Here is a 72,089-nt window from a genome sequence, read left to right on the forward strand (position 1 = left end):
GGACCTCATCTCCCACATTTCTCACAATTGAATGTCCTAACTATTCGAACTCATCATTTTCATCCAAACAAATTAGATTTTTGGCATCCCAATTGAGTTTCGGAGACTCTGTTCCATCGAAAATGATTTAAGAACGAAGAAGAAGCCATTTTAAGGGTTTTTTTTCCACATATTTTGAATATGTATGTAAGAAATTAAGATTTTTTTTCTTAATTTTTTTTAATGAAAATTTATCAAGAATAGTTCTTTTGTTCGAAATCATTTAAACAAGTTGTCATCTCAAAAATAAAAAATAAGTGGATTTTACATAGTTGAGTTCACCATTTTATTTATTGTAGAGTTCAACAATAAAAAGTGATAAACTCGACAATAAATAATGCAGTTGTGAGTTTAACAATAAAAATTGTGAACTCGACAATAAATAAAAAACATTTAATTCAATAATAAATAAAAAATGATGAATTCAACAAATAAATAAAAAAAATGGTGAGGTCACCGATAAAGAGGGATCATTAACAAATAAAAAAGTTAACCAAATGTCCTATCAAACTATCAGTTGATATTGCTCAAAACTTAGGCACTATTTAGTATTAAATCCCTCCATCAGGTCCTTTAAGTAATTTTCCCTCTAAAAATATAATCACTGTCCACTGAATTGGATATAAAACCATTTTGGTAAATTTTAGCAAAACTGACCATGTGATGCGGAGACACATAAAAGACAAGACAACGTGAAAAGACTGCAGAACGGGTGAGACAGATACCGTGACACAAGCAAAGTTACAATGATTAACTAGTCAGCACCGTTTGTTGCATTTATTATACCTAATGTTAGGCTCTTATAGCATTAAACTTTTATGTCTCCCTCATGATAGTAAGTGTAATTTAGAAGAAAATAAAAAAAAGAGGATGTTTGGTGATTTGGCTAGAGGTTGAAGATGAGGGCAGTTAAATAATTATTCTGTGAAGTTTCAAGGCTATTGAATGGGTTGGTTATATGAATTCATGTACATCATACATCAGTTTTCTATGGGCCTCTTGTCTGATGGGTGGGTCCCCTATGTAGGAGTTGGCTTATGTAACTATAAAGTAAATATTTTGGTTGAAAATTAACTCCTTAGCTCTGTGTGTTTCATTTATTTATTTATTTTTGTGTTTATAAGGTTATTTTTTATTGGTTGAAAACTCAACTCTTTATTTTAAAATAACTCTATTTTAAATTTACAAAAGAATTTCCAATTGAAACTCATGTGGAACTGTAGGAGACTGAATGCATTTTTCATGGTTTTTTATTGAGAGATTTGTTTCTATTCTAAGACCTAAGATTGTGCCATATGGACCATGTGAAAGCAAGGGCGGAGCCAAAATTTTGCTCATGTGAGGGACAATTAAGAGTAGAAAAAAAAATTGTGAGGACAATTAAGAGTAAAAAAATTAGTTGTGGGAGGCAACTTAAGAGTAGAATTTTTTTTTTTTTTTTTTTTTTTTTGGGATAATAGTGGCAAATTTCATTATCCAACGTTAAAATCTGTCGAAATAGCACATTAACCCATAGAATTTAAAAACTCTTGTGGGGGCACTTGCCCCCACAACCCCCACTCTAAATCCGCCCTTGTGAAAGGCTAAGAGAAAGTGATCAAAGACTAGGTACCTCTTCAAATAGAAACCTTCTTTATTCCTTTTAATGTATTGATTTTACATAGTCAAAGAAAATTTCAGAAAAAAAAAAAAAAACTATACAATTCCCTTTCGATATCATATTCTTCACACTTCCATGTTTGATAATCGATCACACAAATTCTCTTTACTCTTTATCTTTGAACTTTGTAGGACATTACCAACATCAATTTATAAATTAAATGAAAGATCATTGAATCTTAAGAAGTGATTGCTACATACATGACAACATCAACTCTTTCAATAGGAGGGGCAAATCTTACCTCAAGGATGACGAGCAAAGCTCATACCTTCAAATCTAACCAATAACTTTTTCTTTGTTTACATGTTACATGTTCATAATTTCTTTTACTATGTTAGACACATTTTTAGCTAGATTTCTATAATTGCTCTTGTTTGATCTAACTGAAAATTGATTTGTAACCAAATTCTCTAACAAAATAGCTACCACGAGTTCTACCCTAGAAGTTAATTTAAGATGATTGATTTTTTTGAAAGAAAAAATTGAAGGATTTTGACTAGAAGTGGAACATGGGCATATAAGTCATTTTTTAACAATATTTCATAGATGAATAAGGTCAGAGGGTAAATCATTAGTTCATAAAAATATCCTCCAAAATATGGATGGATTGATATATGTCCAAATAACCAAAAAAAAATTGTAGTTTGATATGAGTCCCCTATGTTTTTCCACAAATCAATATGAACTAAACTGCAAATCGATTTTTTTTTTTCTTTCATAATGATTTGTTATTCCATATTAGTAGGAATGAATCTAGTAACACGAATCTGTCATATAAACTAAATTTATTTTGAAAGAAACTTTACAAATATACCCATGGGCGTTAAAGGTATTCCTTAGCTAAGTTGGTTAAGGCTTGAGGAAAGTTGATCCTATGACTTAGGTCTAAATCCCGTGGAACCCATCTTCACCTATGTTAGACAATAAACCTTGCTTGCTTAGAAAAAAAATACACATTCGGCGTCCTGAGACATTACAATTCGATTTTGGATACTTAAATACCCATAATGTGAATCCAACATATTTTTCATAGTTCCAATTCCAATGCTTAAGTGATAGGACAATAGTAAATCAAATCAAATAACCGTTGACGGTTTAATTTCATTACTTTGCAGTAGCCGCTAATCATGTAGTGACTTCTCACATAATTGAGTTAGGCCTGAAAATATTGTGCATAGTTATGTTTTTAGGCCAAAGTTTATATAATCGTGCATGAAAAATAGGTAGGAAAATGATTTTCATTCCGAAAATACAATTTTTCAAGTTTATGATTAAGCATTTTTTCCTTTAATTCAATTTCTTACTTTGAGAGGAAAATAATTTTTTTTCCAACCCCCTATCACTCTCCATTGCGATAATGACTTTTCCACCTTGTAATTTTATTCTCTTAACATTAACCCACCCTAAAAATCAGCTTTCTTTTAGATATAAGACTAAGTGTAATCAAACAATGAAATTTTTTATTTTTTATTCTTAATGATGGTTCTTTGAAAATTCATATTTTCTTGAAAACAAACTCCCCACAATCATATAGAACTCTGGAATTTTTTTTTCTTCTTATTAAAATAAGAACTTTTATTGCAACATCAACTTTTGCTAATGCCATCACAAGATGTGTGTTAATTCTTCGATAATTTATATTGAATTGGGATGGCATTAATAAAAGTTGGTGTGGCAATAGAAGTCTCTCATTAAAAATCATGTCTTTTTCAACTTTCTCTTGCAATGGAAGTGATTAAAGGGTATAGATTCATTAAATAGATCAGTAGATACTCAATCACAAAATCTATATTTTAAATAAATAAAAAGTAATTTTAAATTTTGATCCACACGAAATGTCTCCATCTCAGCCGAATGTTTTATTCTCTTCGGCATAAATTTTTTTTTTCTTTTTTTTTTTTAAAGGTTAGAAGAAAGAAAAGATACTTTTTTGAATGATGTGGAAGGTATGTTTTTTTAAATATTATTGGGAATAATTGTGTACCTCTGGACACAGCTGAGTGGGTCATAACTGGATCCTCAAAACTCAACTTTTTGAGAAGTCGACCGTTGACCGTTTATTCTCCCACCATGCGATGCGCGGGGGCCTACATTAACTAACATAAGAAAGATTACGTAAGGGGAAGGCATGGATGCCACGACAAACTTAGCTGTGTTGCAGTTGTTGTGATGATCTAACTAAGTAAGAGTCAAAATGTTCGACCAATATTTGATTAGTTGTAAACCTGATACAAGGGCCCACACTGAAGTAGACGTCCTACAATGCATGTGGGCTATTAGATTAGTTGTAAATCTGATATAAGGACCTAAAGTAAAGTAGCCGTCTTAAATTGCATGGGTCCTGCTTCAAATAATTGATCGAATTATCCCACGAGTGAGTATTTGAGATATATTATATTTAAAAAAAAAAAATTATTTTATAAAATTATTTTATTTATAAGAAAGTCAATTTAATATTTCACAGAATCTCAAATCAGGATCAATCAATTATACCAATCCACGTAGATAGCAAAATTACCCAAGTTAAATTTCAAGCGATTGGTCATCCAGGAATTTTATGAAATTTTGTATTAATCTTTCTGAATAAAAAAATTTCTTCATGATCTTTGTCTTTTTTTTTTTTTTTTTAAATAGTGAACAAAAAAAATTCAAAATTCAAAAATCGTAAAATCCTTGATTTTCTTCTAAATCCAAGCTAAACCAATGATTTTTTCTTCTCAAAATCAATTATCTTCAACTTCTTAAATACGATGACAATAGAAAAAAAAAGAGTTTAAGAGGACATCCTCATAATATTGTAATTTTTCATCATTGATTTAGTCTCATTTAAGGTTATGTTTGAATTGAGAGAAGTAGGGAGAAGAAATATTCATCAAGAGAAGGAAAGAGAAAAGAAGAGAAACTCAATTTCTCTCCACCATGTTTGGATTGACAGGTGAGAACTTGAGACAACTTTAGAATTTTAAAATATCTTAAAAGAGATCTAAGAGGCAGAGTTTAAATTATAAAATATTTTAAAAATCCTCTCAATTTCTCTCTACTTTTGGAGAAATAGGAAACTCACATTTTTTTTCTCTCTTCTCTCCAATTTTTTTTCTCTTCTCTCCCCACTTAACAATCCAAACAAGAGAAATGAAGAGAAATTCATTTATTTTCTCTTCTTTACTCCCCATTTCTCTCAATCCAAATACATCATTAATGATTTTTTAAAACTAATTAGTATTTCCTACTATATATTTCATTATTGTTTCATTTGTCAAAGTCCTTGCTTTTTCTCTTGAGAAAATGAATTATTTCAAGTTCGAATCTTTTGCGATTACTAGGCCATCTAGAAAGAAATGAATACATATATTTGCAAACATTTATCCAAGAAGTGATTCTAAATGTCATAGGTTTTTGTTCTTTTGGTGTAAAGTCTTTGAAAGATAAATATGTCTTTTTTGAGAATCTATTATTTAGATGGGATCAGATTTGTTTTGACTTCTACGAAGAATTAGAGTGCAACTTGTGGTTTTACCATGATTTAACTTGTTATTTTTCCTTATGTTTAGTTAATTATTTTTTCTTTTGTAGGTAGGTGTATCAACACACTCTTCTTTCATCAATAAAACTACATAACAAAAAGAAATTCCACCCACACAGCACTCCTCTTCAACATTTTTTATTAGGTTGTTCTAAAAGAAATAAAATTCCTATCTTTCCCATGTGAGCTCAGATTTCTAAATAGAAATAATCTTAAACTATATTTCTTAGCTTGACTCATATTTGACTATAACATAATAAAAAAAACTATTTCTTTTGAAGTATTTATTTAATTATTATATTCTCACAATCACATTTGTAATGTAAGTGAAGGAAGAAAACAAATATAAATTTACAACATTAGCAGACTTTGTTATTAAAATAAGAGATTAACCGAAACACAAGGAGCATCAAATGTGGTCCAATAAAAAAAGTTAAAAGAATTAAAAATAATATATAAAAAGTTATGACAATTTGGTCCACTACATAGTTGATTAAGGTGCCAAATCCATGAAATATACATGTCATTTTCTTAAGGGCAAGGAATCTCATCAACTCAACAAAAGAGAGAAAAAAAAGAGTTGAAGTTACAACAAAAATATTAAATAAAAAAAAAATTATTCAATTTATATCGACCAATCACATTAGTCCAAGTGTACTGAGAGCACCCTAATTTACAAAAGTACTTTGTCAGATTGTATGTGTCACTTAATGGAGAGCCTGTGAGCGTTGTGGGCAAAAAAATTCAATGAGCTTATATTTTCTCCTGAATCAATCATGTTTTATTTTTATGAAAATGGTTATATAATTGAGAGTACAAATTTGTTATTAAAAAATATCTGTGCTAAACTGATGAACCAATAGGATGTTGCCATGTGTATTTAAAAAACACTTAAAATCATAACTCTATTCGATTAGAAATTTTCTCTCCACCAACCAATAATGCTTGTTTTTTCAATACACATGGTGTCATGCTATTGGTTCATCAGTTTAATACAGTAATTTCTTAACTGTAAATTTATACTCATATGCACTACGTGAAAATCGTAAAAATTAAAAAAAAAAATTGTTGGGCTTGGCCCGACAAATTTTAGAAGTTCAAATTTGACAGCCATGCGCTCACGAAATTTAGAGAAATTAAGGCAAATTTTTTCCCTCCTTTTCTCTCTCTCATCTACATTTTCTCTCTGCTTCACTCTCTCTTTGAAATCTGATCTACAATTTTTTCAGTTACTATCACACACCCTCTCTCTGGTTCGTGAGATTCTCTCTCTCTCTCTCTCTCTCTCATTCTCTCTCGGTCACATCTCTCTCTATATCCGATCGATCTCTCTTTGTATTTGATCTCTCGATCTCTCAATATTAAATATGATGGAGTAAAGATGAAATCTAGGGTTAACTGGAGCTTTAAAGTGATATGTAGGTAATTCCTTCAAAAACACTTAGAATTGGATCCCAACCTTCCACACCTCTGCAACCTAAATCTTCTATTAATTCTGGTAATTTCACAACTTTTTCAGTTTCATTCGTTTTTTTACTCATTTTAGAGATCTGATTTAGTTGCTCTGTCTTTCTGATTTCGAATTCGAATCCTAGGGTTCATGAATTCTAGTTTGGATTAATTTTTGTGTTAGAGATCCGCAAGTGAGACAATCGGTTGTTTCAAAAAGATTTAGAATTTTGATTTTGTCTTGAAGAAACTACTAATTGATGTAATTTTACTTCACTTGTTTCAGGTTGTCAAAAAAAATATTCTACAAGAAAATATTTGACGGACATATTTGATAGGATGGTCTGTCAAATTTCTCAAAATTTAACGAATTGAGACAGTTAAATATGGACTTTTTTCGTATAGTGTACATTAGGAACCGACCCATCGTCCAACGTTCACCATGTATAAGATGACAGGTGGTGTACATGAGCCATCGAGCTAGAGTAGAGAGTGGCAAAGAAGCCACCAGCGCTACCCTATGAAGAACACTTGTCACTGTCATAGAGGAAGCAGTGCCGTCCAACCTTTGGAAACGTATCTGGAACAACATCCAAGACTGATACATAGTTTGGTTTTGACAGCAACACAACTTTTTTCATACAACGAACTAGATTTGAAATGACGAGACTGTCCTTCAAACACTTGATACGATCATATGAGCTGAGTGGTAATTATCATTTGAGGACGTAAAGGGTAAAAGTGGAAACCAACACGCTTTCCTTCACGAGTATTGATAGGTGTTTCGATATAAAGTTAGAAATAAACAATCAACGACCAATTTTATTTATACAAATTCTGAAGAGAGGTTAAGTTGTTTTATTTGGTACAAAAATAAAAATAAATGGGCTATCTGATATATTCATTTATTTTTATGAAAATAAATAAATATATTTAAAAAAATGATTTGCTTCTATTATAGATAAATTCACCGTTGAGACAATCTTTCTATTTCCACAAATAATAATAATAATAAAATATAGAAAGAATATAAAGAATCTTCAGATATACAACAAAGTGTTTAGAGAGTTAGTTTAGTGGTTTTACGAGGAAATGATCTTTCAATGGATATATTTACAATAATAAAAACATGTATGAGAGGATTGTGATTAATTTGAAAGCAAATGGAAATGAGATTGATGATTATTTGTAATTTAAAATATTGGTTAAAAGGATTTTTGAAGATTATATAGTCTAAAGGATATTTTTGTAATTTTAAAAATTAAGCACGTGAATTTTTTATTTTTTATCTTACCAAAATGACCTTGATGTATGAAATTTTAATATCAAAGTGGGGGTATTTATGTACACTCAAATTTTGTTGTCAAACCACTTCTGCTCCGCTTTGTCTCAGTTTAATAGTAAAAATTAGGATTGAGTATGTAAAGTGTAAACTTGGTATTGAAATTTAGAAAGAAGAATATATATCTAATAAAAATTGATTAGATCACTTTCCATAGATGGTTAAAATGGAGGTTATGCTCCAAGAGTGATATGTGATCGAAGCATACTAATGAAATTATATATAAGAAAAATTTATAAGATGGCTGCTCCTTGCCACCCAAGAAATGTGTCCACAATTCATTATATGGTCGACATTCAATGGGTATCTGACTAATTGATACTAACCAGAATTGGAATAGTTTATCATAGTTCTGGATATATTCATTTTAATTCATGAATCTATATTATTAGAGATTGGATCGAAAATAGTTTTATTTCAAGTCCAACTAAATTTTATATACCAAGGCCAATAGAGATTAGAATCATTGTGGATAATAGTTTTGATTTGTTTTTTTTTGTTTTTGTTGGTCATTCCTCGAGATGTATGGTGATGATAATGAGGTCAAATCGTTTTTTTTTTCTTTAAGTTTCGAAGGTGTATTTGTGAATCTACTTCAATGAGATTGCATATCTTTTCCTTCATTAATATACCTTTTAGAACAAAGTGACCGACTTATCTATTCACTCTTATCATTTGTTGGAGACACAATCTGTCTAACATGTCGTGTTCTTGGGTTCCAAATTTCTCATTGACGTTGTCCAATACCCATTCCTGTTTATTTTCCTTGTCAAGTTCCTTTGCTTACTACCAAATTTGACAGACCTTGATTTCAAATTTACCTTTTTTTACGAAGTGTATGAGATCTCTTTCTCAGAGATCCCATATGTAACTATCATTCAGACACTATTGAATTTGGGACAATTGACCACAAAGTCGATTGTCGAACAAGAAAGATACTTCTTTGACAAGATAATCACAAGCTATCTTTTATCGAGTACATAAGATTTTAATTTGCATCTCGATGTAACATGTTCTACTCTATGTAATACATGTAATAGGATGATTGAGATTTTCTTGACCCGTACGATATTTATATGGACCCCACAAATAAGACAATGACACTCAATTTCAATCCATAAATCCCATAATTCAAGGCCTGAATCAATGATGTGTTTCCATCTCACAATATAATTTTCCCAAATATGCAAAGACGTCTCCTTTGGACTTATTACAGCTAAGAACAGACCAGGTAGCCTAAAGAAGAATTAAACTATCTAAGCATAGAGTCGTGCTGAAGTAACACTGAAATCGACATCGTTTAGGACATTACTGCTGTCCTGCTGGCAATCAACTGGATCTCCTCCAAAATCGACTGTGGGATCGCCACGTGTATGGCTTTCTCCACTTGTAGAAATAAGATGGGCTTAATCAAACCTCAAACGAAGTGTAGGCTCTCAACTTAAAATCTAGATTTCCTAGAGATTATTTGTTTCAATTATCTTGCCAATCCTTACAAGAAATCTCCCATCTCAACCATTCGTTTGAGGTTAGAAAAGTCCAATAAAGGATGTTAATAGGTCGGTTCTGGTGGGATTGGCAAGTTACTTAGAATTGGAATCATTATCTATATATATATAATATATATATATATATGGGTCACGTTATTACGACCCCCTTTGCGACACACCTTTTTGTCTTATATGGGCAAAAATGTTTGGAATGGGCTGATTTTTTGTGAGGATGATCTCTATGGTGAGGGGATCATCCTGGCAAAAATCATCCCATTCCAAAACTTCTAACCCCATCAAAATTGATTTACAAAAATTGGACGGTCTATAATTTTTCAACAAAAATCGGACGGTCTAGAAGTTTTGGAATGGGATGATTTTTTGCCAGGATGATCCCCTCACCATAGAGATCATCCTCACAAAAAATCAGCCATTCCAAACATTTTTGCCCATATAAGACAAAAAGGTGTGTCGCAAAGGGGTCCAAAAGGGGGTCGTAATAACGTGACCCTATATATATATATAGGGTCCCGTTCGGCACCCTAAGTTTTACCACACATTTTAACAAACGCGTTTTGTCCTACATGGGTTAGAAGTTTTGGAATGGGCTGATTTTTGGTGAGGATGATCTCTATGGTGAGGAGATCATCCTCACCAAAAATCAGCTCATTCCAAAACTTCTAACCCCATCAAAAATGATTTACAAAAAATGGACGGTCCACACGATTTTTCAACTTGTAAACATGGGGCTAAACATTTCGGAATGGGCTGATTTTTGGGGAGGATGATCTTCTAATCATAGAGATCATCCTCACAAAAAATCAGCTCATTCCAATACTTCTAACCCATGTAGGACAAAAAACGTTTGTTAAAGTGTGTGGTAAAACTTAGGGTGCTGAACATTTCCCATATATATATATATATATATATGAACAGCGTTCCTAGGACTCATATTGAGACTCACATTGTGACACACCGTTTTGTCTTATATGGGTAAAAATATTTGGAATGGGCTGATTTTTTTGAGGATGATCTCTATGGTGAGGAGATCATCCTTGCCAAAAATCAGCTCATTATGAAACTTCTAGACCGTCCAATTTTTGTTGAAAAATTATAGACCGTCAAATTTTTGTAAATCAATTTTGATGGGATTAGAAGTTTTGGAATGGGATGATTTTTTGCCAGGATGATCCCCTCATAACAGAGATCATCCTCACAAAAAATCAGCTCATTCCAAACATTTTTGCCCATATAAGACAAAACGATGTGTCGCAATGTGAGTCTCAATATGAGTCTTAGCAACGTGACCCTATATATATATAGGGAAATGTTCAGCACCCTAAGTTTTACCACACACTTTAACAAACGTTTTTTGTCCTACATGGGTTAGAAGTTTTGGAATGAGCTGATTTTTGGTGAGGATGATCTCTATGATTAGAAGATCATCCTCCCCAAAAATCAGCCCATTCCGAAATGTTTAGCCCCATGTTTACACGTTGAAAAATCGTGGACCGTCCATTTTTTGTAAATCAATTTTGATGGGGTTAGAAGTTTTGGAATGAGCTGATTTTTGGTGAGGATGATCTCCTCACCATAGAGATCATCCTCACCAAAAATCAGCTCATTCCGAAACTTCTAACCCATGTAAGACAAAACGCATTTGTTAAAGTGTGTGGTAAAACTAAGGGTGGCGACGGGACCCATATATATATATATGGATCAGGTTCAAACGACAACCATTTCAACACACATATAGACAACGTGTTTTGTCTTATATGGGCAAAAATGTTTGGAATGGGCTGATTTTTTGTGAGGATGATCTCTATGGTGAGGAGATCATCCTTGCCAAAAATCAGCTCATTCCAAAACTTCTAGACCATCCAATTTTTATTGAAAAATTATAGACCGTCCAATTTTTGTAAATCAATTTTGATGGGGTTACAAGTTTTGGAATGGGATGATTTTTTGCCAGGATGATCCCCTCATCACAGAGATCATCCTCACAAAAAATCAGCTCAGTCCAAACATTTTTGCCCATATAAGACAAACACGTTGTCTATATGTGTGTCGCAATGTGTGTTGCAGGAACCCGACCCTATATATATAGGGAAATGTTCAGCACCCTAAGTTTTACCACACACTTTAACAAACGTTTTTTGTCCTACATGGGTTAGAAGTTTTGGAATGGGCTGATTTTTGGTGAGTATGATTTCTATGATTAGAAGATCATCCTCCCCAAAAATCAGCCCATTCCGAAATGTTTAGCCCCATGTTTACAAGTTGAAAATCATGGACCGTCCATTTTTTGTAAATCATTTTTGATGGGGTTAGAAGTTTTGGAATGAGCTGATTTTTGGTAAGGATGATCTCCTCACCATAGAGATCATCCTCACCAAAAATCAGCCCATTCCGAAACTTCTAACCCATGTAGGACAAAACGCGTTTGTTAAAGTGTGTGGTAAAACTTAGGGTGCCGAACGGGATCCATATATATATATATATAATATATATATAATATATATATATAATATATATATATATATATATATATATATATGGGAGCGGTTTGGCAGCCCTAAGTTTGCCAAGTTTGATGTCAAACATTTTTTGTAAATCACTTTTTACAGGGTTAGAAGTTTTGGAATATGCTGATTTTTTGTGAGGACGATCTCTACGGTGAAGAGATCATCCTCACAAAAAATCAGCTCATTTTGAAACTTCTAACCCTAGTTTTTCAAGTTGAAGAATCGTGGACCGTCCAATTTTTGTAAATCACTTTTGATGGGGTTCGAAGTTTTGGAATAGGCTGATTTTTGGTGAGGATGATCTCCTCATCATAGAGATCATCCTCACAAAAAATCAGTCCATTCCAAAGTTTCTAACCCATATTTTGAAAAATGTTTGGCACCAAACTTGGCAAACTTTAGGGCTGCTGAACCGTTCCCTATATATATAACCGTTCCCTATATATATAACTTGGGGTTTGGCTTGTTTATAGGTCTCTCTTTCTTACGAGAACTCTTTCAAGAAAAAATTCAGTTTTTTTCTTTCTCCTCTCGAGCTTCTTCCATGGCGAATCTTTTAATCTCTTTGAATCACATTTAAATACAGATCTCTTCTCTTAAATTGATCATTCGGTCTCATTAATCTCTTTCTCCATCAAGAAGAAAGATAACTAGAAGAACGAAGATGTTGGACGGATTGCTACGGAGAGGTTTTTCTTCGAAATGGTAAGCTTAGATTCTTTAAAACCGAAAAGAAGAATCTTCTTTAAGTTTCCGATCTCAATTTATTTTTTCATCGATTTAATGTGTGGAACTATGAATATATAGATCACTTTGATTTCCTCTGTTATTTATTTATTTATTTATTTTGTTCTTTTTGCAGTAAATCTGCGCTTAAGCTGACTAAAGCTCGAATTGAAGAGATTATGAGGAGAAGGAACTCAATGCAGAAGTTTCTGAAGAAAGATATTGCAGATCTTCTTGCAAATGGCCTCGAAACTAATGCATACGGCAGGGTAACCTCTGATCTTTATTTATTTATTTCTATTTGATCTTTTGGATGAATTTTGTTCAAGAATCTTTAATAGAGGATTTTCAAAGAGGGAAGAAATTAACCATCTCTGTTATCTGTATATGTTGGTTTTGTGATACAAACGCATTTTACAGAATTTTTGCTATTTTTTCTGATTCATGAAACGTAATTGTCTGTTCAAATAGATTGATGAGTGATGTTGCGCTGTATTCGGTTTTCTATTTTCTCGCAAATTTTTATCCCTGTTTTTGCGCCAATTTTATTGATCACTGGTGAAAAAAAAAGAAAAGACGAAATCCAACGGTCAGGATTTATCCTAGATAGATGTGACTGTATGATCCTCCCAGCCCTCTTCCCTCTCTCTTAAGAAGGTTGATTTTGTTTCTGTGCAAGCAGACATTTTTTATTCATGGTCCATGGACTCGTTTCTTCGTCAATTTGTTTATATGTTTTGGTTTTTATCTCTCTTGTACTATTTTTCTATTTATTAGTTTTTCACTCTTAACCATCTGAATTTGGGCCTCTGCTTTGTATGATTTTTCTTTTTTTGATCTAATGATGTTCCCTTAGCTATTAAAACATTTAAATTTTCGCACTCCGAAAAATATGGATACACTCGTCTTTGAGCCTTAAAGGTAATTGATCATCCTTAAACTGAAGGAATGTTTTCAACTCTGCGACCCATTCTTAGAGAATTAGTATATCAAGTCCTCGATAGTATTGAAAATTAGTTTTCATTTTTTTTTTTTTTTCCATTTTTTGACCTTGGAAAGTTCTATGAATGATTTGTGTTAGGCATAGAGCTTGGTTCTTTGGTGGATCTAATTCTTGTACTGCATGGGACATGGGTGATGTGCCACCAAGAGATTGAGCGACTTTACCCTATTTTATTTCATGGTTAATTCATTTAGACTCTAGATTAAGGATTCCCTCTTGATTTTGATTTTGTTTATTTATTTAGTTGATGGGGGCATATTTGATGGTGTGTGATGGAATTCCCAGCATGAAGTTTTCTCTTGTTTTTGACTCAGTGAAAAATATATTTGATCAACGTATTTGACAAGCAATCATGCTTGTCATCTGTATAGGATAGTATATGAATTTGATGATGCTCTCATTGTGATAGGAGATGCTCTTGGCTTGTTTTATGAATGTTTGTATGAGATTGGACTAATTTTTGATGGGCTTGCTAGTGATGGTGATATGTTTGCCTAAACCTGTTTTTTTGTTGTATATCACTTGAACTTTTCATGCCCACTGTTTTGTGTTCAGGTTATTCGAATATCCTCCTGAAAGGGTTTCTTTTTTTCTTATTTGAGAAACAGGCTGAAGGACTTATAGTTGAGCTAAATATTTCATTCTGTTATGATTCTGTGGAGCAATTTTGTGGGTGTGTTGTAAAGAATTTTTCAGTCATGCAAAAGGAAAGGTATATATAACACTACCACTTCAATTCCTGATAAAATTGGTTGCATGCTTCATTTTTTTTTTTTTTTTTTGGTACCTATTACTCCAGTGCCATGTATTTGAAGATATAAAACTGTTATGTTAGTGTTGTAAGCTTTTGAACTCTCATTGATGTATGAACTTATTCACGCCTCCAAAAATAGTGACATCTTTTTGTATTCAATTTATTATATATACTATCCAGGAATACAAATATATCAACTTTATTGGATTTTGTAGTGATGAAAATACAGATATAGATCAGTGTAGACAGGTTTATTTTAGATGAACTTCTTCCTTCACTTTTCTGTTCTTTCCGATGAGATTCAATCGATAGTGGATTTGGGTTTCATGTATTCCATGTTAAGTCACCCTCAGTAAGGATAGATTCATATATGGTGTAGAAAAAGAAGAGAAGATAGAATAATGGATGAAGAGACTTTAGGGGGTTGTTTAATCACTTAAAACTATGTAACAAGGACACTATTTTCTAAGAATTTATCGTGCTTGACACCATGTCATAATCACATTCCTGGCACATGCTAACCCACTTTTTCAAACAAATCCTCAAATTACTTTTTAGAGATTGATTATGTACTTTTTTGCTTTTATAATTTGCTTGGTGAAAAAAGAGAGGATTAGATTGAAGAATGGATGATGTGACTTTATGGAGTTGCTTAGTCACCTTAAAACTAAGGAAACTCATTTTCTAATAATTTTGTATGTTCTATGCCATGTGCCTGGCACATGCTAATCCACTTGTTCAAATGAATCTTGAAAAATATTTTTCAGATTTTATTTATATACTTTTTATACAATTTTTCAGTGTAGTTAACTAATCTAAGTTCACTCTTTATGTATCATGTACTTGATGTTGGCTGCAACTGCTTGTGTGTCACTACAGAAAATATGATGTATGGTATGGATAAACGAATCGACAGAAATACCAAACCAAAGAAATGTTTACTTATAAAATACGCTAAACCCAAATCCTGTTTTAGGTCCATAGTTGTATTACTATATTATAAACAGAGAATGTAACGAAAGTACCACAAATTTGTAAATTAAGTGCAAAAAGAGTAAACTTATTGATTAATTATGTCAATTGGCTGAGGCATGCTTTAGACGTGTTTTCCTAAAGCATCTTCATCCCTTGCAATTGGTGGGTGGCTGTCTACTGTCATGATTCGTCAGCCACGGTTACAGGAAGTCGGGAAGGTAACACTTCATGTCACATAACTCATGCAAACTTAACAATGTTATGGTACACCCAAGCAAATAACAGAAAAGAAGAAACAAATAAATCTGAAGAAGAAAAGAGAGAGGCTTCTGTTTAGTTCATCTGTCTGTCGCAGAAAAACAAGAGAGAACAATCTTAAGGTAGAGTCCTAAACTGTCCAAAATCATGGTCAGACAGTCTTAGCAAAAAGTGTTGTACATTTAACAATATAATATACTCATCAAGATGAAGTCCACTTTATTTTCTTTGTCTTCAAACAATTGAGACTTGTGGGAGATCCTTTTTGAAGATTTGGTGTTTTAAGTGCAATGACTTGGTCTGCCAAGGGTATTTGCTTACGCGTAGTGGTGTAATTTTGTGAGGTCCTCTCATTTTTCTGTTAATCATTATCATTTACTCGATCATAGAGAAGATTAGATGACTTACGCTCCACTTCTTTTTCTGTACAGGGAATGCCCCAAGGAGTGCAGAGAGGCTGTGTCATCTCTGATGTTTGCTGCAGCGAGAGTTGCTAATTTGCCGGAATTACGTGAACTCAGACAAATATTTACAGAGAGATACGGGAATTCTCTGGAATCATTTGTGAATCAGGAGGTGATAGTCTATAATGTCCAATTTCAGTGAAACATTCATGTTTCTTTATAACTTGATTCTACAACCAACCCACTTAATTTCTTGTGAGCAGTTTGTTGAAAAGTTAGCATTGAAGCCTCCTACAAAGGATAAGAAGCTGCAGTTAATGCGAGAGATTGCCAAGGAGTTCTCTCTAAAGTGGGATTCCAATGCTTTTGAACAAAAGCTTTTTAATCCCCCTGTATCTGCAAAGGTAAGCCTTCCCGGTTATCCAAATTCAACTCGAAAGTATATAACAGATGACATATATTTTGAATGCTACATCTTCAGACTCTAGAAAGCACAATTATATCTATAACATTTTCACTAATTACTATTGGCATCTGCTTTGTGTATTTTCTAAGTATTGAGCAATGAACATTAGATGTGGCATATCAAAATAACAAGTTCTTATGCTGGTAAGTTATGGTTGCTTATAACCTTTTTTCATTAGTGGAGGACTGCTCGATTACAACTAACTAAGTTAGCCTGGAATTGGTTTTCTATTGACTTATTTTTCGATTTGTTATTAATATTCATAAATATACAATTCTTGAAGATCTTAATAGTATTTTGCCATTATATAGTATTTTTTGTTTTTTAACATTTGTGAATAAAGTCTAGTTATGTTCTTCTATTACTTTGAGTTGATATCTCGATGTACCAAACCTTTTCCGTGTAGGTACGAGAGCGCTATTAGGATTTCTTTGAGAATAGTGGCAATGTAGGGGAAATCCAAACCTTGAAGAAAATAAAAAGACACGATAGAGCTGAGAGAGCCAGAAGAGGTCAAAGGCACTACGACCATTTGCTTCTAATTGTATTTTATTTCTAAGCAATTATGTAATGTAATTTCATTTATGAGTGCCCAATTACTTCAATTAGTGCTTGTTTAGTAATGGAATTTCAATATATAATATGAATTTTGAGTTGTTTAATTTAATTTGGAGCTTGTTTTATGATTTTTGTTTTAATTTTTATTTTTCTGATTTTTTTTATTACCATTTCATTTATTGTGATTGGTGAATTAGAGAACCAACCTATTGTTTGTTAAACCTTCATATTTGACGGTCATACTCTATGATATATATATATATTTTTTTTTTGAAGCTCATTCTCCAATATTTGATAGCTCAGGGCCGTCAAAAAAAAAAAAAAAAAAAAATTCTACAAGAAAATATTTGACGGGCATATTTGATGGGATGGTCCATCAAATTTTGATAAATTTGACGGATTGAGACTGTCAAATATGGGCTTTTTTCACATAGTGATGATGGATTTTATAAATATTTTATATTAGATATTATAGTAACAAGTTGATAAATTTACTTTTATACCCATTGTAGAAAGTAGGTTCACAAGAAGTCTAGTAAAAAAAATGAGAGAATAGAAGGAAACAATCCCTTCTCTGATACCATGTTAAGAAACACTTGAAGATAAGAAGTTGATTATTTCCATTGAGATAATGAGTTTTATATAGACAAGATACAACAGCCAGATTGCTTTAAATTGTTACAATCCCTTGATTGAGGCAATGGAAAAGGATATAGAAGAGGAAAGAATGAGTTGACATTGACTTTGTCAATGGTGACTCAATAATTTTTTTCAAATTTAATAAAATTTTATCCTCTACAATCCTGAAGCATTGGATCATATTTTTTGATGCCACAAGTTACGCCTAAAGACCTTTAATAATGAGGGTGAAATCTTCACTATCTTAGTAAGGCTAGTCAATTCCTGAGGTGAGATAATTCACAAAAAGACAAAAATAAAGAAGAAAGGGTTGGTAGAGACGTTTGATAAGGTTTAATACTCTTCTGTAAATAAAAACCCTTAGAGAATGGACATAAGTTAGAGATGGTGGGTTGATAGATGAGATTTCATCACTTAAAGAAGAAAAAGTGAGAAATATTTTCCTAAGGTCTTTTTTGCTCAAATGGATTACAACTTCAGCAATCCAATAGCACAACCATCTAAGTTGCTTTGAAAAAACTTAAATAAAAAAATAAGACATTTGGGAAAGAAAAAAAGTTAATTCAATCTAAGGTTTGAAAATGGACGGCTACTGAACTATCATGTAACTCCTAAACTTAAAATTGAAATTTAACAACAAAAAATAATTCATTTTTGGGATATTTCACTACAGAAAAAATTAACTACAGCAACAACTTTTAGGGACGGTCAAAGTTTGACCGTCGCAATAAGGTATTTATTTTGGCGAATCAGTATCAGAAAGTTTCGGGGATCAATAGATGGCAACCTTATTACGAGGTGAATCTCTTTCTCTCTCTATTTTCCCTCGATTTGATCGTCTTTGATCTAAGAATGAGTTTATTTGTGGATTTGCAGAGAATGCAAGATAACTTGAACAAGCAGAAGGAGATTAATAATAAACTCTGGAGATAAATTAGGTAACCCGAAGGCTTTTTTCACAAATCGTATAAAAAAAAAGATAAATTTGGGGATTTTTTTTATATTATAGTTGTGATGGGTTTAATTAGGGTTTCTGTAGTCTTGATGAGGTTAACTAAGCAAGGTTTTTGTAGTATTAATGAGTTAATTAGGTATTATTTGATAGGCAGAGGATTGGGGAAGATCTGAACGATTTGACCATCCACGAACTGCGCGATCTTGAGCAAAATATGGAAAGTTCACTGAAGACTGTTCATGATCGAAAGGTAAGAGTTCTTATTTGCGAGGATCTGTGTGAGTTCTTAAAAACTATATTTCTTTCTCCTCACAAATCAACAGATAAATTTAGATGCAGAAAACACCAATTAAAGTATTAAATATTTGTAAACTCTGATCTCTTGCCATTTACAAACTTCATCTAGTGATTTTTGGACAAATTTCCAGTGGATTTCTTGAATTTGGATCTCTTCCAATCGAATTCAAACAAATGAACCTTTCTGATTTCATTAGAAGATTTGGAGGTGTTTCTGCAAAAATCCCTTTTGGACAATTTTTTATGGTAATAGTCATTAATCTTTGTGGCCTTGGGTCCTTAATCATGTAAGCTAACAAGGATTAATCTTCATTATTGTGTAAAACAGTTTCAGGTGATCTCCACTCGGACTGAGATAAAATTAATGAAATAATGGGTCCATGGCTAATAGCTTGGATTTTCTCCATAATAAAATGTCCATTCCACTTGAGCTATAATGGTATTTTCATAATAGCCAAAATTTGTTTTTGGTATTGGTTACGGATCATCTTCTAATTTAATACTCTCAATTCCTTCGTAACAGGATAACATGGAGTGCTGGCACACGAGTTCTTAAGCGATACACGTCACCGTCTTCAGTCACTATTGTATCTTTATTTCATATAATGCAGAACAATTTTTCACTCCATTTGAATTCTGTAGCGAAATTTCCAGATTTTGCGTTTTGAGAAATATATTGGGGGATGGGTTTTGGATTGAGGTGGATAAGTTGGATTATGAAATGTATTACAATAGTATCGTACTCGATTCTTGTCAACGGGAGTCCGGCTGATCTTTTTAGAGGGTCAAGAGGTTTGAGGCAAGGGGATCTGTTATCTCCGTTTTTGTTTCTTATTGTTGCTGAAGCTTTAAGGAGGTTGTTTAGAAGAGCGGTTGACTTAGGTAAGCTTTCGGGGTTTAGGGTGAATGAAGGACCGTTGATCTTTCACCTTCAATTTGTCGATGATACCCTAGTATTTTTGGAGCATTCGAGGGACCAAGTGAGGGTGCTCCGTGTGACGCCTCGCCAAACACTAACACAAAACCCCATGTCAAAACTCAAGGTACTAGGTGGCACCTCGAAATTTCGGCATGGTCTCTTCTGTTTATGTTAGCATTCTAAGGCGTTCAACCTGCACCTGATAAATGACATACATTCTTGCATATATATATACTCAAAATATAATAGTAGCGGAAGTCTATATACATCTAATAACGTACAAAAATCAGAGTGCGGAAGAAGAAGTTTATATACATGATTATACAGGAATTCCTCACTATAACAAAATTCCTAACGCTTAAAACCAAATCTATATTACTCTCAGACAAATTGAGACCATTAGGGGTAATAACGCCAATACTCACCAGGTAATAGACTCTGGTCATCTATCTGACCCACCAGATGGTCTTTACTCGTTGGTTCTAAGCCCGCCGCGCCAACTGCAGGCTCTGAAGCTAAAAAAATAGAAAGGAACGGGAGAGTAACAATGGTTACCTAGTAAAAAAATAAACAATTTCTGCTAATAACCCCTCCTAACATGAACGAATAAACATACTGGATCATTTTAAAATATACAAAATTTTACAGAAGAAACTACGATTAACTGGTACATATAGCCAGGGATGAGCAACTAAACATTTTAAAACTCACATTACATCAATCAACAGTACTCATTATAACATTCTTTTATTTATAAAAATCTAATTGATCAAATGGAAATATTAGCCATGCATTTCATTTTATATATCAAAATAAGACAACAAATACATAATACACAATGGTGGAGTATTGGAATTAGAAAATTGGGATTCACGACTGGATCGCTCCCAATCGGGACATGATGTTACAATTCTTCTTTGGCTTTTAGTTCCTGATTTTGTGGCTGGTCGCTGTTTACCACGCTTCGTTGACCATTTATTCGGCTCAGGCTAGTCGTTTGACGAAACCGTAAGCAATAGGTCTCTTTTCGATGTGTCAGAACGTTCGACTACTATATATTGTTAGTGATCACTGACTAATCATCTTCGTCTATGCCTATCAGGCGTGCATGTGATTCCCAAATATACAAACCATTCATATACGACCACCTTTACATTACAAGTTCACTGGAAAAGATAGAGAAGAATAACCCGGATTCCAGTTGTGACTCCACTCTCATATGAGTCTCATACCACGTATGAGCTTGGTGGTCCCTACCGTACATCCCAGGATAGTACACTACTCTGGATGATATGACGCACTATCCCTTCAGGCATTCACAGACTCTTTAACAGCTCACAAACAAGCTACATATATATATATATATATATATATATATATATATATATATTATATATATATATATATATATATATATATATATATATATATATATGGGTCCCGTTCAGCAACAAACATTTTGACAAATATTTTGGCAAAATATTTTGGCAAAATATTTTTCAAAACATGGGTTAGAGGTTTTAGAATGGGCTAATTTTTGGTGAGGATGATCTCTACGGTGAGGAGATCATCCTCACAAAAAATCAGCCCATTCCAAAACTTTTAGCCCCAGTTTACAAGTTGAAATATCGTGGACCGTCCATTTTTTGTAAACCATTTTTGATGGGGTTAGAAGTTTTGGAATAGGCTGATTTTTGGTGATGATGATCTCCTCACTGTAGAGATCATCCTCACCAAAAATCAGCCCATTCTAAAACCTCTAACCCATGTTTTGAAAAATATTTTGCCAAAATGTTTGTCAAAATGTTTGTTGCTGAACATTTCCCTATATATATATATATATTACTTTCATTTGAAAACAAAAGAGAAATTAACAATACAAGGTTGAGAATGGATATCTAGTTTCCTACCATGCAAGTATAATCACCCGGCCTAAAATAAATAACATAGCGGAAATGTAAACAGCGCCTCGCGCTAAGAGAAATTTAAATAAACATGCAACCAACAATATTATCCCTGGATATCTATTTACCAACCTACACACAACACAACAACGTAAAATGCAGACATCACCGCTCGGGTGTGACTCTGACATTTTACCGTTTCATACCCTTTTTCCGATTTTTACAATTTTTAATCTCTTCAATAAAATATCCATTTTCTAATATTCATCAACTTAATATGAGTTCATTGAATATTAAATCACATTTTCCAACTATAGAATTTATTTTTATCAATAATATTGAAAAATAATACAAATTTTATATCAAAACGGGGTCCGAGCAATGCACAAGACCCAATTGATAGAAATAACCCGTTAAAATAACCTACCCACGTATAATTTGTTAAAAAATACAATTAATCATATAAAAAATGCAATTTCTGGCGTGAATTTTTAAATAACAAAAGAATTCTATATTTTGGAAATACATCAAAATTTTTTTGATAAAATCTTAAATGTAATTTTCACAATTTACAATTACTAATAGAAATTGAAAGTTCCTTACAATCTCTAGGCAAAAGGATCGAAGCGTGTGCACGGAAATCGATGCGATCGGCGCTGAAATCGAGATGGACAGAACTTCGAAGCAGCTGATTTTTGAAATTGGCCCGGTGGTTTCAAAGATCTCGATGTGGTTGTCTTTTCTCCCTTCTGTGGCGGAGGATGGTTTGACCCCGGTCGAAGTTACAAAGTTCCCGTATGTACGTACGACTGATTTTTGATGATACGGGGTGAAAAAGAAGATGAAATGAAGGGATCTTGGGTGGATTTTATAGATGTCGAAGCTGCAGATCTTTTTTCCTTTTGCGGCGATCGTCAAAGGTGGACCGTTCGCGACGAATTGGAGGTTGAAATTTTTAAGAAAAACAAAATTTTTGTTAAAAGTTTTCGTTGGCTGTATTTTGACGAGTTGGAGAAGATGAGATATATTTAAAAAAATTTAAAATTTTATTTATATAAAATTTGAGACGAAATCGGTATTTCGCCTATTATTTTGATCGACGATAACTTGGCCATCTGGACTCAAAAACTGACAAATGAATACTTTATTTCGCCTAATTTTTCATTTCAGATCTAATTGTACACTCAATTTCTACAAATTATGTCTCTATCAAAAGTTTACAATTTTAGTCTAAGGTGACCCCTAAACTTGATGTCGTTTTCATTTTTGACAATAATTCGACTTCCTAATCTCCAAAAATGACAAATAAATAGTCCATGTTCAATAATTTTTTGTTACGAACCCAATGGTAAAATCGAATCTTAATAATTCTTACTTTAGATAAAAATTACTATTTTAGCCTGGTCCGACTCGGTAATCGAAGATTTTACAAGTTTTATATTCGAACTCGCATTTGAGCGTGTTTACAGGCTAAAGTATGTTTTTCGATCATTTTGAATTTAATGGTGAGGTTAGATTCCATTAAAAATGATCAGAAATATCCTAAAATTTTACCCTAAGTCCCACTTTCAAGATTTTCTTAAAATTTCAATATTTATTTTTTCTTGAGATACGAATTGAAAGCTCGGGGTTTTACATTCTCTCCCCCCTTAATAAAAATTTCGTCCTCGAAATTAAAATCATACCTTATCGAGCTTTGCCGCGATTCCACTAACACGACATGTATAATAAACAACACCTATTTTCGATTACCATCTATTCTTAGTCCCAAACCGATTTGATTTATAACTCATAAACTTATGTCCCCCATACTCTGTCAACCCAACACATTCATTAATTAATCACTCTAATTCAAACTCATACTCCAACTAATCCATTATTTGTATAATCCTAAGATGACAATCAATTCACCTTGTATTACTTCCCCACCAATGTCTATCAACAACAATCCTTTCATGTCTTCTTTATTCTTTATCTTTATTTTTTTCATCAATTACACCGTCTATTATGTTTTACCCTTACTTGCATGAATATTACTCCTCAATGCATAGTTTTACCGTATAACCAAGGGCATTTTGTGACTCGCCTATTAAAAACCAATATTTAACCGGACCACGCGTGTGTTTTTTTTTTCCTTCTCGTCTAAAAATTGCTCGTAAAAACAAATGAACCTTACCTTATAAGAAGGGTATGTCTTGATTGTAGACTTTCTCTCTTTAGGATGGATGTGGGCACAGGTAAGTGGTAGTCGCTGCTTCTACGGAGTCATAATCTTTACTTATAACACTTTTCGTTTCAAGGAGTGAAAATGAGTCACAATTGAAGTCTCGAAGTGAGCATTTGTCTGTAAAAGGCATTGATCACGTAACAAAAATGAGAATAATGAATTCTTCTACTGGAAGGTGATCGTGAAAGGAGAAGGCAAAAGAAGAGTTAGAGTCGACACCGAGGATAGAAAGATGAAAGGGAAATGATGATCTATCTTTTTAAAGGAGGAGAATCGATTCAAGAAGTCGTAAAGCAAGAGCTGCTTCATCTAATAGTTCAGTGGTTAGGTCCCCCAAAGTTAAACCATCTTCAATCGAAAAGAAAGATACGCAACTCTCTGTGTTGATATTCGATGAAGTAGCTCTCGACATGAAGGATATACACGAAACACCTGCTTATCTACTAGTGTAATATATGGAGTAATTGACTAGACTATTGATATAAAGACTAGCATACCAATTGAACAGTACCTGATGGAACTACAACTAGAAATCAGTCGGAGTTAACCAGTTGAAACGGAACTGACAACATAGAATGACACTACATTTCTTCTTTAAACATATCCAATAAATTGTCTCGCAAATTAACCACGTGTGAAGGATCTGGCAAATACTTCTTCACCATGGACACGTGAAACACCTTGAAGGCTTGCTCGAGTTGCGGTGGTAGAATCATTTTGCAAGACACACATTTTCTTACTCTACCCCCAAAATTACAACTTCTACTAGATACTAATTAAATATCATTGTAATATCGATTAAACCTTATTCATTTTAGTTCCAAACTAGTTTCATTCCTTCACCCCATTACTATTAGTTGAGTAGTTTCTACTCCGCCCACTTCCCGAAGCTTCGTAGTTCCAAATTATAATAAATATCAAATCGCTAGAAAAAAAGGGTGAGGTTAAAGATGAGGATGGGATGATAGCATAGAAAGTGGAAAGCGGTAGGAAAAAGGTTGGTTGTTTAATCCGTTCCAAATATTATACTAGAATAATGAATAGTGGGAAGAACAGCTCTAGCAAGTATGCAAACTTTCAGCATAATTATATGATCTAGAAGAACCGGTATTGAAAAGAACTCTAATTTCTAACATTATAATTAGAAATTGTACTTTTCAAAACTTCATCGGAGACAAGTACTTTCTCCTTGGTCATAACCTTTGCTCGCGCATGTGATAGAGGACATTCTTTCTTTATATGTCCCACCTGATCATATGCGTAACATGTCAACAATCTTGTCTTCATAGATCTCTATAGAGTAGGCAGTTTGTGGCACCCTGCCGATCGCTAACACAAATCCCCATGTCAGATCTCGAGGTATTATGTAGCACCTCGAAATTTCGGCATGGTTTCCTCTGTTTATGTTAGCATTCCAAGGCGCTCAACCTGCACCTGATAAACAGCATACAATCCTGCATACATACATAATGTAATAACGAGCGGAAGCCTATATACATCTAATATCATACGATAAATCAGAGTGCGGAAGAAGAAAATTTATATACAGGATTATACAGAGATTTTCTCACTCTAACAAAAGTCCTAACGCTCAGAACAACATCTATAATACTACCTAGACAACCTAACACCATTAGAGGGGTGTAGCCCCAATACTCACCAAGTGATAAAGTCTGGCTATCTATTTGACCCACCAGATGATTTTCACTCGTGCTCTATACTTGTCTCGTCAAGCTTCAGATCTGAAACTAAAAAAATGGAGAAGGAAAGGGTGAGTAACAATGGTTACCCAGTAGGGAAACAAACAATTTCTGCCAATAACCCCTCCTAACATGAACGAATAAGCATACTGAATCATTTTAAAATAATCAAAATTTTACAGAAGAAATTACGATTAACTGGTACATATAGCCAGGGATGAACAACTAAACATTTTAAAACTGACATTACATCGATCAGCAGTACTCACTATAACATTATCTTTTTATACAAATCTAATTGATCAAAGGGAAATAATAAACATGCATTTCATTTTATATATCAAAATAAGCAACAGATACATAATACACAATGGTGGAGTATTGGAATTAGAGTGTTGGGATTCACGACTGGATCGCTCCCAGTCGGAACATGATGTTACAATTTCTCTCTGGCTTTTAGTTCCTGATTTTGTGGTCGGTCGCTGCACTTACCACGTTTGGTTGACCATTTATCCGGCTCAGGCTGGCCGTTTGACGTGACCGTAAGCAATGGGTCTCTTTTCGATGTGTCAGAACGTTCGACTACTATAGATTGTTAGTGATCACTGACCAATCATCTTCGTCTATGCCTATCAGGCATACATGTGATTTCCAAATATGCAAACCATTCGTATACGACCACCTTTACATTTCAAGTTCACTGGTAAAGATAGAGAGGAATAACCCGGATTCCAGTTGTGACTCCACTCTCATACGCGTCCTATACCACGTATGAGTTTGGTGGTCCCGACCGTACATCCCAGGATAGTACATCACTCCGGATGATACGACGCACTATCCCTTCAGGCATTCACAAACTCTTTAACAGCTCACAAAATAACTACATATATATATTATTTTCATTTGAAAATAAAAGAGAAATTAACAATACAAGGTTGAGAATAGATATCCAGTTTCCTACCATGCAAGTGTGGCTATCCGGCCTAAAATAAATAACATAACAGAGCGCCTCGCGCTAACAGAAAGTAAATAAACATGCAACCAGTAACATTATCCCTGGATATCCGTTCACCAACCTGCATACAACACAACAACGTAAAATGCAGACATCACCCCTCGGGTGTGACTCTGACATTTTACCGTTTCATACCCTTTTTCCCTTTTTTCGACTTTTACAGTTTTCAATCTCTTCATAAAATATTCATTTTCATATATTCATCAACTCAATATGAGTTCATTGAATATTAAATCACATTTTTCAACTATAGAATTTATTTCTATCAATAATATTGAAAAAACTACAAATTTCATATCAAAACGGGGTCCGAGCAGTGCACAAGACCCAATTTATGGCAATAATCCGTTAAAACACCCTCCCCACGTATAATTTATTAAAAATACAATTAAACATATCAAACATGCAATTTCTGGCGTGAATTTTTGAAATAACAAAATAATTCTGTATTTTAAAATACATCCAAATTTTTCGATAAAATCCTAAATGCAATTTTCACAATCTAGATTACTAATAGAAATTGAGAGTTCCTTACAATCTCTAGGCGAAAGGATCAAAGCGTGTGCGCGAAAATCGAGGCGATCGGCATGGAAATCGAGACGGATCGAACTTCGAAGCGACTGATTTTCGAAACTGACTTGGTGGTTTCGAAGATCTCGATGTACTCGTCTCTTCTCCCTTCTACGGCGAAAGACGGTTTGACTCCGAAATCGATGAAAACTGAGGTCGAAGTTACGAAAATCTCCGTATAAAAATACGGCTGATTTTTGATTATACGGGGTGAAAAAGACGAGAAAACGGAAGGAACTTGGTTGGGTTATGTAGAGAATGAGGCTGCGGACGTTTCTCCTTTCTGCGTCGGAAAGCGATTTGACCCCGAAACGGACGAAATCCGAGGTCAAAGTTTCGAAATTTCCGTATCCAAATACGGCTGATTTTTGACGATATCGGGTGAAATAAAAAGTGAAATGAAGAAAGGTTGGGTGGGTTTTGTAGAGAACGAAGCTGCGGACCTTTTTCTCTTCTGCGACGATCGTCGAAAGTGGACCGTTTGCGAGAGATCTGAGGTGGAAGGTTGAAGAGAAAAAAAAATTCATTTCGTATAGTTCTCGGCTGTTTAGACGCGTTGGGGAAGATGAGATTAAAAAAAATTTTAAATATTATTTATATAATATTTGGGACGAATTCGATATTTCGCCTATTGTTTTGATCGACGATAACTTGGTCATTCGGTCTCCAAAACTGACAAACGAATACTCTATTTCGCCTAATTTTTCATTCCGGATCTAATGGTATAGTCAATTTCTACAAATTATGTCTACGTCAAAAATTTACATTTTTAGCCTGACGTGACCCATAAACTTGATGTCGTTTTCGTTTTTGGCGATAATTCAACTTCCTGGTCTCCAAAAATGACAAATAAATAGTCTATGTTGAATAATTTTTTGTTATGAACCCAATGGTATGATCGAATTTTAAAAATTATTGCTCCAACAAAAAGTCATTGTTTTAGCCTGGTCCGACCCGATAATCGAGGATTTTGCAACTTTTATATTCGGACTCGCATTTGAGCGTGCTTATAGGCTAAACTATGTTTTTCTATCATTTTGAATCTAATGGTGAGGTCAGATTCCATTAAAAATGATCAGAAACATCCTAAAGTTTTACCCCTAAATCCCACTTTCAAGATTTTCTTAAAATTCCACTATTTATTTTTTCCTCGAGATACGAATTAAAAATTCAGGATTTTACACAGTTGGTAGACTAGGGTCTGTAGGCTCTGAACCTACCTTGTTGATTCCTTTGGCCCTGTTGGCATTATTGGAGCTAAAACTGCTCTCTATCTCAGTGATGTGGGAACTCTATAACTTGGTAGTAGAAGAGTTCTATATAATGGATACACTGATCCGGGGGAGATTGACCTCGAATACATCGGCCTCTTGCCCAAATCTGATCTGGAAGGAAAAGATGTCTAAGGTCGACTAATTTGTCCTCTGGAGGTTTGTAACTCCATCTCTCATCATTCTACCCTCTAAAGTCGATTCATCTTATTTCTATAATTGGTAATCTCAATCATTGACCTCCTAGCCCTTAGGTAAGGTTATAGTCCTCTAAAGAATCTACAGCCTTCTGTAGATCTGTCAAGAGAAGCTCAAGCGCATATCGTGACAACTTAGTGAACATCATCTTATAGTCTATAATTAATAGATTACCTTACACTAATCTCAAAAACTCATAGTGTTTGATTTCTTGAGCAATCTCAGATATAAATTTATCGAGAAACATCCTCTCGAAGTCTACCCACTCAAATGATCCATCTCTTAATACATTTATCTCAAAACGTTACTAATAATTGGCATCCCCGTCCAATTAGAATGTAGTCACTTCACCCACTGATCTCTCGCGCACTACATGACACTTAAAATATCTCAGGTCTTCAAAACTCACTCATTGATCTCCATTGGATCGAAAAAAAATCCTAAATTTTGGTGAATGTAATCATTGGAAATTCTACAATTACATTCCTGAAGTTACTTGTCCTTTGGGCTGGGGAATTCTCTTATTCTTCAAAGATACGACCTGTGGTAGTGTTCCTTGAGGTGGAATAGTATAAGCCTCTTGCGAAGAAGTCCAACGATTCCTTATTTATTGGACTTAGTGATGCACCTTGCAATTGTGGTAAGTCTTATACCATTTCTAGTTTCTGACCACTAGTCTTATCTATTCGGGGTGGCATGAGTACGTTATCCACTTTATTAAAATCTGGTGGCCTTATTATTCCCTGAATTAACTTGTCTACATTTTCCTTAGCCACAGATCTTTAATTGGTTGACGTCAACCCGAACATTGCTCTCCTTTATGTTCCAATTTGTCACATTCGTAAGATATCACAACTCTTTCTTCCGATTGATTTAGTAGTATATGTTGTTGTTTCTTATAAAAGTCTTCCATCCATTGAGTGGGTATGTCTATCATCTCGCTCCTCACGTATGATTATTTTTCCTATGAATTTGCTAGTTTCGTAATTATTTGTCTCTTATTAGATACTAATTGTCTTCCTTCTATTTGGCTTCGAGGTGGTAGTGGTTATATTAATCATATTTTCTCTCTGAACTTGACATGAGACTCGGCCATCTGTTCCATTAATAACATTAGCTGTGTTATCAGGTCAATAGTCTGATCCAGAACTTATCTCGTCTCTATTGCGTTTCGGCCTTTACCTCGTCTACTCCTCTCGCTTGTGTTTATCCATAACAAGGCACTTATGAGAATAAGGCTAAAATCGCTCTTACGTAACTATGAATTACTATCATAGCTTGAAACTTAGTAATGGATTCCATTTCCATTACTAACAGAATAAACTTAGAATCCTATCTTAGGCTTACAAGGCTCTATAAACTTCTAGACACGGGAGAACTCGTAATTCCAATACGGAACTACTAATGAGTTCGAATACCGAATTCCTAGTAACACTCTATAACTATTGCTCTAATATTTGTGGTATTAGGCAATTCTCCAAAACACAACAGATCTGTATCCCATACGGATCTAATGCTATGCTCTGATACCATCTGTGACGCCCCGCGAAACACTAACACAAAATCCCATGTCAAAACTCGAGGTACTAGGTGGCACCTCGAAATTTCGGCATGTCTCCTCTGTTTATGTTAGCATTCCAAGGCGTTCAACCTGCACCTGATAAACGACATACATTCCTGCATATATATACTTAAAATATAATATTAGCGGAAGTCTATATATATCTAATAACGTACAAAAATTAAAGTGCGGAAGAAGAAGTTTATATACATGATTATACAGGAATTCCTCACTCTAACAAAATTCCTAACGCTCAAAACTAAATCTATATTATTACTCTTAGACAAATTGAGACCACTAGGGGTAATAACGCCAATACTCACTACGTAATAGACTTTGGTTGTCTATTTGACCCATCAGATGATCCTCACTGGCTGGTTCTATGCCCGCCTCGCCAACTGCAGGCTCTGAAGCTAAAAAAATAGAAAGGAACGGGTGAGTAACAATGGTTACCCAGTAAATAAACAAACAATTTCTGCTAATAACCCCTGTGAACATTAACGAGTAAACATACTGGATCATTTTAAAATATACAAAATTTTACAAAAGAAACTACGATTAACTGGTACATATAGCCAGGAATGAGCAACTAAACATTTTAAAACTCACATTACATCAATCAACAGTACTCACTATAACATTCTCTTTTTATACAAATCTAATTGATCAAATGGAAACATTAACCATGCATTTCATTTTATATATTAAAATAAGAAAATAAATACATAATACACAATGGTGGAGTATTGGAATTAGAAAGTTGGGATTCACGACTGGATCGCTCCCAGTCGGGACATGATGTTACAATTCTTCTCTGACTTTTAGTTCCTGATTTTGTGGCTGGTCACTGTTTACCACGCTTCGTTGACCATTTATCCGACTTAGGCTGGCCGTTTGACGTAACCGTAAGCAATGGGTCTCTTTTCGATGAGTCAGAACGTTCGACTACTATAAATTGTTAGTGATCACTGACTAATCATCTTCGTCTATGCCTATCAGACATGCATGTGATTCCCAAATATACAAACCATTCGTATACGACCACCTTTACATTACAAGTTTACTGGTAAAGATAGAGCGGAATAACCCGGATTCCAGTTGTGATTCCGCTATTATACGCGTCCCAGACCATATATGAGCTTAGTGATCCCTACCGTACATCCCAGGATAGTAAACCACTCCGGATGATATGACGCACTATCCCTTCAGGCATTCACAGACTCTTTAACAGCTCACAAAATAGCTACATATATATATTACTTTCATTTGAAAACAAAAGAAAAATTAAGAATACAAGGTTGAGAATGGATATCCAATTTCCTACCATGCAAATGTGACAACCCGGCCTAAAATAAATAACATAGCGGAAAGGTAAACAGCGCCTCGCGCTAACAGAAATTTAAATAAACATTCAACCAACAATATTATCCCTGGATATCTGTTCACCAACCTACACACAACACAACAACGTAAAATGCAGACATCACCCCTCGGGTGTGACTCTGACATTTTACCGTTTCATACCCTTTTTTCCGATTTTTACAATTTTTAATCTCTTCAATAAAATATCCATTTTCTGATATTCATCAACTCAATATGAGTTCATTGAATATTAAATCACATTTTCCAACTATATAATTTATTTTTATCAATAATATTGAAAAAGAATACAAATTTTATATCAAAACGGGGTCCGAGCAGTGCACAAGACCCAATTGATGGAAATAACCCGTTAAAATAACCTACCCACATATAATTTGTTAAAAAATACAATTAAACATATCAAACATGTAATTTCTAGCGTAAATTTTTAAATAATAAAAAAATTCTATATTTTAGAAATACATCAAAAAAATTTCGATAAAATCCTAAATGTAATTTTCACAATCTACGATTACTAATAGAAATTGAAAGTTCCTTACAATCTCTAGGCAAAAGGATCGAAGCGTGTGCACGGAAATCGATGCGATCGACGCAAAAATCGAGATGGATCGAACTTCGAAGTGGCTGATTTTCGAAACTGGCCCAATGATTTCAAAAATCTCGATGTGGTCGTCTTTTCTCCCTTCTGTGCCAGAGGATGATTTGACCCCGAAACGGATGAAATCCGAGGTCGAAGTTACGAAGTTCCTATATATACGTACGGCTGATTTTTGATGATATGGGGTGAAAAAGAAAATGAAATTAAGGGTTCTTGGGTGGGTTTTATAAATGTCGAAGCTGCGGATCTTTTTTCCTTTTGCGGCGATCGTCAAAGGTGAACCGTTTGCGATGAATTCGAGGTTGAAATTTTTAAGAAAAATAAAATTTTCGTTAAAATTTTTCGTTGGCTGTATTTTGACGAGTTGGAGAAGATGAGATATATAAAAAGATTAAAATTTTATTTATATAAAATTTGGGACGAAAATAGTATTTTGCCTATTGTTTTGATCAACGATAATTTGGACATCCGGACTTCAAAATTGACAAATGAATACTCAATTTCGCGTAATTTTTCATTCTGGATCTAATGGTATAATCAATTTATACAAATTATGTGTCTATCAAAAGTTTACATTTTTTGTCTGAGGTGACCCCTAAACTTGAAGTCGTTTTCATTTTTGATGACAAGTCGACTTCCTGATCTCTAAAAATGATAAATAAACCATCCATGTTCAATAATTTTTCTTTACAAACCCAATGGTAAAATTGAATCTTAATAATTCTTATTCTAGCTAAAAGTTACTATTTTAGCTTGGTCCGACTTGGGAATCGAGGATTTTGCAAGTTTTACATTTGAACTCACATTTGAGTGTGCTTACAGGCTAAAGTATGTTTTTCGATCATTTTGAATCTAATGGTGAGGTCAGATTCCATTAAAAATTATCAGAAATATCCTAAAGTTTTACCCCTAAGTCTCACTTTCAAGATTTTCTTAAAATTTCAATATTTATTTTTTCTCGAGATACGAATTAAAAACTTGGGATTTTACACTCCGTGTGCTGTTTCGAGGCCATGTTAGGATTACATACTAATTTGCAAAAAAAAAAACTGTTCGGAGTAGGGGAGGTAGAGGATATTCATTTGATGGCTACTACTCTTGGTTGTGAGTATGATACCTTGCCCACTACCTATTTGGGCTTACTGTTGAGAGCACCTTACAATAGTTCCAAAATCTGGGATGACGTGATTGAGAGGTTGGAAAGAAGGTCGAGTACGTGGAAGGCTAATTATTTATCGAAAGGAGGGAAAGTGACCTTGATAAAAAGTACCTTAACGAGTATTTCGATTTACTTTCTTTCTCTATTCATACTTTCGAGGTCCGTCGAAGTTAAATTGGAAAGGCTCACAAGGAACTTTCTGTGGAATGATAAGAACGGTAAGAAGAAATATCATTTGGTTAGATGGAAGACGATTTGCATGCCCAAGAAGAATGGGGGTCTGGGTATTAGGGGTCTTAGATTAACCAACAAAGCGTTTCTAGGTAAGTGGCTTTGGAGGTTTGGTGAGAAGAGGGGCAGTTTGTGGAGGAAGGTGATTAAGGCCAAATACGGGGACAGGAGTCTAGGTTGGTACAGCGGCAAGTCTAAAGTCTCGTATGGGTGCAGTGTTTGGAAAGAGATTTTGAAAGTTAGGAAGGATTCCAAGCAAGGGATTAGATTCAAAGCAGGCATAGGAGACAAAATCAGATTTTGGGAAGATAGTTGGTGTGACTATTCATCTCTGGCGACTCAATTCCCATCCTTATACACTTGTTTTATTAAGAAGAACTGTTCAATTCAGCAGTGCTTGATTCGCAACGAGTCCGGTCCTACTTGGGATTTGGGGTTCAGGAGAAATTTTAATGATTGGGAGCTAACTGAAGTTACATCTTTCCTTAATCTCCTGCATACATGTCACCTCAAAGAAAATGAACAGGATAGGTGGGAATGGACTAGAGCGAAGGATTCGAGATTCTCTGTAAGGTCATTCTATAAGCAGCTCATTCCTCTTGCTGAGCGAGCCATCCCAGGTTCTATTATTTGGTCAAGGTCAGTGCCCTAAAAAATCTCCTTCTTTGTTTGGTTGGCGTCCCTTGGTAGGATTCGTACGAAGGATAACTTAATTGTTCGGGATTGGATCACTCCCAACTGTTGCCCCCTTTGTTTTTAATTCATTGTTCTTTTTCCTATCAAATTTGGTCAAATTTCCTTGGTTTATTTCGTATCAATTGGGCTCTTCCTCGTAAGTTTTCCTCATTGTTGGATGAATGGACCAGTAATGTCTTCCATACCAGAAAACGTTATCTGTGGACTATGCTTCCTTCGACTATTGCTTGGGGGATTTGGATTGAGAGAAATAACAAGGTGTTTAACAACAAGATCAATAGCTCTTATGCAAGTATTTTAGAGATCTTGGGATTTTTATACCTATGGTTTAAGCAAAACATAAAATTTGCAGGGTTTTCTTTTGATGATTTTATTTTTAGATGGGACTCTTTATGTAATTAGTGTTTTTGTTTGTTTATTTTCCTTGTTGTTCTTTTGAGGCCTTCTTGGCCTCCTTGTTTTCGGTTCTCCTCTTTGCAATATATTATACTTATAAATAAAAAAAAACTTGTGGATTGTTCTGATGAATACTGAAATTTAAATTTTAGGTATGCTGGTGTCATTTGGGTACCATGTTAGAACCACTTCTTTGTGTTTTACAAGTTGACACTTTGACCAAATATAACACGTCTGGTGAGTAGACTTGTAATTAATCTCTCATCCCTCTTTTAGTTTATTAGTTGGTATATTAAGTCTGAAGATGATATTTGAATCCCATTTTAATGTTTATTAACATTAAAAGAACAACTTTCATTGTATCAACTATGTCTTGTAACCATTGTTGTCGATCATGTACTTCGAAGCTTGAATCAGTTTTTTTTTTTTTTTGAAATTATATATAAATACATTTAATTTTTTGTAGGTGAAGTAGTATGTATTCCGCTCCCTCATAGTACCACATCAATCTGGCCTCTTCCATTTGGTTTACTCCAAAAGGCAGCCGGGGGAAATCATCCAACCTATGTGCCATTTTCAACTTCAAGCCCATTATTAAATATACGTGATTTATCCCGGCCAAAAAGAGAACTTGGGTACAATCCACAACACAATCTCAATGCACTCAATTCATTTGATCATATTGTCAAGAGGGACATACCTAAGATGTCCTCACATTTGATTTTGAGAGATCCATTGGAAGAACCTCAGGTATGCTTCATTGTTTGATTTCCAGATGTGATTGTTCTTTTCTTGTAACATGTATCCTTAAGCCATCAACTTAAGTTTGTAGCTTTGTATGCTTATGTTCTTTTTTACAAGCACTTTAACCATTCAATTGAAATAATTGTTTGGTATACCCTCCCCGCCAATATTTCTGGAAGAAATGGACCAATTGAGCACCATGAAGGATTTTGATGAAAGATCAATTTGGACCAATGATTCAATTCCTCTAATAGCATCATACAATAAAGGTTATTTATTTATTTATTTTAATAGTTGGTTTTTAATATATGCACTTTTGAAGTTTTTTCAACCCATAAAAAGCAAATTTATTATATGTAACTATTCTTCTTATTTTCATTTTGTGCCAGGCAAGATGCAACATTCAGTGTAGCTTGTTGAAGTTGTTGGTTCCAACCTTGAAGCTTCCAATGCAAGTTCATCTGAAGTAGTTCCTGTTGCAGTATTATCGAAACAATTCTCTTTCCGAAGGAAATGGCAAGGAAAAGGTGCCCGGTCTTCTGCTAGTAAGGTGCATGTTCACTAACTCTGTTAAATTGATATATTGATGAATGCTTAGGGAAAATTAACGAAGAAATTGATAAATTTACAAAGAAAAGAAGGGAGATGGGAAAAAGGATCCCATCTTTATTCTTTGTACAATGACTCCTTGGACAATAATATGACCTGTATATGTTGTCATCTTTATTTGTTATCTTTTGTCGGGTAAAACGTGGTTTCTCGTGAATGGGGCTGAAAAAGCAACCCTAACATCCATGAGAGGGAGAAATTTTGCCTATAAAAAGAGAGGGGGAAATTGTGAGAGCCTCACAAAGATTTTCAAGCAATAGAACAAGCAAAAGATTAGGAAGATCTTCTAGTTATATCATCCCATTTGAAAACAAAACATTCAAACCATAAATCACTGAACTTCCCCAATATGGAAGTCCATTTGAACATCAGGGCCTTGTTGTTAGGTTTGTATTGTTGTGGTCAATTTCTTTTGCATTTTATGGTTAATGTGCTAATGAAAGTGACTTGGTTTACTACTTGAGTTGTCTTGGTTTTGGCAAGAAAAAATTGGCGTGCACTTGTCTTTGTTGAGCTGACCTTGGGAAGTTAATGAATAGCCTATGTCAAAGTTGAATTCTAAATTCTCATTATCTTTGTAAACTTTCTGAGGATGGAAAAAGGACTTCAAGTTGTTAGTTACTCATCAGGTTCCAAGTTGTAATATGACAAGCTCATAGTCTGAATACAAAAGAATGGACATATGTTGATGTTTGATGTTGATACAAAGTGTCAGATTGACCACCCCCCCCCCCTACCCGTTGTGTCCGCACATTGTAATTGGACAGTACATAATGGATGTTTTATCGTCGTCATGTACTTCATTCTGAATTGTGGAGCCACCATTTCATTATCTGGGGTTTATCATATATAATGATATAGAAATGAGGAAGATGCTGCCCATAAGATCAGAGCTGGATGGTTGAAGTGGGAGTGTGCTTCTAGAATACTATGTGATCGATCCATCACAATCAGATTAAAAGGAAAATACTAGAAGATGACAATAAGACTAGTTATGGTTTATGGAGCTGAATGTTGGGTGTTCAAGAAGCATCATGTTAATAAATCGAGTGTAGTAGAGTCTGGATGTTGATGTGGATGAGTGGCAATATTGTTATGTATGGGGAATGGATTTTTTCTTTCAGTAGGGAGGGGTCCTCAGCTTGCTTTCAATGTGTGATATCCATTTGAATGTTGTGTTCATTCTTTGACTACGTAGGTGGGACCACTTCCTTCTCGTGTAACTTAACTCAGGATTGTTCATCTGATGACAAGTGTACACTCAGATGAAGATTTGTATTCTTTTTTACCTTTAATGGTATTTTATTTTATTTTCATTTGTAAACCATCATGCTCAGGACTAGTAAGTACCATAAGTATAAGCGTTTGATAATGCACCACAAATACACTACCATGAGGTGACAGGTTCAGAACCACCTGACCCACAAATGACCCTATAGAAGAAAGCAGCATGATTGATACTTAACATCGACTAGCCGTGTCCACGTGTCTGTCGTTAGGTTTTTGGCCTATTTGATAATCAAATTCTAAAACTATATGTTTGATACAAAGTACAAAGTAAATGCAGATAAAACTAGTTTTCAGAAATTAGAAAGTAGTTTCCTTTTACATTTTAATCTGAAGTGAACCCATTCAATGGGCAGGAAGCAAAACCGTAAGTTCTTTATGAATTTTTTTTTTATTACTATATTTGAATGTTAGTTTGCTTCTTTGGAATACCAGGTTTTGCCATTTTGCAGATACAAAAATGATCCAGAGATCTTGGTCATGATCAATCTGATAGCCTCATATCAACGGAACGAGATATTGGAGTTTGAGAAAATCCTTAAGGTTTGATTCTTGTCCAATCCATGATGCCATTACTCTTTCTGTTATTTTGAAGTTTATCTTGAAAGAAAATTGATATTTCATTTAATTACTTGGTGCACACTATAGAGCCATTCAATTACTTGATTTACTTGTTATTCTTAGCTTATTTCATTGATCTACTTCCTGATTAAATTTGATATCCTCATTTGATTCTCCTTCTTGCATTAAACTTTTTGATAGAGTGTTTCCATCAATGTATAAATAGGGAAAGTCAATGGTTTCGTATCCATGTTATGGTAGTTGGAGTGGATATGGAAGCTGAGGAGCCAATCTTCGATGAGATTGTAGGTAAGGCGTGGATGCATTTGGGGAATGTTGATGCTTGGGTTCATTGCTACAACTATGAAGGTAACATCGTGAACAACTTGTTTACATTATTCTTTAAATTATAAAACGGATGTCTATCATTATTTGAGATTATATTATTATGAAAAAATGATGTAATTTCCATTCAATTGTTTCTAATTATAATAAGTAGTTGCTTAATAATTCTTCATTTTTAGACTTTTGTTTGAATTCCTGATTATATGACGTTAGATGGTTCAGAAAATAATTAGATTGATAAAAGTTGAAGACGAGGGGTATTTGGGTCTTTTCATATTGTTAGTTGGGGTCTAGGTCAGTAATTTCAAAATATAGGGGTATCTCCAATATTCAGTAACATGTGAGGGGGGCAGGTGTAAAATTAAAAAAAAAAAGAAAAATTTCAAAAAGTTCTTATAGCGACTCGTGACCATAGCTGAAGATCTAATTTTTTTTTTAAATACCCTATAACGACAGTTGTTGACCGTCGCTAAAGGCATATATATATTTTTTATAAAAATATCCTATAGTAACGGCCAATAGAGGCTGTCGCTATAATACATATAGCGTCGGAGGCTTTTGCGACGACCACCAATGGCCCGGGTGGCTGTTGCTATATGTTTTTGTGACAGATTTTTCCCTTATAGCCCGATTTTGCTGTAGTGTTTGTTTTTTTGTCAAATTTAATAAAATTTTATCCTCTACAACCCTTAAGCATTGGAATACGTTTTTGGATGCCACAAGTTAAGCCTAAAGACCCTTAATGAGGGAGAAATCTTTACTATCTTAGTAAGACTAGTCAACTGTTGAGGTGACTAAACTCAATAAAAAATAATAAAAAACAAATGAATCATTAGAGTGTGGGTAGAGATGTTTGATAAGGTTTGGCAGCGCTCAGTGAAAGGAAATTCTTAAAGAATGGGAAAAACTTTAGAGATGGTGTGTTGATTGATGAGGTGGTATCATTAAAAGACAAAAAATAAAATGGACAAAAGTTTGGTTTGGTTTCACTTTTTATTTGGTAGATATACATATATGGAAGTGTTCAAAAGTTCTAAAGAGAGGTAAATAATTTCCAAAATAAGGATTAGAAGTTTTGGAATGAACTAATTTTTTGTAAGGATGATCTTTTCACCAAAATTTCTAATTTACAAGTTGAAGAATCGTGGATCATCCTTTTTTTCTAAATCACTTTTGATAAAGTCAAAAGTTTGAGAATGAACTGATTTTTGGTGAGTATGATCTCCTCCTCATCATAGAGATCATCCTCACAAAAAATCAGCCCATTCCGAAATCTCTTCAGGGCCTCTGAATGCCACCCTATATATATATATGGGTCGGGTTCCGTATACTCTTATTACGACTCACATTGCGACACACCGTTTTGTCTTATATGGGCAAAAATGTTTGGAATGGGCTGATTTTTTGTGAGGATGATCTCTATGGTGAGGAGATCATCCTTGCCAAAAATCAGCTCATTATGAAACTTCTAGCCCCATGTTTACAAGTTGAAAAATTTTAGACCGTCCAATTTTTGTAAATCAATTTTGATGGGCTTAGAAGTTTTGGAATGGGATGATTTTTTACTAGGATGATCCCCTCATCACAGAGATCATCCTCACAAAAAATCAGCCATTCCAAACATTTTTGCCCATATAAGACAAATGGTGTGTCGCAATGTGAGTCGTAATAGGGGTCGTAATAACGCTATCCTATATATATATATATGTGCCGAACATTTTTTCAATGTAAGGGTTAGAAGATTTAAAATGGGTTGATTTTTTGTGAGGAGAGTCTCTATGATGAGAAAATCATCATCACCAAAGATCGATCAATTCCGAAACTTCTAATCCATCAAAAGTGATTTATAACAATCGGATGGTCCAAGATTCTTCAATTTGTAAACTAGGGTTAGAAGTTTCGAAATGAGCTGATTTTTGGTGAGGATGATCTCTTCACTATAAAGATCTTCCTCACAAAAAATCAGTCATTCTAAAACTTCTAATTCCTATTTTGAAAAATGTTTGACTCTCTTTAAGGCTTCTGAACGCTTTCCCATATAGAAAGGGACCGGAGTATATATTAGCACCTTTAATACTACTATCAATGTTTAGCTATGGTTGCAGAGAGTGCTTGGTTTTATGGAAAAGTTTGAAAAGCAAGCATCACTATTAATTAATATTAATATTAATAGAATAATTAAGAACAATAGACTAAGAGTTATGTCATAATTATTTTATTCAAATATTAATTTTCATTATTATTGTAACAAATATGTATTAATCCATTTGAACATTATTTTCAAATAAATTTTAGAAAAATCAACGAGTGCTGGGCATAGTGGTCACTGGCTAAGGCCTCCTACAAAAAAGAGAGATGTCTTGAGTTTAAACCCCCTCTTTGCTATCCAGAGGGATTTATCTCACCTTAATTGATTTGTGTGATTTGTAATCGAGGAATTTGGGTGAGATATAGTGTTCTAGGTAATAAGAAAAAGATAATTAAAAAAAAAAAAAAAACTCAAATTATTTCATGTTCAAATATAATCCAACAAACATAATAATACTAGTTTAAAAAATACTTGGAGCGATTTTTCAACCCAATTTCCTATATAAATAATCTTTCCAATATGATCTGAAATAAAGAAGATGGCCGAATGGAGTTGAGGCACAAACTTAGCCGCTTTCTTTAAGGTGCTTCGCGCCCCTGCAGAAATTAAATGTGCAAGCAGAGTATTGGTATGGGGTAGCGTTAAATGGCCAACAGTTTGGCAAACATTTTTAGCAAACACATTTCTCGAAACATGGGTTAGAGGTCTTGGAATGGGCTGATTTTTGGTGAGAATGATCTCTACGGTGAGGAGATCATCATCACCAAAAATCTGCCCATTCCAAAACTTCTAACCCCATCAAAATGCTTTACAAAAAATGGACGGTTCACGATTTTTCAACTTGTGAACTGGGGCTAGAAGTTTTGGAATGAGCTGATTTTGGTGAGGATGATCTCCTCACCGTAGAGATCATCCTCACCAAAAATCAGCCCATTCCAAGGCCTCTAACCCATGTTTTGAAAAAGTGTTTGCCAAACTGTTGGCCATTGAATGGAACCCATTGGTATGTTGCCTCCATGATACAATAACTCGATTACTACCAGATTAGTACTTATCTACCAGCTGCACCAGGATAGGTATAACATAAATCTACACCAGTTTCCTTTGCCCAAATATAAAACAAAATTGAATAAAAGAAGAATAATATTTTTAGAAAAACTCGAAAGCTTCTGTTAGCACTCATATATCCAGAAGAAAGTAAGAAAGATTGAGAAAAATAGAAATATGCTTTTGTTTCTAATCTGTATGGAAGTATGTACAGAAGGTTAACCTAGCAAACCAACGGACGGAAAACATGCAATAATGAATTGCGTTTAATGAGTCAAATAAAAACGATAAGAGGGAAATGTTCAGCACCAAACATTTTGGCAAAACATTTTTCAAAATATGAGTTAGAAGTTTTGGAATGGGCTGAGTTTTGGTGAGGATGATCTCTACGGTGAGGAGATCATCATCACCAAGAATCAGCCCATTCCAAAACTTCTAACCCCATAAAAAATGATTTACAAAAAATGGACGGTCCACGATTTTTCAACTTGTAAACATGAGGCTAAAAGTTTTGGAATGGGCTGATTTTTTGTGAGGATGATCTCCTCACCGTAGAGATCATCATCACCAAAAATCAGCTCATTCCAAAAGTTCTAACTCATGTAGGACAAAAATGGTTGGCTAAAATGTTGGCCAAAATGTTTGGTGATGAACGGGACCCATATATATATAGATAGATAGATAATTTTTGAACGTTAAGTTGCATCCACTAAAAAATTAATTAAAATAACTAAATCTAAATTTGTAGTAAGAGGAAAGACTTTGTCATTAGACACCTCACTCCCATCATTCCTAAATATCTACAAGTTTTCATGAATCATATATCAACCAAATAAGGTGAATCTGGTTACGATCAGATAGCGAATATAATTCAAAATCATAATGTTGATAATCAAAATCTTAATGGAAGTAAGTTTTGGCCAAGATCAGAACGAAACATTAACCCAAAACATTGAAACATTCCAGTTCTCAAGATGTTTCAAATTGTTTTGAAATGATTCAACCAAGACTCTTTTGGTTTTTCTACTAATTGAAACAATGCCTCAAGATTTTAAACCTTAAACAAATAGTAGAAATGCAAATTAATGAGCGAACTTTCGAATCAATACTGGAATCGTAGAATCCGTAACAGAACTTTGAGATCTGCGAAGAAATAAAAGTAAAGAAGAAATCTCCATTATTCAAGCAAAACCTAGTTTAAATTAAAGAAATAGATACAGATCATTCTCAAATGGAGAGAGAGAACTACCTCGCGAACCTCGCCTGGTTTCGTGAGTCCGAAACTCAAACTCGCGAGAAAAGAAATCGAGAAGAAATCGAAAATGGGATTTGTTAAAACTCTAGGATTTCTTTTAGAGGAAGAAGAACAGAGAAGAAATCGAAAATGATTTCTAGGTTGTCTTTGAGAAAGAAGATACAGAGAAGAGATCGAAATTTTGGTTTGGTAAAGGTTGGTGCGGCAATAATAGTACTCACATTTTATTAACACCACACCAAACGATGTAACATTAGTAAACTTTGGTGTGGCAATAGTAATATTTTTACTAATTAAATGACGGATTAAATTAGTTGTTAATAAACGATTATTATAATCGTCAATAAGGGTTAAACAATAGGTGAAAACCGTCGTATATAAACGACGGCTTTAGTCCGTCGTTTTTTTCGTATTATTTAGTCGTTTTTCACAGTTTGTGACGTAGTGCATGGGTGCTCCTTGGAGCCCAACTTAAGAATCAAATTTTGCTTTTAAAAATACAAAGGCTTTCTTACTTCCAATCAATGTGGGACTAATCAAAACAAGAAACCCAACAAAAAAGAGATGTCCATACGTGTTTTGTCTTACATAATGGACTGATTTTGAGTGAAAATAATCTCTATGGTGAGGAGATTAACCTAACAAAAATTAGTCCATTTCGAATCTCATATTCACAAGTTAAATAATCGTAGACCATCCATTTTTTATAACCCATTTCAAAAATTCTAACCCATGTAGGACAAAACATGTGTGGCAAAATATAAGGTGCTGAACATGACCCTATGTATATATAATTCTTATCAAATTGATTCTCGATCAGATCATATCCTTATCAGATTGGTCGTAAATAGACAAATCCATTGACAGCCCAAACACTATTAAGCAGAGATTCACCCCAATTAAAAAATAAATGAATAAATAAAATTAGTGGTTATGTTTCTAGGTACATTAGGAACCGACCATGTATAAGATGACAGGTGGTGTCCATGGGCCATCGAGCTAGAGAAGAGAGTGGCAAAGATGCCACCAACGCTACCCTATGAAGAACACTTGTCGCTGTCATAGAGGAAGCAGTGCCGTCCAACCTTTTCAAACGTATCTCGAACAACATCCAAGACTGATACATAGTTTGGTTTTGACAGCAACACAACTTTTTTCATACAACGAACTAGATTTGAAATGACGAGACTGTCCTTCAAACACTTGATACGATCATATGAGCTGAGTGGTGATTATTATTTGAGGACGTAAAGGGTAAAAGTGGAAACCAACACGCTTTCCTTCACGAGTATTGATAGGTGTTTCGATATAAAGTTCGAAATAAACAATCAACGACCAATTTTATTTATACAAATTCTGAAGAGAGGTTAAGTAATTGTTTTATTTGGTACAAAAATAAAAATAAATGGGTTATGTGATATATTCATTTATTTTTATGGAAATAAATAAATATATTTAAAAAAATGATTTGCTTCTATTATAGATAAATTCACCATTGAGACAATCTTTCTATTTCCACAAATAATAATAATAATAATAATAATAATAATAATAATAAAATATATAGAAAGAATATAAGAATCTTCACAGTTTTGTTAACTAGAAAAAGGGTAGCGTTCAATGCAAATTTTTTGACGAAACATTTTTCAAAACATGAGTTAGAAGTTTTGGAATGGGCTGATTTTTGGTGAGGATGATCTCTACGGTGAGGAGATCATCCTCACCAAAAATCAGACCATTCCAAAACTTCTAACCCATGTTTACAAGTTGAAAAATCGTGGACCGTCCATTTTTTGTAAACTATTTTTGATGGGGTTAGAAGTTTTGGAATGGGCTGATTTTTGGTGATGATGATCTCCTCATCGTAGAGATCATCCTCACCAAAAATCAGCCCATTCCAAAACTTCTAACTCATGTGTTTGAAAAATGTTTTGCCAAAAAGTTAGTCATTGAATGGGACCCCTGAAAAAATTATACAACAAAGTGCTTAAAGAGTTAGTTTAGTGGTTTTACGAGGACATGAATCTTTTGATGGATATAGTTACAATACTAAGAACATATATGAGAGGATTGTGATTAAGCTTAAAGCAAATGAAAAGGAGATTGATGATTATTTGTAATTTAAAGTATTGGTTAAAAGGGTTTTTGAAGATTACATAGTAAAAAGGATATTTTTGTAATTTTAAAAATTAAGCACGTGATTATACAGTCTTGACTTTAGGGTAGAATTTTTTATTTTTTATTTTACCAAAATGACCTTTATGTATTAAATTTTAATATCAAAGTGGGGGTATTTATGTACACTCAAATTTTGTTGTCAAACCACTTCTACTCTGCTTTGTCTCAATTTAATAGTAAAAAATTAGGATTTTTTGGGTGAAAAATCTAGGAGTTTTGACTTTAGGTTGAAGACATGGCATTTTATATCATTTCCTGTTAGGCTTAGACAAAACCTAGGTCAAGGTGGCATGTTATCAGTTTGAAAACACTAGGTATCTTATATTGATACACGAGCATCCTCTCTCAAGTTAAAGGGGGTAAAAGAGAAAAAATAAAATTGGAGGGGTATTATTATAAAAAAAAATTGAGATTAAAGGGGTAAGCGATGAAAATAAAATAAAATGGATTAGAAAAGGTAAAAGAGGAAATATAGTAAAGTTAGAGGAGGTGAAGAATAAATGAAATAAAGTGGATCTAAAGAAACTATATCTTGATGGAAGAGGTATTATTAAAAAAAATTGAGATTAAATGAGTAAAAGATGAAAAATAACAAGGTGGATTAAAGGAGTAAAAGAGAAAAAAAAAAGTATAATTGGAGGAGGTGAAGAATAAAGGAAATAAAGTGCATCCCATGAAACTATAGTTTGATAGAAGATTTAAGCCACAACTTTTATAAAAAAGTTGAGATTAAAATGGGTAAAAGAGAAAATATAGTAAAATTAAGGGAGGTGAATAATAAATGAAATTGAGTGGATCCCAAGAAACTATAACTTGATGAAAATGGTATTATGAAAAATAATTGAAATCAAAGGGATAAGAGATGAAAAACAATAAAGTGGATTAAAGAGTTAAAAGAGAAAATATAGTAAACTTATAACAGGGCATCATCCTTTAGGTTAAGGGGGAAAAAGTGAAAAAAATCGGCTTGAAAGGGTAATATTAAAAAAATTGAAATTAAAGAGATAAAAAATGAAACATAATACAATGGATTAAAAGGGTAGAAAAGAAAATATAGTAAAATTAGAGGAGATAAAGAATAAAGTAAATAAAGTGGGTTTCATGACACTATAACTTGATTGAGAGGTTTAATTCCACAAAATTGTAGATGATGAGAGGCTTGTCTTAGTTGGATTTGCCTCCCACAACATTGTATTTAATTAAACGTTTGTATCACACACAACTGTTCCAATTAATTGTGTTTTATTATATATATATATATGGGACATTGGTTTAAATCATCCTAAAAAAGGAAAAAAATTACTTAAAGAACCTTGACAAAGGAAAATTTTTCTAAATAGTCCTTAATTATATATTATATGCGGCATTGGTCTAAATCATCCTAAAAAATGAAAAAAATTACTTAAAGACCCTTGATAGAGGAAATTTTTCTAAATAGTCCTTAAGTTTTTTAATGGTTTCTTAATAGTCTATTTATTAAACTTTTCTTTTCTTAACAATCCTTGGACCTCATCTCCCACATTTCTCACAATTGAATGCCCTAACTATTCGAACTCATCATTTTCATCCAAACAAATTAGATTTTTGGCATCTCAATCAAGTTTTGGAGATTCCATTACATCGAAAATGATTTAAGAACAAAGAAGAAGCCATTTTAAAGGGTTTTTTTTTCCACATATTTTGAATATGTATGTAAGAAATTAGGATGTTTTTTCCTTAATTTTTTTATTTATGAAAATGAATCAAGAATAGTTCATTTGGTTTGAAATCATTTAAACAAGTCGTCATCTCAAGTTTTAGTTGATTTTTCCATGTATTTTAGTTGAAAAAAACTCAAAAATAAAAAATGAGTGGATTTTACATAGTTGAGTTCACCATTTTATTTATTGTAGAGTTGAACAATAAAAAGTGGTAAACTCGACAATAAATAATGTAGTTGTGAACTTGACAATAAATAAAAAGCATTTAATTCGACAATAAATAAAAAATGATGAATTCAACAATAAATAAAAAAAAGGGTGAGGTCACCAATAATGAGGGATCATTAAGAAATAAAAAGTTTATTAAATGTCCTATCAAACTATCACTTGATATCGTCCAAAACTTAGACACTATTTAGTATTAAATCCCTCCATCAGTGTCCTTTAAGTAATTTTCCCTCTAAAAATATAATCACTGTCCAGTGAATCGGATATAAAACCATTTTGGTAAATTTTAGCAAAACCGACCATGTGATGCTGAGACACATAAAAGACACGACAACGTGAAAAGATTGCATAACGGGTGAGACAGATACCGTGACACAAGCAAAGTTACAATGATTAAGTAGTCAGCACCGTTTGTTGCATTTATTATACCTAATGTCAGGCTCTTATAGCATTAAACTTTTATGTCTCCCTGATGATAGTAAGTGTAATTTAGAAGAAAAGAAAAAAAAAAGAGGATGTTTGGTGATTTGGCTAGAGGTTGAAGATGAGGGCAGTTAAATAATTCTTCTGTGAGCTTTCAAGGCTATTGAATGTGTTGGTTATGTGAATTCAAGTACATCATACATCAGTTTTCTATGGGCCTCTTGTCTGATGTGTGGGTCCCCTATGTAGAGTCGGCTTATGTAACTAAAATGTAAATATTTTGGTTGAAAATTAACTCCTTAGTTGTGTGTGTTTCATTATTTATTATTATTATTATTATTTTTTTTTTTTTGTTATAAGTAAGGTTATTTTTTATTAGTTGAAAAGTCAACTATTTATTTTTAAAATAACTCTATTTTAAATCTACAAAAGAATTTCCAATTGAAACTCATGTGGAACTGTTGGAGACTGAATGCATTCTCCATGGCTTTTTATTGAGAGATTTGTTTCTATTCTAAGACCTTCTAAGATTGTGCCACATGGACCATGTGGAAGGCTAAGAGAAAGTGATCAAAGACTAGGACTGCATTTGGATAGAACTTCTTGATGACTTTTACTCTTGCAGGGAGTTAACAAACGTTTGAATAAGTTTTTGTTCTTATACAGAAAGGTGTATCCACACAAGGCCTAGGTACCTCTGCAAATAGGAACCTTCTTTATTCTTTTCAATATGTTGATTTTACATAGTCAAAGAAAATTTAAAAAAAAAAAAAACTACACAGCTCTCTGTCGATATCATATTCTTCACACTTCCATGTTTGATAATCAATCACACAAATTCTCTTTACTCTTTATCTTTGAACTTAGTAGGACATTACCAATATTAATTTATAGATTAAATGAAAGATCGTTGAATCTTAAGAAGTGATTGCTACATACAACGGCAAATCTTACCTCAAGGATGACCGAGAAAAGCTCATACCTTCAAATCTAACCAATAACTTTTTCTTTGTTTACATGTTACATGTTCATAATTTCTTTTACTATGTTAGACACATTTTTAGCTAGATTTCTATAATTGCTCTTGTTTGATCTAATTGAAAATTGATTTGTAATCAAATTCTCTAACAAAATAGCTACCACGAGTTCTACCCTAGAAGTTAATTTAAGATGATTGATTTTTTTGAAAGAAAAAATTGAAGGATTTTGACTAGAAGTGGAACATGGGCATATAAGTCATTTTTTAACAATATTTCATAGATGAATAAGGTGAGAGGGTATATCATTAGTTCAAAAGAATATCCTCAAAAATATGGATGGATTGATATATGTCCAAATAACCAAAAAAATTGTAGTTTGATATGAGTCCCCTATATTATTCCACAAATCAATATGAACTGAACTGCAAATCGATTTTTTTTCTTTCATAATGATTAGTTATTCCATATTAGTAGGAATGAATCTAGTAACACAAATCTGTCATATAAACTAAATTTATTTTGAAAGAAACTTTACAAATATACCCATGGGCATTAAAGGTATTCCTTAGCTAAGTTGGTTAAGGCTTGAGGAAAGTTGATCCTATGACTTAGGTCTAAATCCCGTGGAACCCATCTTCACCTATGTTAGACATTAAACCTTGCTTGCTTAGAAAAAAAATACACATTCGGCGTCCTGAGACATTCCAATTCGATTTTGGATACACAAACACTCATAATATGAATCTAATATATTTTTCATGGTTCCAAATCCAATGCTTAAATGATAGAGCAATAGTAAATCAAATAACCGTCGATAATTTGACTTCATTACTTTGCAGTAGTCACTAATCATGTAGTGACTTCCCACATAATTGAGTTAGGCCATAATTATGTTTTTAGGCCAAAGTTTATATAATTGTGCATGAAAAATAGGTAGGAAAATGATTTTCATTCAAAAATACAATTTTCAAGTTTATGATTAAGCATTTTTTTTTCTTTAATTCAATTTCTTGTTTTGAGAGGAAAAGTATATATATTTTTTCCATCCCCCTATCACTCTGCGATAATGAATTTTCCACCTTGTAATTTTATTCTTTAACATTAACCCACCCTAAATATCAGATCTCCTTTAGATATAAAATTAAATGTAATCAAATAGTGGAATTTTTTATTTTTTTCAATGATCATTCTCTGAAAATTCATATTTTTTTTGAAAACAAACTCCCTACAAGGGATTTTTTTCCCTTCTTATTAAAATAAGAACTTTTACTGCCACATCAACTTTTGCTAACGCAACCACAAGATGTGTGCTAATTCTTTGATAATTTATATTTAATTGGGGTGGCATTAACAAAGGTTGGTGTGGCAATAGAGTCTCTCATTAAAAATCATGTCTTTTTCAACTTTCTCTTGCAATGGAAGTGATTAAAGGGTATAGATTCATTAAATAGATTAGTAGATACTCAATCACAAAATCTATATTTTAAATAAATAAAAAGTAATTTAAAATTTTGATCTCACGAAATATCTCCATCTCAGCCGAATGTTTTATTCTCTTCGGCATAAATAAATAAGGTTAGAAGAATGAAAAGATCCTTTTTTGAACGATGTGGAAAGTGTGTTTTTTAAAATATTATTGGGAATAATTCTATACCTCTGGACACAGCTGAGTGGGTCATAACTGGATCCTCAAAACCCAACTTTTTGAGAAGTCGACCGTTGACCGTTTATTCTCCCACCATGCGATGCGCGGGGGCCTACATTAACTAACATAAGAAAGATTACGTAAGGGGAAGGCATAGATGCCACGACAAACTTAGCTGCGTTGCATTTGTTGTGATGATCTAAGTAAGAGTCAAAATGTTCGACCAATATTTGATTAGTTGTAAACCTGATACAAGGGCCCACACTGAAGTAGACGTCCTACAATGCATGTTGGCTATTAGATTAGTTGTAAACCTGATATAATGACCCAAAGTAAAGTAGACGTCCTAAATTGCATGGGTACGGCTTGAAGTAATTGATTGAACCGTCCTACGAGTGAGTATTTGAGGTATATTATGTTTTGAAAATCTTCATTCTTTTTTAAAATTATTTTATTTATAGGAAAATCAATTCAAGATTTCACAGAATCTCAAATCAAGATTAATCAATTATACTAATTTACGTATAGAGCAAAATTACCCAAGTTAAATTTCAAGCGATTGGTCATCCAGGAATTTTATGAAATTTTGTATTAATTTTTCTGAATAAAAAAATTTCTTCATGATCTTTGTCTTTTTTTTTTTTTTTTAAATAGTGAACAAAAAAAATTCAAAATTCAAAAATCAAAAAATCGTAAAATCTTTGATTTTCTTCTAAACCCAAGATAAACCTGTGATTTTTTCTTCTCAAAATCAATTATCTCCAACTTCTTGAATACGATGACAATGGAAAAAAAAAAAAAAGAGTTTAAGAGGACATCCTCATAATATTGTAATTTTTCATCATTGATTTAATCTCATTTAAGGTTATGTTTAAATTGAAAGAAGTGGGAAGAAGAAATATTCATCAAGAGAAGGAAAGATAAAAGAAGAGAAACTCAATTTCTCTCCACCATGTTTGGATTGACAGGTGAGAACTTGAGACAACTTTAGAATTTTAAAATATCTTAAAAGAGATCTAAGAGGCAAAGTTTGAATTATAAAATATTTTAAAAATCCTCTCAATTTCTCTCCACTTTTGGAGAAAAAGAAAATTCACATTTTTTCTCTCTTCTCTCCCCACTTAACAATCCAAACAAGAGAAATGAAGAGAAATTCATTTATTTTCTCTTCTCTTCTTCCAATTTCTCTCAATCCAAACACATTATAAGTAATTTTTTAAAATTAATTAGTATTTCATGCTATATATATTTCATTATTGTTTCATTCGTTGAATACCGTGCCTTTTCTTTTGAGAAAATGAATTATTTCAAGTTTGAATCTTTTGCGATTACTGGGCCATCTAGAAAGAAATGAATACATACATTTGCAAACATTTATCCTAGAAGTGATTCTAAATGTCATAGGTTTTTGTTCTTTTGGTGTAAAGTCTTTGAAAGATAAATATTTCGTTTTTGAGAATCTATTATTTAGATGGGATCAGATTTGTTCTGACTTCCGTGAAGAATTAGAGTGTAACTTGTGGTTTTACCATGATTTAACTTGTTATTTTTCCTTATGTTTAGTTAATTATTTTTTCTTTTGTAGGTAGGTGTATCAACCCACTCTTCTTTCATCAATAAAACTACTTAACAAAAAGAAATTCCACCCACAAAGGACTCCTCTTCAACATTTTTTATGAGGTTGTTCGAAAAGAAATAAAATTCCTATCTTTCCCATGTGAGCTCAGATTTCTAAATAAAAATAATCTTAAACTATATTTCTTAGCCTGACTCAGATTTGACTATCACATCAACAAACTATTTCTTTTGAAGTATTTATTAAATTATTATATTCTCACACTCACATTTGGAATGTAAGTGAAGGAAGAAAACAAATATAAATTTACAACATTAGCAGACTTTATTATTAAAATAAGAGATTAACCGAAACACAAGAAGCATCAAATGTGGCCCAATAAAAAAAGTTAAAAGATTTAAAAATAATATATAAAAAGTTATGACAATTTGGTCCACTACATAGTTGATTAAGGTGCCAAATCCATGAAATATACATGTCCTTTTCTTAAGGAATCTCATCTACTCAACAAAAGAGAGAAAGAAAGTGAAGTTACAACAAAAATATTGAATAAAAAAAATTGCTTAGTTTATATCGACCAATCGCATTAGTCCATGTGTACTGAGAGCACCTCAAATTTACAAAACTACCCTCATTAGATTGTATGAGTCACTTAATGGAGAGCCTGTGAGCGTTGTGGAAAAAAAAATCAGTGAGCGGAAATTTTCTCCTGAATCAATCATGTTTTATTTTTATGAAAATGGTTATATAATTGAGAGTGTGCTAAGTTGATAAACCAATAAGATGTTGCTATGTGTATTTAAAAAGCACTTAAAATCAGAACTCTACTTGCTTAGAAATTTTCTCTCCACCAATCAATGATACTTGTTTTTTCAATACACATGGTGTCATGCTATTGGTTCATTAGTTTAATACATAAATTTCTTAACAGTAAATTTGTACTCATATAATCGATTTTGTAAATATTTTATATCGGATATTGTAATAACAAGTTGATAAATTTACTTTTATACCCATTGTAGAAAGTAGGTTCACAAGAATACTAGTAAAAAAAAATGAGAGAATAGAAGGAAACGATCCCTTCTCTGATACCATGTTAAGAAATAGTTGAAAATAAGAAGTTGATTATTACCATTGAGATAATGAGCTTATATGGACAAAATACAACAGCCGGACTTGATTGAGACAATGGAAATGGATATAGAAGAGGAAAGAATGAGTTGGCATTGACTTTGTCAATGGTGATTCAATTATTCTTTTCAAATTTAATAGAATTTTATCTTCTACAACTCTGAAGCATTTGATCATGATTTTTTTTATGCCACAAGTTAAGCTTAAAGACCCTTAGTAGTGAGGGTGAAATCCTGACTATGGTAGTAAAGCTAGTCAACTCTTGAAGGTAAGATTATTCACTAAAAGACAAGAATAAAGATGAATGGGTTGGTAGTGACGTTTGATAAGGTATAATAGTCTTCTCTACATAGAAAACTCTTAGAGAATGCAAATAAGTTAGAGATGGTGCGTTGATTGAGGAGATTTCATCACTAAAGTTGATTGAAGAGACTTCATCACTAAAAGGAAAAAAATTGAGAAATATTTTCCTAACTAACTTAGTAAAGAATTAAACCTTACTAAGGGTCTTTTTGCTCAAATGATTACAACTTCAGCAATCCAACAGTACAACCATCTAAGTTGCTTTGAAAAAACTCAAAAAAAAAAAAAAAAGACATTTGGAAAAGAAAAAAATTAACTCAATCCAAGGTTTGAAAATAGATGGCTACCAAACTTTCACATAATTCTTAAATTTAAAATTAAAATTGAACGATAAAATATAATTTATTTTTGGAATATTTATTTTTTTCAAATTTAATAGAATTTTATCCTTACAACTCTTAAGCATGAGATCATGCCACAAGTTAAGCCTAAACCCTTAATGAGGGAGAAATCTTTGTTATCTTAGTAATGCAAGTCAACTGTTGAGGGACGTAACTCAATAAAAAAGGGAAAAAAAAACAGATGAATCATTAAAGTGTGGGTAGAGATGTTTGATAAGGTTTGGTAGTGCTCAGTGAAAGGAAACTCTTAAAAATGGGAAAAACTTTAGAGAAGGTGTGTTGATTGATGAGATGGTATCAAAAAATAAAATGGACAAACATTTGGTTTGGTTTCACTTTATATATGTATATATATAAAAGCATTTGGAGGCCTTAAAGAGAGTCTAACATTTTTTAAAATCGGAATGAGCTGATTTTTTTGTAAGGATGATCTTTTTATCAAAATTTTTACCTTAATTTACAAGTTGAAGAATAGTGGATCGTTCACTTTTTGTAAATTACTTTTGTATGGGTAAGAAATTTGAGATTAAGCTGATTTTTGGTGAAGATGATCTCTTCATCATAGAGATCATCCTCATAAAAAATCAGCCCATTTCGAAAAAATTGTTTGACTCTCTTCAGGACTTCCGAAACCCACCCTATAAATATATGGGTCCTGTTCCCCACCCTAAGCTTTATCCTACACTTTAACAAACATGTTTTGTCTTACATGGATTAGATGTTTTGGAATAGGCTGATTTTTGGTGAAGATGATCTCCTCATCATAGAGATCATCCTCATAAAAAATCAGCCCATTTCGAAAAATTGTTTGACTCTCTTTCAGGACTTCCGAAACCCACCCTATAATATATGGGTCCCGTTCCCCACCCTAAGCTTTACCCTACACTTTAACAACGTGTTTTGTCTTACATGGATTAGAAGTTTTGGAATAGGTTGATTTTTGGTGAGGATGATCTCTATGGTGAGGAGATCATCCTCACCAAAAATCAGCTCATTCCAAAACTTCTTACCCCATCAAAAATGGTTTACAAAAAATGGACGGTCCACGATTTTTCAATTTGTAAGCATGGGGCTAAAAATTTCGGAATGGGCTGATTTTTGGTGAGGATGATCTTCTAATCATAGAAGATCATCCTCACCAAAAATCAGCCCATTCCAAAACTTCTACCCCATGTAGGACAAAACATGTTTGTCAAAGTGTAGGGTAAAACTTAGGGTCTTGAACATTTCCATATATATATATATATATTATATATATATATATGGGGTAAGGATTCGTAGACGCATAAAGCTACTCATAAAGTTACAACGTGTTTTGTTTATATGGGAAAAAATGTTTGGAATGGGCTGATTTTTTGTGAGGATGATCTTTATGGTGAGGGGATCATCCTTGCAAAAAATCAGCCCATTCCAAAACTTCTAACCCCATCAAAATGTGGTTACAAAAAATGGACGGTTAAAAATTCTTGAACTTGTAAACATGGGGCTAGAAGCTTTAGAATAGGCTGATTTGGGGCAATGATGATCTCCTTACGATAGAGATCATCCTCACAAAAAATTAGTCCATTCCAAATCTTTTTGCCCATATAAGACAAAATATGTTGTAACTTTATGAGTAGTTTTATATGTATACGGATCCTGATCCTATATATAGATATATACATATATGAAATTATCCAAGTTCTCTTAAGGTGGAGTCTATCGTCCAAATTAGCTTGGTTGAGTCAACTGCTTAAAACATAGGTATGTGGTGCCAATAAAAGTGGGCAAAACATGGATGTGTCACTTGGCTTACTAGAGTGTTCCACTTGATTTAACCAAGAGGCTTGTTAACTAGTGCCCATGAGGTCCATGTTAAAATGCAATAAATTAATTTTGAAAATTTAATTTTATACCGAAAATACTTTAAAAAAATTACCTTTTATCGAAATACCCTCAAATTCCAAAGTGCATTTATGGTATGTTTGATTGCACCTGGAAAATAGGGTGGAAAATCAATTTCACTGGAAAATGATATTTTCAAGTGTTTGATTGCACAAGGAAATGGAAATTCATTTTCCACCTCAATTAAAAAATCCACCAAAACATGGATTTCACTTTTTCACCCATATGGGTGGGAAAGTGAAATCCACCCAAAATTTTCATCATCAATTATTCCACTCATATCTTCTTTTTCCCTACCACCACCATTACAACAACCTTGTCGTCGTCACCATCGTCGTTACCGTCACCGTCATCACTATCTCCGAACACTTTTTCTCTCTCTCTCTCTCTCTCTCATCTCTTCTGTTGTCACCACCACTATCACGCTCTCCCCTCATCTTTCTCATCATATTATTCCTCACTTACCTCCATCGCCATCGTCGTCACGGCCACCACCACCACATCCTCTCCCCTCCCTCTTCCTCCTCATCTTCTTCTTCCTCTTCTCCTCCTCTCAATTTTTTCTCCTCCTCCTCCTCTCCTTCTTCTTTTTTTTCCCTATATATATTTTCCATGATTTTATCTAAGTATAATCAAACAATATAATTTGATTTTTCAACCCTACCTATTTTCCACCACTATTTTTTCATGAATTTTAAATTTCATAAAAAGTCACTTTCCATGCAATCAAACAGGCCCTTATTGCACTTTAATTAAAAAAAATACTAAACAAATGCTATTTTTATAGATAGAAGATTCTAATCTTTTCAGAAAAAAATAATTGTATCCATTGAATACCAAACATAATATTTAAATGAACTCATAAGTATTGAAAAACAAAGGGACCGGAGTATATATTAGCACCTTTAATACTACTATCAATGTTTAGATATGGTTGCAGAGAGTGCTTCGGTTTTATGGAAAAGTTAGAAAAGCAAGCATCATTATGAAACACTTGTAATAATAGTGGAGGTCCACCACTTCTGACCTCATTATTTCCGTTATTTTAAACCTTATAATACCATATGTTTTTCCATCATTATGAGCACTTCAAAGAAACCGTTATGATTTCTCCATGCAACCGTAACGGTGGAAAAACGGTATCTAACGGTAAATATGACTTTGTTACCGTTATTATGCTGTTATATCTATTTCATAAAGTCAAGAAACTCTTCCTTTTTATGGGAGTCATGAAATTGAACATCCACATATCCTCTTTTTCTTCTTATTAAAAGCAAAAGCAACATGTATTTTTGGTACGTCAATCAGTTAAATTATTATTATTTTTATTTATTTAACCAATGAAATAAAGTTATAATTTAATGTTTAAGACACCCACGACTCGATCATTTTTTTTTGTATTTTAAACATACCCCTCCTCGTAGTGGATGACATTTAAGATGTCCTCCCACACTTCTATATTATTATTTTTTATTTAATTGGATTTATTATTATGTTTTTTTATTTATTAATTTTATTAAAAAAGAAAGAAGCACCACGTTTCAATAGGATTCTTTCTATTTTTTCTTTCATTATGTTTGTCGAGGTTTAGGAAATAAAAGAGGAAAAATAATAAAGTTTCAAACGTATTATTAAGAAAGGAGGAGATGAGGAAGACAATAAAATAAAATAGGTTAAAGAATTAAAAATAAGAAATATAGAAAATTTTTGAAGGATATTATTAAAAATAGAGTAAAAAAAGGAAAGATAATAAAATTATAGGAATATTATTGAAAAAAAAAAGAGAGGAAATATATAAAATTGAAGGAATGAAAAGAAAAAAAAATAAAGTGAGTATAATAAACCTTACAAAACTGTAGTTGAATGAGACTTTTATCCTTTACAAAACTATAGTAAAGTGGGTCCTGTAATTGTAATTTATTGTATAAATATTTTATTTATAGATTTATTATTATGGGTCAAGATCCCTTGACTCCTAAGAATGACTCATGAAAAAACACATGATACCAACCCTCTAAATAAAAAAAATCCAATTGTTGAGATTCATCTTCAGGATAAGTATCTTCGAGATTTATGTTATCAAGATAATCATAAATCTTAATCATTGGATTTTGCGTTTAAAAGGTTGGGATCATGTGTTTTTCTCATGAGTCATTCTTAGGAGTTAAGGGATCTTAACCTTATTATTAATTACTATTAATATTAATAGAATAATTAAGAACAATAGATTAAGTGTTATGTCATAATTTGTTTTATTCAAACATTAATTATCATTATTATTGTAACAATTATGTATTTATCCATTTGAACATTATTTTAAAATGATTTTTTTTTAAAACCAACAAGTGTTGGTCGGGGGAGGGGGGATCTTGAGTTTAAACCCCTTTTGCTATCCAGAGGGATTTTATCTCACCCTATATAGTGTTCTAAGTTATAAGGAAAAGATAATTTAAAAAAAAAAAGTCATAAATTATTTCACATTCAAATATGATCTAATGAATATAATAATAATAATAACAACTAGTTCAAAATACTTGGAGCAATTTTTCAACCTAATTTCCTATATAGATAGCGTTTCCAATATGAAATTAAATAAAGAAGAAGGTCAGATCGAGTTGAGGCATGAACTTAGTCACTTTCTTTAAGGTGTTTCACGCCTCTGTAGAAATTAAATGTGCAAGCAGAGTATTGACATGTTGCCTCCATGATACAACAACTCGATTACTACCAGAGTAGTACTTATTTATCAACTACACCAGGATATGAATAACCTAAATCCACACCAGTTTCCTTTTGCCCAAATATAACAAAATTGAATAAAAGAGGAATAATATTTTTGAAAAAAACTCGAAAGCTTCTGCTAGCACTCATAATTCCATAAGAAAGTAAGAAAGATCGAGAAAAATAGAAATATGCTTTTGTTGATATCTTTTCCCAATTTGTCTGGAAGCATGTATAGAAGGTTAATCTAGACAGAAAACGTGCAAGAATGAATTGTGTTTAATGAGTCCTCACCTCACCTCACCGACATGTGTATGTTATTGAGCCAACTCATGGGTGCTCCTTGGAGCCCAACCTACGAGCCAAATTTTGCTTTTAAAAATACAAAGGCTTTCTTACTTCCAATCAATGTGAGACTAATCAAAATAAGAAACCCAACCAAAAAGGGATGTCCATATATATAGGTAAATTATGGGAAATGTTCGGCATCTTACGTTTTATCTTTTGCTTTGCCATACGTGTTTTGTCTTACATAATGGACTGATTTTTGGTGAAGATAATCTTTATAATGAGGAGATTAATCTAACAAAAATTAGCCCATTTCGAAATTTCTAACCTCATGTTTACAAGTTAAATAATCGTGGACCATCCATTTTTTATAACTCATTTCAAAAATTCTAACCCATGTAAGACAAAACACGTATGGCAAAATATAAGGTGCTGAACATGACCCTATGTATATATAATTCTTATCAAATTGGTTCTTGATCAGATCATATCCTTATCAGATTGGTCCCAAATCGACCAATCCATTGACAGCCAAACACTATTAAGCATAGATTCACCCCAATTAAAAAATAAATAAATAAATAAATAAATAAATAAATAAAATGAATGGTTATGTTTCTAGGTACATTAGGAACCAACCATCGTCTAACGTTCACCATGTATAAGATGACAGATGGTGTACATGAGCCATCGAGCTAGAGAAGAGAGTGGCAAAGAAGCCACCAACGCTACCCTATGAAGAACACTTGTTGCTGTCATAGAGGAAGCAGTGCCGTCCAACCTTTTGAAACGTATCTCGAACAACATCCAAGACTGATACATAGTTTGGTTTTGACAGCAACACAACTTTTTTCATACAACGAACTAGATTTGCAATGACGAGACTGTCCTTCAAATACTTGATACGATTATATGAGCTGAGTGGTAATTATTATTAGAGGACGTAAAGGGTAAAAGTGGAAACCAACACGCTTTCCTTCACGAGTATTGATAGGTGTTTCGATATAAAGTTAGTTATAAACAATCAACGACCAATTTTATTTATACAAATTCTGAAGAGATGTTAAGTTGTTTTATTTGGTACAAAAATAAAAATAAATCGGTTATCTGATATATTCATTTATATTTATGGAAATAAATAAATATATTTAAAAAAATGATTTGCTTCTATTATAGATAAATTCACCATTGAGACAATCTTTCTATTTCCACAAATAATAATAATAATAATAAAATATAGAAAGAATATAAAGAATCGTCAAAGTTTTGTTGACTGAAAAAATTATACAACAAAATGCTTAAAGAGTTAGTTTAGTGGTTTTACGAGGACATGAATCTTTTGATGGATATAGTTACAATAATAAGAACATATATGAGAGGATTGTGATTAATCTGAAAGCAAATGTAAAGGAGATTGATGATTATTTGTAATTTAAAGTATTGGTTAAAAGGGTTTTTAAAGATTACATAGTATAAAGGATATTTTTTTAATTTTAAAAATTAAGCACGTGATTATACAGTCTTGACTTTAGGGTAAAATTTTTTATTTTTTATTTTATCAAAATGACCTTGATGTATTAAATTTTAATATCAAAGTGGGGGTATTTATGTACACTCAAATTTTGTTGTCAAACCACTTCTGCTCTGCTTTGTCTCAGTTTAATAGTAAAAGTTAGGATTGAGTATGTAAAGTGTAAACTTGGTATTGAAATTTAGAAAGAAGAATATATATATCTAATAAAAATTGATTAGATCACTTTCGATAAATGGTTAAAATGGAGGTATGCTCCAAGAGTGATATATGATCGAAGCATACTAATGAAATTATATATAAGAAAAATTTATAAGATGACAATAAGATTAGTTATGTATATTTTATGAAATTGAATGTTGGACAATCAAGAGACATCATGTTAATAAATTGAGCATATTAAAAATATAAATGTTAAGATGAATGAGTGAAAATGTTAGGAAAGATACAAGATGATGGAATTTAGGTCAGAGAAATTAAGGATTTTCTACAAAATAAATAAATAAATCAAAATTGAGAAAAATCGATTGAAAATGAGGTTGAGTGTATAAAAAACAATTTAACTATGAGATTGAAGATGACTTATTCTCAGAAGAATTAAAACTAAAAGGATTTTGACTAGAAGTTGAAGATGGGGCCAAGTAGTACATTTGTTGTTAGTATATAAGAAAGGATGGATAAAAAGGGTATCTCATCAATTTGAAAACATAAGGGGGCATCTTAAATTTTCACCAAACACATGGAATGTTAGGTCTAAACTACCCAATAATTTAAAAAAAGAAGAAAAATAAAGTGCGAAGTTGGATGGAATCAAGAAGTTGGGTAGGTTCATCATTAACGATGAGAATTTGTGAGACCCATTGAAATGGTTTTACGTTTTAATCCTCTCTCATAAGTGATTGTCTCTATCAAAATCAATTAATCTTCCAATTACTTGAGCATCAAATTAGGAAGTCTTTCATGATCGTTGAAAACTAATACACAAGTGATACTTATTTTATGAGAAGGAAACAATTAGATCACCTTTCCTTTCATCCAAGTCAATACCTTTGAAAGTTAAGAACCAAATTAGATATGGCTGCTCCTTGCCACCTAAGAAATGTGTCCACAATTCATTATATGGTCCACATTCAATGGGTATCTAACTAATTGATACTAATCGGAATTGGAATAGTTTATCGTAGTTCTGGATATATTCATTTTAATTCATGAATCTATATTATTAGAGATTGAATGTAAAATAGTTTTATTCCGAGTCCAACTAAATTTTATATACCAAGGCCGACAGAAGTTAGAATCGTTGTGGATAATAGTTTTGATTTGTGATGCCCATCACGATGACACCAACTCATTGTACAATTGAATTACCCAACATGATATATTTGGGTTCAATTTGTTTTTTTTTGTCATTCCTTGAGATGTATGGTATAATGATAATAATGAGGTCAAATCGTTTTTTTTTCTTTAAGTTTTGAAGGTGTATTTGCGAATCTACTTCAATGAGATTGCATATATCTTCTTTCATTAATATACCTTTTAAGAACAGAGTGACCGACTTATCTATTCACTCTTATCATTTGTTGGAGGCACAATTTGTCTAACATGCCGTGCTCTTGGGTTCCAAATTTCTTATTGACGTTGTCCAATACCAAATCCTGTTTATTTTCCTTGTCAAGTTCCTTTGCTTACTACCAAATTTGACAGACCTTAATTTCGAATTTACCTTTTAGTCGTGAAGTGTATGAGATCTCTTTCTCAGAGATCCCATATGTAACTATCAATCCGACTCTATTGAATTTGGGACAATTGACCACAAAGTCAATTGTCGAACAAGGAAGATACTCCTTTGACAAGATAATCACAAACTGTCTTCTATCGAGTACGTAAGATTTTAATTTGCATCTCGATGTAACATGTTCTACTCTATGTAACATATGTAATAGGATGATTGTGGTTTTCTTAACCCCTACGATATTTATATGGACCCCACAAATAAGACAATGACACTCAATTTCAATCCATAAATCCCATAATTCAAGGCTTGAATCAATGATGTGTTTCCATCTCACAACATAATTTTTCCAAATATGCAAAGACGTCTCCTTTGGACTTATTACAGCTAAGAACAGACCAGGTAGTCGAAAAAAAAGAATTAAAATATTTAAGAATAGAGTCGTGCTGAAGTAACATTGAAATCGACATCGTTTAGGACATTACTGCTGTCCTGCTGGCAATCAACTGGATCTCCTCCAAAATCGACTGTGGGATCGCCACGTGTATGGCTTTCTCCGCTTGTAGAAGTAAGATGGACATTAACAAACCTCAAACGAAGTTTAAGCTCACAAATTAAAATCTAGATTTCCTAGAGATTATTTGTTTCAATTACCTTGCCAATCCTTACAAGCATTCTCCCATCTCAACCATTCGTTTGAAGTTAGAAAAATCCAATCAATGATGTTAATAGATCGGTTCTGATTGGGTTTGCAAGTTATTTAGAATTGGAATCATTATATATATATATATATATATATATATGAACAGCGTTCCTAAGACTCATATTGGGACTCACCTTGCGACATACCGTTTTGTCTTATATGGGCAAAAATATTTGGAATGGGCTAATTTTTTGTGAGGATGATCTCTATGGTGAGGAGATCATCCTTGCCAAAAATCAGCTCATTATGAAACTTCTAGACCGTCCAATTTTTATTGAAAAATTATAGACCGTCTAATTTTTGTAAATCAATTTTGATGGGATTAGAAGTTTTGGAATGTGATGATTTTTTGCCAGGATGATCCCCTCATCACAGAGATCATCCTCACAAAAAATCAGCTCATTCCAAACATTTTTGCCCATATAAGACAAAACGGTGTGTCGCAATGTGAGTCTCAATATGAGTCTTAGGAACGTGACCCTATATATATATATATATATATATATATATATATATATGAGAGCGGTTCGGCAGTCCTAAAGTTTGCCAAGTTTGATACCAAACATTTTTTGTAAATCATTTTTTACAGGGTTAGAAGTTTTGGAATAGGCTGATTTTTTGTGAGAACGATCTCTACGATGAAGAGATCATCCTCACAAAAAATCAGCTCATTTTGAAATTTCTAACCCTAGGTTACAAGTTGAAGAATTGTGGACCGTCCAATTTTTATAAATAACTTTTGTTGGGATTAGAAGTTTTGGAATAGGCTGATTTTTGGTGAGGATGATCTCCTTTCATCATAGAGATCAGCCTCACAAAAAATCAGTTCATTCCAAAGTTTCTAACCCATATTTTGAAAATTGTTTGACACCAAACTTGGCAAACTTTAGCGCTGCTGAACCGTCCCCTATATATATAACTTGGGGTTTGGCTTGTTTATAGGTCTCTCTTTCTTACGAGAACTCTTTCAAGAAAAAATTCAGTTTTTTTCTTTCTCCTCTCGAGCTTCTTTCATGGCGAATCTTTTAATCTCTTTGAATCACATTTAAATACAGATCTCTTCTCTTAAATTGATCATTCGGTCTCATTAATCTCTTTCTCCATCAAGAAGAAAGATAACTAGAAGAGCGAAGATGTTGGACGGATTGCTAGGGAGAGGTTTTTCTTCGAAATGGTAAGCTTAGATTCTTTAAAACAGAAAAGAAGAATCTTCTTTAAGTTTCAGATCTCAATTTATTTTTTCATCGATTTAATGTGTGGAACTATGAATATATAGATCACTTTGATTTCCTCTGTTTTTTATTTATTTTTTTATTTTGTTCTTTTTGCAGTAAATCTGCGATTAAGCTGACTAAAGCTCGAATTGAAGAGATTATGAGGAGAAGGAACTCAATGCAGAAGTTTCTGAAGAAAGATATTGCAGATCTTCTTGCAAATGGCCTCGAAACTAATGCATACGGCAGGGTAACCTCTGATCTTTATTTATTTCTTTCTATTTGATCTTTTGGATGAATTTTGTTCAAGAATCTTTAATAGAGGATTTTCGAAGAGGGAAGAAATTAACCATCTCTGTTATCTGTATATCTTGCGTTTGTGATACAAACGCATTTTACAGAATTTTTGCTATTTTTTCTGATTCATGAAACTTAATTGTCTGTTCAGATAGATTGATGAGTGATGTTGCGCTGTATTCGGTTTTCTATTTTCTCGCAAATTTTTATCCCTGTTTTTGCGCCAATTTTATTCATCACTGGTGAAAAAAAAAAAAAACGAAATCCAACGGTCAGGATTTATCCTAGATAGATGTGACTTTATGATCCTCCCAGCCCTCTTCCCTCTCTCTTAAGACGGTTGATTTTGTTTCTGTGCAAGCAGACATTTTTTATTCATGTTCCATGGACTCGTTTCTTTGTCAATTTGTTTATATGTTTTGGTTTTTATCTCTCTTGTAACATTTTTCTATTTTTTAGTTTTTCACTCTTAACCTTCTAAATTTTGGCCTCTGCTTTTTATGATTTTTTTTTTTGTTCTAATGATGTTCCCTTAGCTATTAAAACATTTAAATTTTCGCACTCCGAAAAATATGGATTCACTCGTCTTTGAAGCCTTAAAGGTAATTGATCATTCTTAAACTGAAGGAATTGTTTCAACTCTGGGACCCATTCTTAGAGAATTAGTATATCAAGTCCTCGATAGTATTGAAAATTAGTTTTCATTTTTTTTCTTCCATTTTTTGACCTTGGAAAGGTCTATGAATGATTTGTGTTAGGCATAGAGCTTGGTTCTTTGGTGCATCTAACTCTTGTACTGCATGGGACATGGGTGATGTGCCACCAAGACATTGAGCGACTTTACCCTATTTTATTTCATGGTTAATTCATTTAGACTCTAGATTAAGGATTCCCTCTTGATTTTGATTTTGTTTATTTATTTAGTTGATGGGGGCATATTTGATGGTGTGATGGAATTCCCAGCATGAAGTTTTCTCTTGTTTTTGACTCAGTGAAAAAAATATTTGACCAACGTATTTGGCAAGCAATCATGCTTGTCATCTGTATAGGATGGTATATGAATTCGATGATGCTCTCATTGTGATAGGAGATGCTCTTGGCTTGTTTTATGAATGTTTGTATGAGATTGGACTAATTTTGACAGGCTTGCTAGTGATGGTGATATGCTTGCCTAAACCTTTTTTTTTTGCTGTATATCACTTGAAATTTTCATACCCACTGTTTTGTGTTCAGGTTATTCGAATATCGTCTTGAAAGGGTTTCATTTTTTCTTATTTGAGAAACAGGCTGAAGGACTTATAGTTGAACTAAATCTTTCATTCTGTTATGATTCTGTGGAGCAATTTTGTGGGTGTGTTGTAAAGAATCTTTCAGTCATGCAAAAGGAAAGGTATATATAACACTACCACTTCAATTCCTGATAAAATTGATTGCATGCTTCATTTTTTTTTTTTTTTGGTACCTATTACTCCAGTGCCATGTATTTGAAGATATAAAACTGTTATGTTAGTGTTGTAAGCTTTTGAACTCTCATTGATGTATGAACTTATTCACGCCTCCAAAAATAATGACATCTTTTTGTATTCAATGAATTATATACTATTCAGGAATACAAATATATCAATTTTATTGGATTTTGTAGTGATGAAAATACAGATATAGATCAGTGCAGACAGGTTTCATCTTTTAGATGAACTTCTTCCTTCACTTTTCTGTTCTTTCCGATGAGATTCAATTAATGGTGGATTTGGGTTTTCATGTATTCCATGTTAAGTCACCCTTAGTAAGGATAGATTCATATATGGTGTAGAAAAATAAGAGAAGATAGAATAATGGATGAAGAGACTTTAGGGGTTGTTTAGTCACTTAAAACTATGTAACAAGGACACTATTTTCTAAGAATTTATCGTGCTTGACACCATGTCATAATCACATTCCTGGCACATACTAACCCAGTTTTTCAAGCAAATCCTGAAAATTACTTTTTAGAGATTGATTATGTACTTTTTTTGCTTTTATAACTTGCTTGGTGAAGAAAAAGAGGATTAGATTGAAGAATGGATGATGTGACTTTATGGAGTTGCTTAGTCACCTTAAAACTAAGGAAACTCATTTTCTAATAATTTTGTATGTTCTATGCCATGTGCCTGGCACATGCTAACCCACTTGTTCAAATGAATCTTGAAAAATATTTTTCAGATTTTATTTATATACTTTTTATACAATTTTTCAGTGTAGTTAACTAATCTAAGTTCACTCTTTATGTATCGTGTACTTGATGTTGGCTGCAACTGCTTGTGTGTCACTACAGAAAACATGATGTATGGTATGGATAAACGATTCGACAGAAATACCAAACCAAAGAAACGCATACTTATAAAATACGCTAAACCCAAATCCTGTTTTAGGTCCATAGTTGTATTACTATATTTAAACAGAGAATGTAACGAAAGTACCACAAATTTGTAAATTAAGTGCAAAAAGAGTAAACTTATTGATTAATTATGTCGACTGGCCGACGCATGCTTTAGATGTGTTTTCCTAAAGCATCTTCATCCCTTGCAATTGGTGGGTGGCTGTCTACTGTCATGATTCAACAGCTACGGTTAAGGGAAGGTAACACTTCATGTCGCATAACTCATGCAAACTTCACAATGTTATGGTACCCCCAAGCAAATAACAGAAAAGAAGAAACAAATAAATCTGAAGAAGAAAAGAGAGAGGCTTCTGTTTAGTTCATCTGTCTGTCGCAGAGAAACAAGAGAGAACAATCTTAAGGTAGAGTCCTAAACTGTCCAAAAGCATGGTCAGACAGTCTTAGCAAAAAGAGTTGTACATTTAACAATATAATATACTCATCAAGATGAAGTCCACTTTATTTTCTTTGTCTTCAAACAATTGAGACTTGTGGGAGATCCTTTTTGAAGATTTGGTGTTTTAAGTGCAATGACTTGGTCTGCCAAGGGTATTTGCTTACGCTTAGTGGTGTAATTTTGTGAGGTCCTCTCATTTTTCTGTTAATCATTTTCATTTACTCGATCATAGAGAAGATTAGATGACTTATGCTCCACTTCTTTTTCTGTACAGGGAATGCCCCGAGGAGTGCAGAGAGGCTGTGTCATCTCTGATGTTTGCTGCAGCGAGAGTTGCTAATTTGCCAGAATTACGTGAACTCAGACAAATATTTACGGAGAGATACGGGAATTCTCTGGAATCATTTGTGAATCAGGAGGTGATAGTCTATAATGTCCAATTTCAGTGAAACATTCATGTTTCTTTATAACTTGATTCTACAACCAACCCACTTAATTTCTTGTGAGCAGTTTGTTGAAAAGTTAGCATTGAAGCCTCCTACAAAGGATAAGAAGCTGCAGTTAATGCGAGAGATTGCCAAGGAGTTCTCTCTAAAGTGGGATTCCAATGCTTTTGAACAAAAGCTTTTTAATCCCCCTGTATCTGCAAAGGTAAGCCTTCCTGGTTCTTCAAATTCAACTCGAAAGTATATAACAGATGAGATATATTTTGAATGCTACATCTTCAGACTCTAGAAAGCACAACTATATCTATAACATTTCCATTCGAAGAAAATGGAGAACATTTCAGAGAGGAGGATATTCAAATCATTATTCTTAGCTTCAACGTTTTAGTGTTTAATTAGTCAAATGGTGTTCAAGGAATGTAAAGGGCTCTTCGAGGAATTTGATTTTAGATAGGATTCAATCCCTTTTAGCAGTCTGTAGGTTGTAGTTTTCTTTTCTTTTCTTTCTTATTCTATTCTTGTTGTGTTAATAGAGGTTCATCACCACTTCCCGGTCCACTTTTAATCTCTTCTTGTCTTTGTTATAAAATTATCTTTTATAAAAAGTACTTTGTAACAAGAGCACTCCATTTTCTATGAAACTGGCAAGTTGGACGCCATGTTGAACCCTCATGTCTGACATTAGCCGACTCAATATAAAATAAATCTTTCATCTCACAAGATATGGAATAAACCGTGCGAAACATGTAGGTGTGTTGGGTTTGTGGAGTTTAGTGATTAATAATTTGTACCTATGTCCTTGTTACAAAGCTAGAAAGTATATTTGTGTCCATTTATGTTTGTGAGCGATTCTATATTTGAATTTTCACCTCTCATTTTGTATTTCGAAGGCCATCTTGACCATCGGTTTTCTCTTCTCAAATAATAAAACATTGTACCATTCAAAAAATAAATAAATAAAACTTGAATTTTCATTCAACAATTTGACCTTTTCACAGGATCAACCAAAGAGGCACGGGTCTTTCAACGATCCTAATTATGGAAACAAGCAACACAACAGCAGGGACAAGACTCCCTTGAAAAGGGACGCCCAAGATATTTCACATCATGGAAGACGTGGACTCACTGATGATGAGCACAAAGAACACAAAGGTAGGGAGGAAATTGTTGTCAAAAGAAATGACAAGCAGTACAACTCCTCTCATGGAAGACGAGAGCTTACTGTTGATGGGAACAAACAGCACAATGGCGTGGAGGAAACTATCCCAAAAAGAGACAACCAGGATATATCATCTCGTGGCAAACGGGAATTCACTGATGATGGGTTTAGACCAAGCAATGCCAGGGAGGAAATAATTCCTAAAATAGACAACCAAGATGGCTCGTCCCGTGGAAGGCGAGAACTCACTTATAGAAGAAGAGAATTCACTGATGATGAGTTCAAATCACGGAACAACAAGGAGGATAATTTGTCTCATGGAAGAAAGAAACATTTGGATGATGATAATTCTACCCATAAAAGAGACAACCATGACATTTTATCTATTGGGAAACAAGAATATGCTTATGGTTATAGAGCAAAACAGAAGTTTAAGACGCATGGTATAGGTGTCCCATCTGCAGATGAAAACCACAATGATCTGCCCAAGCAGACTGAATTGACAGAAAAGGTTACCGAGGAAGCAGAAAGCACGAAGCCACACCACAACAATGTGATCCCTCCTCCTTACGTTAAACCAAATGGCAGTAAATATGTTGGTAATAAAACCTCGACAGATCCTCCTGCACAAAACAGAGACATTGCCATTGATGAGAGGCAGGTTGTTGGACCTGCTAGGGTAAGTGGTTATGGAGACGAGAACGGTCACCATCGTCAAGATGATTTGGTTGGTGACGAGAAGCCAAAACCAAGATCAGTAAGGAGGAGACACTTGAAACCACCACCCGGTCATGACTATACCCACAAGCCCCCAGAAGTTGATGTAATGGTGAATAAAAATTCAAGTGGAAGGAGAAGAGGAGATGCAGGACGAGGCCTACGACACAACCTCAATGATGTTCGTGAAGTGACGGATGATGACGAGGAAGAGATGATGGATAAACTCTTGATGCATTACAGCAAGAAACCTTCGAAGTTCGAACCTGTTAGGGCTAGAGATGTTTCCGATGCTAGCGAATCTCAAAGGCATCGAAACAGAGAGGTGGGGTTGGTTCCTCCTCCTGCCCGAGCAGCATCACTCCCTCCAGAACCAGTAACCCCTACTGAGGCAGGAAGGGGGCCGGCTCGTGCCACTTCATTTCAGCCTGAAATGTTGAATCCGACAGCTGGCCATGTGCATCCAAAGCTGCCAGACTATGACGATTTGGCAGCTCGATTTGCTTCCCTGAGAGGAGGGAGATGAAGGGTAAGAGCCAGTGAAGCTAAAAATCTGTGTACTCTGTTACTCTATAGAATTGTGTTCATTGCATTCTTTAACATTAGTCTCCCTTTTGGGGATTCAGTTGTTCTCTATATGATTCATAACATTCACTAATTGCTTGTACAACATCTGTAATGGTGTGACTCGACATGTTAATAGATGTAAAATGTGTTCCAGATTGAAATCATCAATTTTTTTTATGTACTGGTTACTGAGAAGTAAAATCTCGGATGTCATCACTTACACGAGATTTACCCCTAATAAGCACTTTTCATTGTTCTTAATGCACACGAATGATCAAAAATCACACAAAAATAACAAAGAATAGGGGAAAAGGGAGAGAAGATAAATACAAGATTTGTTCACGGGGTTCGTCCCAAAATTAGACTACGTCCCTAGGCTCTAAAGAGTCATTCCAATATTCTTGAAGCCAATATAATATCTACAAAAACTAGTCTCCTCTTCCTTTTTTGCCTCCTCCCTAGAGCTTCTTTTTGTTACATGGTAGCTCTTTTTATAAATATAGAAGATGAAACTAAACCTTAATGGAATGGGTCAATATATTTTCCAATCAAGGGATTCTCAATCAATCAACTATTCAAATATATCATTATCCAAAAATAGAGATTTCTTAAGAGACTTTCTATTTGTAAATAAGAATATGTTTTTAACAAAATAAAATCTAATTCAAAATATACCAATCAACCCTTGAGATGCGTATTAAATCTATCATGTGACCAATATTTATCTTATTTATGCCGCGTGTATAATATTGATTTTACCCTCTACAATTATATTTACAAGGGTTTAAATACTATTTTTTTCATTGGTACTTAAATTAAATACATTTTTAAGAGGTGTGATCATGATTTTGAATTGGGCTAAGTTTGAGTTATCGGCTCAAGTGAGAGCTCGTATAGAATCAGACTATCAAAAAGCAATAGGAGATTGGGTGCGTTTGCCACTTTAAGTTGTGTATAAATTGGTTTAAGATGAGATTTTGTCCACTCATAACCCAAAAATTTTGTGAATCGATATTGGATTTATTTGTTTATTTTTAATGAAAATTAATTGAATTTCAGTAATAAGAGAATTAGTTAATAATTAAATTTTAATAATAGAAATTTAGTGTTATTTGGTTTTTTAGGTAAAATATAAAAAAAGATAACATGGGAAAGATTGATTATTCTATATTTTAACTAATGGATGGTTTTTTTTTAAACATTTGCTTAGAAGTAAGGGTGGCATGTGTGTTTTTGTTGATGTCGTTTTAAGGTAAGGATATTTTGAAAGTCTTTGATAATATGAACTCGCCAAGTGGCATACTTAATTGACTCTATGATGTGGACAAGTTTGGGAATCGAAGATCTATACGTCTTGGGATACACGGCTCCCTCGGGATACATTTTTTTAAATGGGGAAGTGTAATCATGTTGTCGACAATAAATTTCATAGATCTACCTTGAGATTTGTGAAATAAGATTGCAAATGATTTTATTGATTTTGATGAAATAGAGACACAAATTTCAATGTTATTATCTGATTAACAGTCAAATATAAAAATAAAGATGACGTGTGTAGCTTTTTTCTCTTCGAGCTTCGCATGTGATCGACTGAAAAAGTTGTTTTAACAGGGACTTTGTTTTGTGCTTAATTTTCTGAAAAGACTTCTATAAGTTTTCTTCTCGTCCGACTTCACGATTTATCGACTAAAGAAGATTTCTTGACTTCTGAAGAAGGGATTTAAACTTGATCTTTTCTTAACTAGAGTCTTGAGAGGTTCTTCTTCTCTAGAAGGACAGCTTCTGTCTTCTGAGCGAAAGTAATCCCAATTCCCTTTAAATGAAGAAGGCTTTGATATTTATAAACTTAAATAGAATTTACCTTTTCAATCATGCCCCAACTTAAATGGCTTTGATTGATTTGTCTAAAGGCCAAAGTCATCCAAATCTGATTTAAAAAAATTCTATGGACTGTTAGTGGGCCAAACTCATTTGTTTGGTGTAAAACTCAATACTTAATATGTGGATCACTTGATTTTATTTAGATTATAGATTTTATCTGCAAAAATCCAAAATCCACTCCTTAGAAAACTTATTCCCAATCAATGGAGCGAATTTGGATGTGTGGCCTATTTATGACTTTAGGGACCTCATTCTTTTATAAAATTTGTAAAAGCCTTCATAAAAATTTGATACCTACAAATGCCCCCTCAAGGATTCATTGTTAGAAGTGAGGCTGATGGTGGTGCATCATTGATCATGTTGACAGAAGTACGAATGCGGCAATGAAGATAGATTTTTTTTTAATGACATTTTCATGTTAATCTAAGTCGAATATTATGATCCGTATTTTTGACTTGGTCTTCTCCAAGATTTACTTTGCGAATTGAGAACATCTAATCCTTAAGGAATTAACAACGTGCAACTTCAACTTGTAATCTTCATTCAAAATCCTTTGAGGTTTAAAAAAAAACAATTGTTTGGCTTAGAATTTTTCCAAACCTCAAACTCCAAATTTTTAAGTGATGGAATGCGAGCAAATCTTATTTTCTCTTGAACAACACTCCATTTGATATTGGTGCTTACCCATTTGATCAATAGCAAGGTGGTTGATCATCAAACTTGCTTTGGGGAGTTGAAAATTC

General features: G+C 33.3%; 2 protein-coding genes and 1 long non-coding RNA gene across 3 annotated transcripts; all 3 read left to right on the forward strand.

Moving 5' to 3' along the window:
• Positions 1-12,497: 12,497 nt before the first annotated feature.
• LOC147388810 (uncharacterized) lies at positions 12,498-17,281 on the forward strand. Its single transcript, XM_086418025.1, has 6 exons — positions 12,498-12,733; positions 12,891-13,023; positions 14,366-14,469; positions 16,176-16,320; positions 16,412-16,552; positions 17,021-17,281. Exons 1-6 carry the CDS (start codon positions 12,693-12,695, stop codon positions 17,036-17,038), a joined length of 582 nt encoding a protein of 193 aa, XP_086274151.1. The 5' UTR covers positions 12,498-12,692; the 3' UTR covers positions 17,039-17,281.
• Positions 17,282-18,762: 1,481 nt separating this feature from the next.
• On the forward strand, positions 18,763-38,780 carry LOC147388811 (uncharacterized). The gene is made up of 4 exons (XR_015170521.1): positions 18,763-19,016; positions 35,044-35,904; positions 36,025-38,074; positions 38,319-38,780. It is a non-coding gene; the product is annotated as an uncharacterized LOC147388811 (long non-coding RNA).
• A 24,371-nt stretch (positions 38,781-63,151) lies between these two features.
• Positions 63,152-69,631, forward strand: LOC147388812 (uncharacterized). The gene is made up of 6 exons (XM_086418007.1): positions 63,152-63,426; positions 63,584-63,716; positions 65,050-65,153; positions 66,851-66,995; positions 67,087-67,227; positions 68,021-69,631. Exons 1-6 carry the CDS (start codon positions 63,386-63,388, stop codon positions 69,422-69,424), a joined length of 1,968 nt encoding a protein of 655 aa, XP_086274133.1. The 5' UTR covers positions 63,152-63,385; the 3' UTR covers positions 69,425-69,631.
• Positions 69,632-72,089: the final 2,458 nt, after the last annotated feature.

The sequence above is a fragment of the Akebia trifoliata genome, chromosome 12 (genome assembly GCF_017979445.1).
Source record: "Akebia trifoliata isolate Shusen 1 chromosome 12, ASM1797944v1, whole genome shotgun sequence".
In the NCBI taxonomy this organism is placed as follows: domain Eukaryota; kingdom Viridiplantae; phylum Streptophyta; class Magnoliopsida; order Ranunculales; family Lardizabalaceae; genus Akebia; species Akebia trifoliata.

Excerpts from the sequence above, each read along its gene's own strand:
- LOC147388810 (XM_086418025.1), top strand. The coding sequence starts at position 12,693 with ATGTTGGACGGATTGCTACGGAGAGGTTTTTCTTCGAAATG. Across the intron at positions 14,470-16,175 it reads TCAGTCATGCAAAAGGAAAG|GGAATGCCCCAAGGAGTGCA; the intron begins GTATATATAACA and ends TTTTCTGTACAG. Across the intron at positions 16,321-16,411 it reads AATCATTTGTGAATCAGGAG|TTTGTTGAAAAGTTAGCATT; the intron begins GTGATAGTCTAT and ends TCTTGTGAGCAG.
- LOC147388812 (XM_086418007.1), top strand. The coding sequence starts at position 63,386 with ATGTTGGACGGATTGCTAGGGAGAGGTTTTTCTTCGAAATG. Across the intron at positions 66,996-67,086 it reads AATCATTTGTGAATCAGGAG|TTTGTTGAAAAGTTAGCATT; the intron begins GTGATAGTCTAT and ends TCTTGTGAGCAG. Across the intron at positions 67,228-68,020 it reads ATCCCCCTGTATCTGCAAAG|GATCAACCAAAGAGGCACGG; the intron begins GTAAGCCTTCCT and ends ACCTTTTCACAG.